The sequence below is a fragment of the Amborella trichopoda genome, chromosome 10 (genome assembly GCF_054954075.1).
Source record: "Amborella trichopoda isolate Santa Cruz 75 chromosome 10, AtrichopodaSantaCruz75HAP2 v2.0, whole genome shotgun sequence".
In the NCBI taxonomy this organism is placed as follows: Eukaryota; Viridiplantae; Streptophyta; class Magnoliopsida; order Amborellales; family Amborellaceae; genus Amborella; species Amborella trichopoda.
The window spans coordinates 3,903,696-3,966,967 of NC_142345.1; the positions used below are offsets into that span (position 1 = coordinate 3,903,696).

The 63,272-nt window shown below is 36.2% G+C and overlaps 3 protein-coding genes and 1 long non-coding RNA gene across 6 annotated transcripts; all 4 read right to left on the reverse strand.

Moving 5' to 3' along the window:
* Window positions 1-13,396: 13,396 nt before the first annotated feature.
* LOC18426994 (mediator of RNA polymerase II transcription subunit 4) lies at window positions 13,397-16,396 on the reverse strand. 3 transcript variants are annotated; one of them, XM_006836054.4, is made up of 3 exons: window positions 16,046-16,396; window positions 14,884-15,228; window positions 13,397-14,759 (listed from the first exon to the last, which is right to left on the reverse strand). In XM_006836054.4, exons 2-3 carry the CDS (start codon window positions 15,161-15,163, stop codon window positions 13,792-13,794), a joined length of 1,248 nt encoding a protein of 415 aa, XP_006836117.1. In that variant the 5' UTR covers window positions 15,164-15,228; window positions 16,046-16,396; the 3' UTR covers window positions 13,397-13,791. The 3 variants fall into 3 exon arrangements, with proteins under 3 accessions (XP_006836117.1, XP_011620673.1, XP_011620672.1); XM_011622371.3 differs by having other exon boundaries at window positions 16,035-16,394; XM_011622370.3 differs by having other exon boundaries at window positions 15,951-16,356.
* An 11,286-nt stretch (window positions 16,397-27,682) lies between these two features.
* LOC18426995 (uncharacterized) lies at window positions 27,683-41,214 on the reverse strand. Its single transcript, XM_006836055.4, has 3 exons — window positions 40,886-41,214; window positions 28,286-28,610; window positions 27,683-28,199 (listed from the first exon to the last, which is right to left on the reverse strand). Exons 1-3 carry the CDS (start codon window positions 41,125-41,127, stop codon window positions 28,101-28,103), a joined length of 666 nt encoding a protein of 221 aa, XP_006836118.1. The 5' UTR covers window positions 41,128-41,214; the 3' UTR covers window positions 27,683-28,100.
* Window positions 29,266-31,924, reverse strand: LOC148780010 (uncharacterized). Its single transcript, XR_016043337.1, has 2 exons — window positions 30,015-31,924; window positions 29,266-29,920 (listed from the first exon to the last, which is right to left on the reverse strand). It is a non-coding gene; the product is annotated as an uncharacterized LOC148780010 (long non-coding RNA).
* A 13,849-nt stretch (window positions 41,215-55,063) lies between the features above and the next one.
* Window positions 55,064-57,905, reverse strand: LOC18434752 (uncharacterized). Its single transcript, XM_020667605.2, has 2 exons — window positions 57,155-57,905; window positions 55,064-56,626 (listed from the first exon to the last, which is right to left on the reverse strand). The coding sequence occupies exons 1-2, from the start codon at window positions 57,435-57,437 to the stop codon at window positions 55,395-55,397; spliced, it is 1,515 nt and encodes a 504-aa protein (XP_020523264.1). The 5' UTR covers window positions 57,438-57,905; the 3' UTR covers window positions 55,064-55,394.
* Between the last annotated feature and the right edge of the window lie 5,367 nt (window positions 57,906-63,272).

The window sequence follows — 63,272 nt, forward strand, 5'->3', positions numbered from 1 at the left end:
TTATCCAAACCATTGAAGCAAACAGATATGGTGCTCCGATGAGAAGGGTTGACCGCCCGAACCTAGGCTTGACTGGGCCCAACCTTACCAGGGCTAGGCTTGGTAAAATTAAAGCAAAACAATACAAAAAAATAGGAAAAATAAGGGTTAGACCAGGGCCGGCATGCCTTGCCCTATCTTAGATCCTTGATTTTTAGGGGCCTGGTCGGGCGACCTGGCCCATTGCCACCCCTACCTGCGAGTGCATATTGTCTAATTACTCCTTCAAGTCAAATTCAAGCTATAAATATTTTAGGACCCCAAATTTTGGTAAGATAAGGAGCAACCTAATTGGAGGATCTATTTAGAAGATTTTAAGGGGAGTTATTTTGTGGGAAGTGTGATTGGAAAGAAATTAAAAAACATTTGAAGGGTGGTTTGTAGCTTTGAGAGGGTGTTAAACAACATCAAATAATATCTATGGTAATGGTTATCCGTTACTAAGGAAGGATGAGGAGTTATCTTGTGGGAAGTGTGAATGGAAAAGACTTGAAGAACATTTGAAGGGTGGTTTGTAGCTTTGAAAGGGTGTTAAACAACATTAAACAATCTTTATGGTCATGGTTATCAGTTACTAAGGAAGGAAGAGGAATATCTAGGACTAATGTTATGATTAATCTTTCTAATCTATTTCAACTGGATGTACCTAGAAATAGACCACGCGGTAGATGAAAGCCACCAGACCAAGGTATTTTAAAGTTGAATTTTGATGGTAGCTCTTTGAGCAATCCATGCTCAACTGGATTCGGTGGAGTGGTTTGTGATTGGCAAGGAAATGTAATAGTTGCAGATGGTGGCCCGTGTGGAGTTATTACGGCAAACCATGTTAAATTACTTGCTATTTTCTATGGTTTGAAATCATTGGTGGCCAAAAACTTTGGAGGTGGATTTATTGTTGAAAGGGATTCACTGAATGTTGTTAAATGTTTTAAGAAAGAACAACATTTCCCTTAACAATTTAAATTGATCGGATTGCAAATCTTTGATTTGATATCATTGTTGATTTTATCCCTAGCACATGTGTATAGGGAGGCAAATGATGTGACTGATTTATTTGCTAAGAGGAGAGTGGATTTGGATTCTCTTGTAATCGTTGATAATATAGATTCCATGATGTAAGTCGCATCTATTATTAATCAATTTTGAATTTTGTCCAAAAAAAAAAAAGAGCAAAATAAACGCCAATTGATAACTACTAAGTCTAAAATTCCTCAATTGATTTGCATGAAACCAACAATTGAGCAGGAGGGTGCAGCCTCATAATCTCTTTCCCTACCGCATTTGATGTTTGCTTTTGATCAAAGTCAAAGAAAAAGCAGCTATTTTTTCTGATACAAAAACAACAGTAAAACAAATTCAATTTCTTTGTGAAATAATGCTCATGTGATTTAATCTAAATTATATTCGAACATTTTCTAGACAAAAGCACATAATTTAGATACAGTTTAGAGTAACAGTGACCTAGAAAATGTGATCATGTGAATCTATTGATAATTTTTCTGCTGCAAAAATGGCAGCAGAAACAACAGTAGTTGATTATAAAATAGCGTAATTTTGAGTTACAAAATAAATAATAATCGTAAATACTTTCCAGCTATTGATTTGTAATTCAAGAATAAATTGCAATGAAAATCCATCGTAATGAATGAAAGCAAAAACAAATTGAAATTAGACAACATTTCAGTCTTCAACTCTAAACAATATCTTCTGAGCTAAGTGCTGCCTTGGATGCTTAATAAGAGAGGAAAAGTTACATAGAAGTTGTAGATATTAGAACCACCTTTAAACCAATTAAACACATCAAGTGATTCTTGTATTTACTAAAGATTCTTGTAAAGCATTGGACAAAATGATTTCCAGAACAAGAGAACGCTAGATGGATACTGTTATTCATGAAAGTTTGAATTGCAAGATCCTTTCAACTAATGAACATACTTTGTCAAACAAAACAACTACAACTTCTGCATGGCAGTAGAGAGAATATGGCCAGCATTTACAGCGATTAAATTGGGACGAAAAGTTTGGGGTGGTTGCAGCGGCACAGTCTAGCAGCCGCCATTAACAGGGTCATTGGCGTGTCAAACAACTCGCTCACTCCTCTCATCCCAAGAAATTCTTGATCCCTTGATAAATCAGTGAAGTCTCCATTTACCACCTCACCCAATGCACCCATCCCCCCAAAAAACGAAATAACTGTTCAGGGGAGGGAGAGAGATTTCAACAATATTCCCATATCGTGAAAACAAATCTATGGAAGAAGAGGGGCTCGGGGTGAGAGAGAAATTCCACCAATGTTCCCTTGCATAATGAAAACAACCGAAAAAGAGAGAGAGAGAAAGAGAGGCTTAGAGGGAGAAGGAGACTGAGAAAGAGGCACAGAGAGGGCTGTAGAGAGAGATACATACCTAGAGAGAGATAGAGAGACCAAAACATTAGATTGGGCCTTACTTGGAAGTAGTTTTGATGGAGGTGAGGATGGGGCAAGAAGCGGGGGGAGAGAGAAAGGGGAGGAGTAGGGAAGAGAAAGTCAGAGGGAGGGAGGAGACGGCAGGTAGAGAGAGTGAAGAAGGGAAATATTGATAAGGGCAAAGCAAAGCAAAAAAATTAGTTGGCTTTGAAATTGAATTCAAATTTGGTATTCAAACTTTAATGACAATAACTTTTATAGAGATCCGTGCCAACTTTAATGGTGGTCCTTTGGAGTCTTACACACATAGATGGGGGACGGTCCTACACACATGGGTGGGGGAGGGTCCTATATGATCATTACTCTTTTGAAAGAGAAATGATCCTATAGGACCCTCCCCACTCATGTGTAGGACCCCAAAGGATCACCATTAAATTTGATACGGATCTATAGAAAAGTCAAGTCCCACACCCATGTGATAGCTTTTCTAGAGATCCGTGCCAACTTTAATGGTGATCCTTTGGGGTTCTAACACATGGGTGGGGGAGGGTCCTATAGGATCATTACTCATTTTGAAATAACTCTTTAAATTTAGTATGAGGTGAATATTTAGATATTAATACTATTCATTGTATTAAAATAATCTTAAGAGAACATCCAAATTATGCAAAAAGATAACATTCAAAGATATAACAGATTGAAAGATCGAGTTATTGTCCGCTATTAATTTGTAGCTACAAGAAAGGGTACAATATACAAAACATCATTTCTCTATACAAGTCATAATTTCTAAATATATTCTGGTGACCGGATAATGTAATGCTATATTATGTAGGAAGGTATAACATAACCAATGTACTATCTTGGATAGTTTGTCACAAAAGAATAGATTAAGAGGCTAATGCGGTCCTTGTTGGGGAAGATTTTACCGGGGCAGGACTTGAGTGGACAATTGAAAAAGATGAGGAAGAGGGGGACTATAAGTATGGTGGTAGCACTGAGAGTGATGATGATGACAACAAAAAATGAGGACACTATCATTTCAACCCCTTCCAAAAATATTAAGGGATTTAACCTTTAATTGATTTCCTTTCAGGTGGCATTGTGAATTGTCCATAGATATGAAAGATCCCCTTCCATAGAAGCTACCCTCTTTCTTCAAAATTTTCTACCGGCATGGGCCAATTGAGCCTTTTAATTTTCAGACAAGCCCAACCTCTTTGCTTTCACACCTCTCTTTCTGGAACCCTCAAAAGTCTCTCTTTTCCTTCTCTCACATGCAATCTCTCTGATCCATTGCTGGTAAAAAGCCCCAAATTCCTCAAACAAAGCCCCCACGGCCAGAACTTGAAGCCCCACCTGAAAACTTCTTCGTTATTTTTTGATAAAGTTAACATTGTATTTAAAGAGAGACGTAATACATAGGTCCAAAGAGAGCACCCACAAGCTGGGCCTCTCAGCCAAAAAATAAGGTATCCTCAAAGAAGAGGTCCTGTACAAAAAATGAGGATCGTATAACAGCGCCCTTTACAATGATGTACAAAACGAAGGCAATAACAGGGGTTGCAGAGAGATGTAAAACCAAAAGAGGGTGAACAACTAAAAACAACCCCTATAGAAAAAAAGAAAGTCGCAGCTTAGTAAGTTAGGGTGCCGAAAACTATTAAGTGGCCATGACTTGTGTGATCGTTCCTTCCTTGGCTAGGTGGTCGGCCATTAAATTTCCTCTAAATATGCATCCATGAGACGATTGTAGCCATGCAAAGGTGAGAGATCTCGTCATAAATAGAAGCAAGGTACCAAGGAGGAGTAACTAAACCAGCAGCCCAAGAAATAATATTGCGCACATCCCCTTCCACAAGCAGAGGTTGGCCCAACTCAGGGTCAAACATCTTTAGGCCTGAGAGCAGCGCCAGAGATTCAGTGAGCTGTGAATCAGCATGGCCGATGTGTTTGTAAAAGGACGCCAGGATGTTCCCCTGGTGATCTCTAAAAACCCCCCTATACCAGTGGGGCCAGGATTCCCAAGGGAACACTCGTCGAAATTAACACTCGTCGAAATTAAACTTGACTGAACCAGGCGAAGGAGAGGACCAGCCACCATGTTGAGCTGGCCGACAATGTTGAACCAGGAGAACTTGCTGCCAGTTCAAAAAGAAAGAGGAAGAAGAGTTGTCTTTGAAGACTTTGTGATTAGAGGCCCAGAAGATCACAAGAGATCCTGTGAAATAGAGCAGATGTTTCATATTTGACTCCTCGAAAGATCCTAGAATTCATTTTCGTCCACCGGACCCATATCGTGGCCGCTATGGACGCCTTCCAAAGGATCCTACCAGCTTAGGGCCAAGGGGAGTCCTCAGCGAATTTGAAGAGGGCAGGGATGGAGGTGGGCATCACCTAGGTCAAGCTAAAAAGGCGCAAGAGCCTACTTCACAGGTTATGATCCAAGTCGCAGTGAATGAAGAGGTGAAGGTTGTTCTCTTCTTTGCATAGGAACATGAAAGATCGATTCGGGATTGGAATCCCCCTGCTCTGGAGTTGGTCCACAGTTAGAGCTCTTTCAGAGCCTGCAATCAAATTGAAGGCTTGCACTTTTGGGGGTGCTATCAAGGACCAAACCTTGGACACCACAGAGTTGGGGTGGGTTGAGGGTTGAAGCAAAGTATTGTAGAAAGAAGAAACCAAGAAGGAACCTAAAGGACCTGGGGTCCAGAAGATACTATCCGGCCTAGCAAGGGCAAGAAAAGTTTCATGAAGCAAGGCAGAGAGGGATATAAATTCAAGGAGTTTGGCGTCAAAGAGAGGGCGTCTAAAAGAAGGGTTCCAGACATATCGTTCCCTAAGGGGTGTGTGACCCAGCCAAAGGTCAGACCAGAATCGAACCCTACTACCAGCCCTCAGGTGGAACCGAGTGAACTGTTTAAATTTAGATAGAGCTTACAGGAAAGATTTCCAGGCCCCCGAAGACCTACTCTGAGTTCTGCCCTCTAGCAGCCAGGCATTAGTGGGGATTCTATACTTGCAACCAAGCACTTGTGTCCATAGCAGATTCGTATTGTTCTCCAATCGCCACCACCACTTTCCCAACAAAGTCATATTCTGTTTCCTCAAAGAGAAAATCCTTAAACCTCCCTGGTGTTTAGGTTGGCTAGGCAATGAGGTGGATCGTTTTCGACTGGGAATCCCCTGACCAGGAAGTTCCTCATCAGTTGTTCTAAGCGATTGGCTACTGCTGCGGGCATATGAAAGAGAGACATGAGATAGACGAGGGTGTTGGAGATGGTTGCCTTTATGAGGGTATTTCTACCAGAAAAAGACAAGAACCTCCCCTTCCAATCGGCTAACCGACGACCTACTCTATCAATGACTTTTGACCATTGTCTCTTCTTGGGTTTACCAATTCCCAGAGGCATCCCCAGATAGCTGGTTGGGAGATCCTCCACCTTACATTTCCAATCTGGAATCAAGGCTCTTGTTTCCGAAGGTGTTAGTGAGACCCCTATGATAGTGGACTTCTCCACGTTTACTTTGAACTAAGTGGCATACTCAAAACACCTAAGGAACATGTGTAGGCATTCAACATTCTCTAGGGTGGCATCAAGGAACACCAGAGTGTCATCGGCATATCACAAGTGGGAGACCATGGGTCCCCTCATAATGCTTTGAACCCTTCAAGAGGCCCGCCTGGTACAAACGGGAGATCAAATGGGTGAAAACTTTAGCCACAATAGAAACTAAGAAAGGAGACAAGGGGTCTCCTTGGTGAAGGCCCCTAGTAGAGGGGAAAAAACCCTTAGGGGATCTGTTGATCAGAATGGAGAAATGGGGGTTAGAGTAACAACCCCTCATCCACCTCCTCCATCGATCCCCAAACCCCATTCTACCCATAGTTTCATCCAAGAACGACCAATCTACATGGTCATAGGCCTTCTCCCAATCAATCTTAAAGATGAGGCCCCATTTTGTCTCTAAATGTCGAGAATGAAGGCACTCGTGGGCTACCAGGACCCCGTCCAGAATCTGCCTATCCTTAATGAAAGCACTTTGCGATAGGGAGATAATGAAGGGAAAGACTTCTTTCAACCTGGAAGCCAACACTTTTGAGAGGACCTTGTAGGAAGAGTTGACTAGGCTAATCGGTCTAAAATCCTTCAGTTCCTCGGCTCCTTCAACTTTAGGGATCAGTGCAATGTATGTCTCATTCATCATTTTGTGCAGGATGCCCCTGTGGTAAAATTCTGCGAAGAAGTTAAAGAAGTCCGTCTTCAATGTATCCCAGAAAGGATTGAAGGGAACTATGGGAAAGACATCTGGCCCTGTCACTTTATCTTTGCCAAAGTCCGTGATGGCTTTCAAGATTTCGGTTTCAGAAAATGGCCGCTCCAACCAAAGAGACCAATTGTGAGGAAGCAAATGGAACTGTAGGTCCCCCATTCTAGGTCTAGGATCTGAGGGAGCGGAGTAGAGGTCTCGATAGAAGGCCAGAATTGATGCTTCCACCTGATCTGGTTGATCCAAGATGGAGTTGCCCACTTTGAGGAGGGATATAGGGTTATCTCGACGCTGGCAATTTGCAATCCGATGAAAGAATCCGGTGTTATGGTCTCCAAGGCATAGCCATTTGACCCTGGACTTTTGAAACTAGAAGATTTCTTCTTTCTTAAGAGTAAGAGTATTCCAACTTGTTTTGAGATTTGAGGTTAAGTTCAAAGGTGGACAGGGGTCGGGATTCCTCTAGGCTATCAAGTTCCTGAATGGAGTTGAGAAGAGAATCTTTCAAGAGGGAAAAATACCCAGGAATGGTCCTGCTCCCTACTTTAAGAGAGTTTTTAGGGCGTTGGATCTTGGAATGCAGGATGAAACCTGCCCTTCTGGAGATCAAGGGAGCCAAAGACTCCCACCAGAGAGGAATGAGGGAGGCTAGTGAAGGGTCGTCTAACCAAGACAGTTCGAACCTGAAAGGTTTAGGCCCTCTCAGGACAGGTTGGGTATCAAGAAGGATTGGACAGTGGTCAGAGGTAGGTTTGGGAAGGGCCAACACATTAGAACCTGGGAAGGCTTGGTCCCAAGGCAGGGACAGTATAAACCTGTCCAGTATAGAAAGGATTGGCTGAGAAGAGTGGTCAGACTAGGTAAAGTGGTTACCTTGAAGAGGGATGTTCAGGAGTTCATTTCTAAAAATAAAATCGGAGAAGTCTGCCATGCCTTGCGAGTAATTGGAGTTTGAGTTCCTTTTCAAATGAACATCTTGTGATGTTGAAATCCTCACCCAAACACCAAACAGGATGTGGGAGGGAAGCCACTCGGTCGAGTTCTTCCCATTGGGCGGTTCTGAGAACTGCATAATTTGGGCCATAGACCACTGTAAATTTCTAGGGGAGGCCATCTGATAATCTTACGAGGATAGAGGTGACCGAAAAATCCCCAATATGTGAAGACTGAAGGGAGTACCAAGTGCCCCCTGAAACAGCCTGCCTTAGCCACTGAAAGGGTCTTCTTCCCCAAACTTGTCGAATAAGTTGAAAGAAGGTTCTGACATTTTGGTTTCAATAAGAGCTAACACAGTCGGACCGTGCTTGGGGCACAGATCCCTGGCAGCATTACGTTTGGGCACTTGACCCAAACCCCTGACGTTCCATGCGATGAGTTTCATTAGGAACCAAGGGGGTGGAAGTGTTTGCCCATCTTGGGGACCTCCTGAGATGGGGGTCGAGGATGGAAGCTGGCGCAGAGACTTGAACAGGTGGTCCAAAGGGGACCCTATTGTTATAGTTTATGCTGGAGTAAAGGTTGAGCACCTCCTGAAAACTTTGGCCTTGAAGTCCTGAAACTATCAAGATGAGATCAAACAACCACCATTATTGGCCTGGTTATCGGCTCACATTGTATAGATTCACAATTCATTGATTCTTAAATCATTTGTTGGTTTTGGACCAGCTTTGACAGTTGGGTTTTGCTGAATCATATCCAAGTGTCTTCGTATTGGTGATAGAGGGAGAAGACCACAATTTTTCTCAAGGTTATCTAATAAAACCAGTGTTTAAAAAAACGCCGAGTCGAACAGGACTCGCTCGGTTCGACTCGGGAATCGCCATGGACGGATCGAATCGGCGAAAAAAACGGGAATCGTCCGGTTCTAGAGAGAACCAGACGATTTTGCACAGTGACTCGCCGATTCACTGTACGGAATCGGCGAGTCCGTAAAGTGAATCGGCGAGTCCCATACGGTTTTTTCTTTTTTTTTTTTATATAATACTTGATCTATTTTTTTGTAATCCATGATCGAATAGTTTTTTTTTTTTTTTGCAATCCATGATCGAATTTTTTGTTTTTTTTTTGTTTTTGTAACCCATGATACAATTTTTTGTAATCCATGATCGAATTTTTGTAATCCATGATCGAAATGTTTGTTTTTTTTTCTTGTAATCCATGATCGAATTTTTTGTTTTTTTTTTTTTTTTGTAACCCATGATAGAATTTTTTGTAATCCATGATCGAAATGTTTTTTTTTTTTTTTGTAATCCATGATCGAATTTTTTGTGTTTTGTTTTTTTTGTAACCCATGATAGAGTTTTTTGTAATCCATGATTGAATTTTTTGTAATCCATGATCGAATTGTTTTTTTCTTTTTTTGTAATCCACGATTGAATTTTTTTTTTTTTGTTTGTTTGTTTTTTTTTGTAATCCATGATCGAATTTTATGTAATCCATGATCGATTTTTATGTAAACCATGATCGAATTTTTTGTAATCCATGATAGAATTTTTTGAAAATTTGTGATTTTTTTTTTTTAATCCATGATCGAATTTTTTTTTGTAATCCATGATAGAATTTTTTGAAAATTTGTGATTTTTTTTTTTTAATCCATGATCGATTTTTTGAAAATTTGTTTTTTTTTTTTTTAATCCATATTATTCAAAGAGAAAATGAGAGAGATGATGATTCTGAAGCCACCCTATCCCAACCATATTATTCACATATCGAGTCCCAACAGCAACAGTGTAGGGATGAGCACGACAGTGCAGGTGAACATGAAGGATGGACAATCTTCGGGGATTTTAGATTGGGAACACAACAAAACACTAACATCCAAGGATTTGGGAATAGTCAGACGCCTGCTAATATCGATGATTCGTTTTTAGATCGGATCAATGAATTGTTAAACGAATTCAATCAATGGCACTAGCGTGACCAAGAAGAACAATAACGTCGTCTATCATTTTATTTTTAGATCATATGTTATTAATTTTATGCTTTATTGTAGTCCATGTATGTTGATATACTTATTCCATGATAATTCTATGTTTATCCTTTTGTGTGATGTAAATTAAATGCTGAATGGCGGTTCATGCAGGGAAAGAACATATCAATATTCGCATATTCATTCAAAAACATGAAAATTCTTAAAGGAGTACCATCATTTCTTATTGAATTCCTAAAAAACAATATTTATAATGAATTTTAATAAGTTTTTCGGATTTTTTTTAAGCTTTATTTTGACCGATTCACCCGATTCTCGATTCGGATCGTCGATTCCCGATCCGGATCGCCGATTCGCCGATCCGGATCGGTTTTTTGAGAGCCCGATCCGAATCACCGATCCGTTTTTTAAACCATTGAACAAAACTATAAAGTCCAAGAAGCTATACTTCTTATTCTGATAAGATATTGACGTTGGGACTCTGTTTGGCTAGAGAATCTTGCTCTGTTTAGGAACTGCCCTTACTGTTTCTCTGTCATCCTATATAGTTTCTCTCTCCTGTATTCATCAGATAAAGCTGGATAGCTTGGACATTAGTGTTTCCCCTGCTGAAACCACGATTAAAGCTCCAACCCGAGCTTCCTTGGTGTGAATTTGTGCCATGATGCCATTTGAACACCGTTGATAGGACCAGGTGGGCTCAAGCCAATGGATAATGTGCCTGATGGATTCAAATCTAGGTGGGTTCGAGCGGTTCTGGACCCTGAGGTTGTGGAGAGAGAGTGACCATAGCTCTAACAGAGAGAAAGTAAAAGATATTGTAGCTTCTTGTTAGTGAGAGAATGGGTCAGTATCTAAACACGAGAGAGAGAGAGATAGAGAGAGAGAGAGAAATTGGGTCATCTTGTTCTCTTTTTTGGCATTTCTCAAGGGTTTGAGACTTTGAGGACGTGTCTCTATGGAGAAACCTGCTTTCTCACTTCAAGTCCTTCCTTCCCCGAAAGTCTATCCTAACTATTTGATTTGGGAAAAATTATTCAGTCTTCTAACTTCTAACTGTGTGAAGTGCCATGCCACCTCAGTTAAGCCTGTGAGAGAATCAAATAAAAGGCGATCTGAGAATTTGCACTTGCATGGAAATAAAAGGTTTTCATGAGCTTATTTCGGCAGAAAAGCATAAGGAAAGGGGATGGGGTGAACAAGAGTTCGATGAAATCTATAGTCAAATGGCCATGCTAGTTGAGAGGAACGAAATTAGCGGGTTTGACTTGAAGTCCTTATTCTAGAGAGGGGCTAATATGATATTCTCCCTAAAAAATGATAGAAGTGCTTGATTAAGGTTCTCACTCAGCACGTTTGACACATGGATTTTTTGGTAGTGGAAGGGAGTCTCCCACAAATTATGGAAGACCACCCTTCCTTCATTTTTTATGGAAGGAAGGTCTTCCAAAAAAGGACCCATTTTGATGCTAAAGAAATGCTGCGAGGAAGGCCGACCTTCCACTTTGCAGCTTCAACACTATAATATCAATCGTGAAAGTGGGACGTTCAACTCTCACTTCCGAAAACTCCCACTTGTCAAACATGCCCTAAGAATTATTAGAAGGAGCTAAGGATGTGTTTCTCTTTATGACAAACTTGGTCACAGATCATGGATGATTGGGATAGGAAATCATGAAAGGCAAGTGCTTATTTTTCTTTTTTTGCGGTAGTCAATTAATTACGGACATGAATGTGTATTTATGCGCCACAAATTTATAGATGACATGAGGGTTTCAGATCTTTCTGGAAAATCAAATGAACATTTATCCGAACAAAAAGTTCTTGGCAAGTTGGCCAACTCATGAATTTCCCCAGTTTTCAAGGGTTTTATGACGTAAAACACATGCCCAATCACTGCAAATCCATTTCACCTCAAATCCATAAATTTAGAGTGTGATGTGATAATCTTTGAAGTTTCGATATGAACAGTCCACAAAAAGAGATACAATATGGCCCTTTTTTCAGGCTCGAGTGATTGTCTTTTCGTATTCATGATCAAGATGATAGATCTAGAGAAGTGGGGTTCCAAAATCCATATCTAAGATGGATTTTGGATGGGTCAACCCCCCAAAAATATATGCATCCCCAAACATACTAAACCCGACCCTTATCTGCATTACTCCAGCATTCAACATCTCAATGATTTCAAATGTCCCTAAATTTCACTCCTTGTTTTCTATTTTTGCATAATTATCTATTTTTAGAAGTTTTAAAATCTCCAGCCTTCCCTTTATTTTTTTTTTGTTCTTTTTTACTTATATTTTCTTCAATGATCATCATCTGCTGAATCAGCTAAATATCTAAAACACTTCTCTTCTTAGGACGAACTGCAGTGAGCTCCATTGTGAACTTAGCAAAGCTGATTTCCATTCTTAGCCTACAGTTCTCATTGGTCCATAGGCACTAAATGCATGAAAAATGCCCCTCACGAGCACCAAACCAATGGAAGCTGGCACTAGTGCCCACTTTTGGAAAAATGGGTGCATTTGAATTCTTTAGCAGTTCAATCATCCTTTGCTCATCCCATTCACACAATAGAATGAGCCTAAATATTGTAACTCCTAGAGCTAAAATCCCCTTTGAGATTAATTGGTGATTCCTAATGGAAACTCGTGTCTACATCTGTTCTTGTTGAGAATCCTACAAATGTTCTCAAGGAGTTTAAGTAACTGAACCCCTCCCTATCCAACATTGCATTCTTACATGCACCTACAAACACTTGTATTTCAAATCTTAATCACCTTTCATATCCATGTTGATCATTCCTTCCTCCATCCTCTGATGGAAAGTAAACCTCTTCCACTATACATCCTATTGCTACCAAGCAGCCAAGTTGATAATCTTAATCACCTTTCAAATCCATGTTGATCACTCCTTCCTTCATCCTCTGATGGAAAGTAAGCCTCTTCCGCTATCCATCCTATTGCTACCAAGCAGCCAAGTTGATAATTGTAATTCAATGCTGCCACTAGAAACTGATCTTCACAATGTAACTCCATCAGTTATATTCCTCTGTCCAAAGCATGAAAATTCACTAATTACAAGAAAAGCATCCAAATTCACATCTATGTTATCAAACCTCAAAGGCACCAAGAAGCAAATTTCTGTAATATCAAATGCCATAAATAAACGTGTGAATCTGGATTGAATAATTATTCGCCTTCAAATGAAAGGAGCTGGTCCTCTTCCGACTGCGATTGAGCTTGTTTACAAGGTAGCTTAAACTAATATATATCAAGAACCCATGAATGAAAGAGATAGGTCCAACTAAGAGGAATAGAAGAGAGTCAACCTCAAAGATAGAAAGGGAGGGAGTCCACCTCAAATATAGATAGGTACGGTCTGCCTCATACATGTAAGTAACGTGTTGTTAAAGAATTCCTAGTTGCAGAAAACTTTTGAAGAAATATAAGCTAAATATTTAGAACAACTGTCATAGAGAACAATTGAATCATCAAGAAATTGCATGTATGGAACTTTCATTGACATTTGAATCCTCAATCTTCCTACTTGAGGTGGCCTTCTTAGAAACCTTCATGGAGTGGACCACAGGCATGAAAAGATGTGGAGATACAGATCCCGAGTCATACTCAATCAGAATTCCCAAATAGGCATTTGGGGTGCCTTCTGACAAGATTAAATAATTAAAAAGAAACTTTTGTAACATACACCCTTATCGGCCAAATACTCCACAATGCACAAATTGATGTCAGGAATTTGAAATGTGTATTATTATTAATGAAGCAGATTTCTTACAAACTTCATGCAAATTCTTTTTTTATATATATATAAAAGGTCACATACTAAAGTCAAATTGGGAAATCAAGACTCTTGTAATCAACAAAATTAGTTGATTTCACTTACATTGTTTCCTGCGCCAAAATAAGAAAATATTTCCCACCTCATAACTTGCACATATCTTTTCCAATCTGCTCCACTGCAGAAAAGTATAGTCCACAATTATATCCAAACGCAACTACTTAAATATGCGCCAATTCCCACATATGGTTCCTATCCCAAATCCAAAACCCAATTCTCCATCACAATCCCACTTCCTAACAACCACATCAGAGCAACCCACAGAAATTATCACACCCAATTCTCATTCTTCATCATCCTCCTCAGAGCTACCCACATCACTACTATACTCGCTACTATAATCATCCTGATCCGGATTGATATCGAGCTGCACAAACTTGACTTGGATAGGCTCTGGTGCATTGCTAACTATCTGCTTCTGAACCATTGGAACAGTTTCTTCAGCGGGTTTAGGAAGAACAACTGCATCTCCTGGTTTCCAACCTGCTGGTACCTCCACAACATGGGGCAAAGGAACAGGGTCACCAGGCTTCCAACCAGGTGGAACGCTGGGTATATCACCAATCTCAATAGGCATACCAGGTTTCCAACCAGAAGGCATCGGAGGTGGAACTATCAAGCCTTGGATTGCCTTCACGTCAACCATTGGTTCAACGAAATTAATACCAGATGGTGTTACAGAGGTGGGTTTTATTGTTTCTTCCCTTTGCGGTAACCCAACATCAAGATCAGCAAATTGATACAATTGAGAGGCTCTCATTTGTTCTTCTTGAGGAGCTGGAGGAAGAGCTCCTCTAAGAGGGGCCTGTCCTGAACCAAATTCAGGTGGGGCGAAAGTGGAGTAACTAATTCGATGAGCATAAGATAAAATCTCAGAGAGTTTCAAATAAGAATCACCACTGTCTTCGGCTTGAGAATTGGGCTTGAATCGCTTCTTGGGTTTCCTGTAATCTTCGTAATCTTCAACCAAATGTCCGAGAAGTTGCTCTGATTGCTTCACCTTTTTGGCAAAAGCGAGCATTGCTGAATCTTTGAGGTGGGTTTCTCTTGCTAGCTTGCGTTTTGCTTCTTCAAGGTCAAGAGCTTCTTGTAATTCTGTAATGGCTTCAGAGAGTTGTGATTGGGTAGAGGAGATAAGCGAAAGGATCTCCTTTGTTGTTGAAGCAGAGGATGCTTCTTGAGGGAGGGTTGAGGCAGGGAGGAAGGTGGGAAGAGTTCCTCTGTAAGATGCCAGCCATGACGATCTGTTGCCTGCATAGAAAGAGAAAGGAGGGGGTGGCAGGCACTTAGATTAAGGAAAGTGCACATATTAACTTATAAAAGTACAGAAAATTAAATTGGGTTGCAAAGTTACAGAAAGAAAGAGAGAGAGTACCTGAGACGTCAAAGAGCTTAGTTGTAAGGGCAGAGAGATGGAGGAGGAGAAATTGGGCACGGGGATGAGGAGGTAAGAGAGAGAGGAGAGTGGAAGGGGTCTGATGATGAAGAAGAGGAGGAGCCGGAATTGATGAGGAAGTTGAAGTTGAAGGTTGGTTGGGTACTGGGATTGAGATTTGGGGGCTTGGGCTTGGGTTCTGGTTTGGGTTTAGAGGGAGAGGAGTTGATGTTGAGAGGCCAAGCCTCGCAGGTGAGGGCAACACAACTGCGTTCTGCATATCTCTTATCTGAGTCTCTTCTCCTACTGTATCTTATAAGGCCTTTTCATTCACGTTACAGGGGCCTGCTTGGATACAAAATAAGCTTAATGCCATATTCTATTTGGCCCAAGCCTTCAAAAATTTACAGAATCTTATGTGTTGTTTCATCAAGGCCATCATAAATCGTCTTATAAGCAATTCTAACTAAAACTATAAAGAACAATTCACAAAAAGTTTTAGAGAGAGAGATTAAATAAATTTTTTTGAAAGTGAAATGAATTTTAATTAACTGAAATGATAAAAAAACTCAAAAAATGTCGTATTTCAATTTAATCCTTGAGAAAGAAACTCTTTATCCAGACCAAATTCCAGCTACATTAGTTTAGAAGGAAAAAAAATACCACTAAGATTTCGACTGAGTTTCAGAAAACAAATAGGCTCATTCTATGCCCTAAACGTCTACTCTAATGTCTAGGATTTTCCTTACCAATTAGAACCAGGCAACTTCAAGAGCCATATATAAAAAAACAGAAGAACAACCATAGTAATAGTACGAGCAATGCCAACTAAAAAATAAAAAATCAATATTCTGGGAAAAAGAGTTTGAAGAACAACTAAGTTTCTAAGCCTCAACCTCTTGGCCCATGACTAATCCAATCCGAATATCACAAAAGCCTAAAACTCAAACCTGAAGGTAAAACTTACAAAAAAAACAGCGGTCATGGATGCAACAAAATCAGAATAAACCAAGAATCAAAACCAAATTGATCTAACTTGAATTATATTAACAAAACCAGAAACTCGCCTATTCGTATTTTGGCATCAACTCCAAAATAACTCGATCAGATGATAAGAGAGAAATTGCAATTGAACACAACCTAGAACGCACCCATAGCTAACCTGCTCCCACAAAGATGGATAGCTTCCCAAAAGCAAGGGCCATAAATAATGGTGATAGTGCTCCCCTAATTGCCCCAAATCACTAGTTCATGGCTTCCTGGCTATTTGGAGCTTGGAAAGAGGAATCAAACAGAGTCAAAAGAGAAACTTCAAAGAGTAAAGAGTGAGTATTGTTGTTTAGGGTTTCAGATTGAAAGAGAGGTATTTGGTTTGGGTGCGTGTGCCTTAAAAAAGTTCTAAAAAGTACGAAGGGGGCGTTTGTTTTCTGGAACATAAATGTTCCCTGAAAAAAATAACTTTCTTTGTTCATAAGTGGACAAATTCGTTCGGGTTAAAATAAGTTATGGATACTGTGTTTGATAGAAGTTATGGGTACTTATGTTTGATTATTACTGTGTTAAAATGTTGAAGAAGTTATGTGTACATGTGTTTGCATTCAAATAATTCTAAAAGTGCTTTAGATTTCAATTTTTTTCGATTGTTGTGAATTTTGACAAGATAAGCCGGAAAAAGTAGTACATGACACCAGAAAGCATAATCAATGCAATCAAATGTCTTAAACATATATCCATGTATCGCAAAGAATATACTTTTCAAGAATATTCAAAATTTCAAATATAGTATCGCCTAGATCGATACACATTCAAATAAATTTAAATTCTCAATCGAAACCTTAATAGCTAAAACCTCGAACTAAAACAAAGTGCACACGACAACAATCAAGCCAATTTCACATAAGAAGAAGAACCAAAACCATGTTCATACCAAACAAACCATACAAGAATCAAGTTCAAATGCAATTTGCTGATAGGAGGTTCATATAAGCCGAAAAGATCATCACAAATGGCAGCACAAATCACCAAACAACGAGATGTTGATAACAAGTAAAATAGCATTTCTCTATTTTTCAGTAACATTCTACAAGACAAACAACATCATGGTTGTGTAATCCAAATGTCTCTATACCGAGTAGGAAAAATTTACACATGGATGGTGGGCAATGGTTTGAGCTTTTTGGCTTCAAAAAAAAATTGCAGGCCTATTGGGGCAATTTTGCATACTTTCTCGACGAATGGAGTTTTATATCCACGTAAGTCTTACCCATTTGGATCCTTTCTCCATGGAGGGAACGGACTTTTGACATCCATATAATTTTACATGTACTCTCACTTTCAATATTTTGGTTCGATAATCTAAAAAAAAATGAGAGATTGGGGAAGATGTCGTAAATAGAATTAGAACTTGGTGGGTGTAATGGAGATATGCAACCTAAATTTTATGTGATCGCCGCATACCAATGAAGCTAAATGGCAAGTTTTATAGAATAACTATGAAACCAGGTTTGCTTTATGAGGCATAATATTAGGGGGTCAAAAAACAACATATCGAGTTTAGCGGAGATGATGACATTGAAATAGATGAATGGCAACACAAGAAGGGATATCATTCAAAATGAATACATTTGGGAAAATTTAAGTGTGGTACCATTACGTGATAAAATGAGAGAGAGTGGACATAAGTGGGCAGGTCATGTGTGGCGTAAACCAATACAACACCTATTAAGAGGTGCAAATTAGATCAAGTGGAAGGCTAAAAGATGCAATAGGTAAGATAAAAAAGACATGATTGGAAGGAGTGAGAAAAGATACGAAGACTTATTGCCTCACTAGGATATGGCATTTCATAGAGCAGAATTGCGGACCAAGATTCGTATAGCCGACCCCATTTAGTTGGAAAAATGATTTAACAAAGGTGATGATAATATTACCCATAGTCCCATTTACATGATCAAGCAAAATACAATGATACAACATTGTATTAATGTTTTGAGTTGTTAATTGGACCACTGCCTGACTGAAGATGCGTCACGAAAACCACACCATTTTGCAAAACAAATTGTTCGATTTGATCTATATTGCACCATGCATGAATGATCGGAAATGGATAGAGCGCTTTTCGAGCTTCGAAATCATTTTTTTGGGTGGAAATAATTTACTTGTTGATTAGGGTGGTTTTGATGCAATCGCTTTTTATGCGCACTTTATTTTGGCCAGATCTCAATCCATGCTTTGTTTGATAACTAGAAGATAAATGTCCTCTAAAAATTGGAAGTTTTTTTTTGTTGGGAAAAATGAAGTTATTTAAGAAAATTCTGACTGTGTATGTTTGATAACTTGCTGGAATGTTAAAGAAGTTCTAGGTGCCTATGTTTGACAACCTGTACAAATATAAAGTCGCGTTTATTTAAATATTATATATTAAATATTATTTTTATATTATACATAAAAATAATATATATATATATATTAATGTAAATATCTATTACATACTCAAAATATATTATATTTTATATTATATAATATATTATATTATATTAAATAAATATATGTATTACATATAATAGTATAAAACAAATATTTGGTAATAATTTAAATGTAAATATATGACATTTATAACATACTATAATTTATAATATAGTGTATTTTATATTTATTTTTTATATATAATAAAATATCTTATATTACATAAATATATAATATATAAATGGGAAAAGATGGTATTAGCCCACTGGCTCATATGAACATATGAGCCCAACATCCCAGATTGATTATGGACCGATCTGACGATAACGGATGTCTACTAGTATTTGAATTTTAGTTTTTTTCCACAAATCCAAATCACTTGAAAATTTAGATGTGTGTTCATAAAAAATAGGTGAATCTTCAAAAAATATCAAAAAAAAAAATTTACATGAAATAAATTGACCAAAATACCCCCAAAAATTTTTGAGGGGTATTTTGATCAATTTATTTTTCTAGAACAATTTTTTTTATAGTTTTATTAGATTCTCCTTGATGAGAAGAACACACACTTAAAATTTCAAGTGATTTGGATTTGTACAAAAATAAATAAAATTCAAGCGCTACCGGACATTTGCGATCATCAGATCGGCCCAGATTCAATCTGGGCTGTTGGGCTCATATATTCATATGAGCTAGTGGGTTAATCCTGTATTTTCCCGATATAAATTTATAAGAAATGATCCTATAAGACCCTCTCCCACTCAAGGGATCACCATTAAATTTGGCACATATCTCTAAAAAAATCAAGTCTCCCACCCATGTGATAACTTTTCTAAGGATCCATGCCAAATTTAATGGTGATCCTTTGAGGTCCTACACACATAGGCGGGAGAGGGTCCTATAGGATCATTACTCTAAATATAAATATGGTAAATAATTTAACTAAAAATATATGATATTTATAATATACTATATTACATAATATAGTGTATTTTATATTTATTTTATATATATATAGGAAATGATGGGATTAGCCTACTAGCTCATATATTATATGAGCCCAACGTCCCATATTGAATCTGGGCCGATCTGAAGATCAAGGATGTCTGGTAGTGTTTGAATTTTAGTTTTTTTAAAAAAAAATTCAAATTACTTGAAATTTTAAGCGTGTGTTCATCAAAAATAGGTGAATCTTCGAAAAATATCAAAAAAATATTTATATGAAATAAATTGATCAAAATACCCCCAAAATGTTTTGAGAGGTATTTTGGTCATTTGATTTTTCACGAATAATATTTTTTATATTTTTATTAGGTGTGCCTTGATGAGAAAAACACACACCTAAAATTTCAAGTGATTTAGATCTGTAGAAAAAAAATAAAATTCATACACTACCGGACATCCATGATCGTCAAATCGGCCCAAATTCAATCTGGGCCATTGGGCTCATATGTTCATATAAACTAGTGGGCTAATCTCATCTTTTCCCTACATATATATATATATATATATATATATATATATATATATATATATATATATATATATATAATATAATGTTCTTTATATTTATTTTAATATATAATAAAATATATTATATATGAAACAATAAAATATAAAACATATATTTTAATATAACGTAAAATAATATATAAGATAGTGTATTTTATATGTATTTTATTAATATATATTTGTATTATATTAATATATATTTGTATTCTATAATATATAATATAATATAATATAATATAATACAAATATAAATTAACAATATAAATGTAAATATAAGGAGGGAAGCATAATAAGTTTGAGAAACCAAGTTCCCATTTTAAGTTCCATCATTTTAGAAGGAACTTTTTTTTTTAACCACAAGGGAATAAGGAAGTTTCTAGGTGGAACTTCTTTACTGTATAAGTTCCATGCATCAAACACAAAGTTGTACAATAATGGGGAAGTTCCTTTTTCCTCCTCTAACTTCATGTTATCAAACACGCCCCTAGTGTTGAGTGTTCCTATCACTTGTCATGAAAAGCTTTCCACGTTAACTTTGCTCTTTCTCTATGCCATCCTCAGTATACTGCTACCTTCCTCTCTAATTTGAACCCTATGATCTTTGTCCACCTCCAACCGACCCCAATTAGTTGGAAAAAGGATTTGACAATGATGTTGATATTTGTCCACCTCCGAAATAATATGGAAGGGGACTGACACCATAGACCTTCTCTGCTAAACCGATGGGATCCCTAACGGAAGCCTTCCAATCCGCCTCGTATCTTTCAAATAAATTTGTAGTATCCTTGAATGCCTTGTATGTCCTGAAGAAGAAGAATATTTATGAAATGATAGAGAGAAAGATTAAAAAAGAATTTTGCTATAAAGCTTCTAGATAGTTAGAGAGATGGGCAATGACTATGAGATTTTTCTCTATATTTTCTAATGGGTAAGTGAGACTCTTTTATAAGCATTGAAGTTTATCCCCTTGCCACATATGCCAGGTTTTGCATTCAACGGTCCAAAGTTTTCTCTGCTCGTGTCAATAGCTAAGCTTTCTTATTTTATCACACACACACACACACACACACACACTCTCTCTCTCTCTCTCTCTCTCTCTCTCTCTCTCACCTCAAAGAAAAACGTTTGGTTTAATGTAACTATTAGAATATCATTGATGGGTGGTTAAGAGGAATAAAAAAGAAAGAGAATGAAATATACCATAAAATGTAGTCAAAGGATTTGAATGCAATGAGACCATTATAACAAGTATATAATATAACTAAATTAAATTAAATACATTTAAAAATAGAAGGTAAGAGATGGACCATAAACACTATGATGGTCATGAGGCCTTGGTGGTCATACTACAACACTCTTACTTAGCCAAAAGGTCGAATGCACCAGCATTGTTAAGCTACAAGGTTTTGCCTGTTTAAGGTCATGCTTCGCTACAAGGTTTTGTCCACCAACATGATTTAATCCTTTTGTAGCATTCAAATGGTGCATCTTGGGAAGAAAAATTATATTTCCTTAAGTCTCATCATGGTCACATGCTTGGAGAACATTTCAGCAATCAATCCCTTTGTTAGAGGGTTTACTATCATATCATAGAAAGACAAATAACTTACTGCAATTTCTTTCTTTTTCGCTCTGCCTAGGATATAGTGATAATCAACTTCTATATGTTTGTCGTTAGAGCTCATTGCTCCATTTTTAATTAACGAAATTACAGCCTGGTTATCACAAAATATCTGAACTACTCGTAGGCTATTTCCAACTTCAAATCCCGAATGAAACGGCTTATCCAAATGGCAAAGTTACAAGCTATACTACAAGAGATGTATTCCATTTCTATAGTGCATCGGGCAACATATTCTTATTTCTTACTAAACCAAGAAACATAACCTCTTCCAAAGATGAAAAGATTTTCAGAAGTGCATTTTCTATCATCAGGATCTCCTACGAAGTCTGCATCAGAGAATCTTTGAATTTACAAGTTATCAGCCTGATAGCATAATTTATAATGTTTGGTTACTTGGATATATCTGAGTATCCTTTTAATTGCTTGCCAGTGAGTGATACCTACGTTACTTTGAAATCTACTGACATATCCTATTGCAACACTAAAGTCAGGTATTGTACAAAGCATAGCGTATAAAATAGACCTAATAGCTTATTTATATGGAATATATTCCATTTCAGTCTTATCAGCATCATTAATTGGACATTCTTTCTTTGATAGCTTCATGCCTTTGCAAATAAAAGTTTTCATTGGTTTGCAATTTTCTATCTTAAATCTCTTAAGGATGTTCTCTAGATATTTTTCTTGAGATAAATAGAGAAGCCTAGAATTTCTATCCCTTGTAATTTTTATTCCCAAAACATATGATGTTTCTCCTATATCTTTCATTTCAAAATGTGAATTAAGCCAAGATTTAGTTTTATTTATCATTTCCATATCATTTCTAGCTAACAGAATATCATCCACATATAGAGATAAAATCACAAATTTATTCCCATTGTTCCAAATATATACACAGTGATCCAATCTATTAGCTATATATAGCCAATTTGGGCAATTATCTTGTGAAAAGTTAAGTATCATTGTCTAGGTGATTGTTTTAGACCATATAATGATTTTTTCAATTTATGTATTTCTTCTTCTTGAATTGTAACTATATATCCCTCTGGCTGATTCATATAAATATCTTCTTTTAATTCTCCATTTAAGAATGTTGTCTTAACATCTAATTGAAATAATTCCAAGTTAAAATATGCTACTAATACTAATATTATTCTTATGGATGCAAATTTTGTTACAAGGGAGTATGCCTCCACATAATCTATTCTTTCTTTTTGAGTAAATCATTTAGCTTCTAATCTAGCCATATATTTATCAATGATTCCATCAGTTTTAAATTTTTTTTTAAGAATCCATTTACATCCTATAGCCTTCCTATCTTTAGGAAGGTCTACAAGTTCACATACTTGATTTATTTCAATAGAGTTAATTTCATCATCCATAGCATGGACCCATTCAGATGATTAAAGTGAATTGATGACTTCACTATAAATACATGGTTCATCTATCTCATCCTCATATAAGAATACGTAATATTCATCTAAATGGAAAGGATGAGCTCTAGACCTTTTCTATCTAGATTAGGGGACTCAATAAGGTCAAAATCACTAGTTGTTGGTATAAAGTCCATGGGATTGCCTTGATCTTTATTATGTTCTTATTTAAATAAGTCAACGTCTTTATTTTTATTCTTTTCGTTATCCAAATTTTCTAGAAAATAGGCATCCCTACTCTCAATTAAGCTTTTATTGTCATGATCATAGAACCTATATCCTTTAGAATTATCACAATATCCTATAAATGAATATTTAATTGTTTTACTGTGGAGTTTGTTTCTTTGGTGATGTGGGATGAGCACATGTGCAAGTGATCCCCAAATTTTTAATATTATTAGGTATGGTTTTCTTCCTGTCCAAAGTTCATAAAGGATAAATTCTATAAACTTGGTTGTCAATCTATTTAAAATGAACATAGTTGTACTAATGGCTTCTCTCTAAATAATTTGAGTTAAGTTGGCATGGCCTATCATAGATCTAACCATTTCTATTAAAGTCCTATTGCGTCTTTCTGCTACTCCATTTTGTTGTGGGGTGTATGGTACTTTACAAAAATGGATCCGGAGGTGTTTTCTTCTCCCCCATCGGTCCTTAGAATTTTTATGTCTCCTTAATTGATTTCCACTTCTGTCTTATATTCTTTAAATGTTTCCAAAGCATCAGATTTTCTATTTATAAATATCCATACCTAAAGTAATTATTTATGAAGGTTATAAAATACTCCATACCTCTATATGTCTTAACATTCAAAGGTCCACATATATTTGAGTGGATTATATTAAGCAATTCTTGTGATTTTTGTCATTTAGAGAATGACTTCTTAGACAATTTTCTTGATAGGTATAGTTCACAAGTTTGGAACTGAATTTCTTTAACATTAGGTATTAATCCTCTTTTTACTACTTTTTGTATTTTATTTTTGTTAATATGTCATAATCTCAAGTGCCATATATATGCATCATTTTCAGCCACTTTCATTGCCACATTGATATAAGAAGAAGTAGCATCATTCATTCCATTAACAACATTTAGACGATACAAATTTTTACCGTTCTCCCCCCAAACATAAACTCGACCATGTTTCCCAATAGACACATTTCCAGACCTGAAACGGACATCATAGCCTTTTTCATCTAACCTAGGGACAGAAATAAAGTTGCGCCTCGTATGAAGCTTATACAAAGTGTTAGTGAGGAGAAAATTTACATTCCTAAGCACCTCTAGCTTGTATGTATCAACACCTAGCACATCACATAAAGAATCATTTCCCATGTATATCCATTGATCGCCTGTTTTGATTTCTTTTAAATCGACAAAACCATCATTAGTTTTTGAAACATGTCTGGTCAATGCAGAGTCCACCCACCATCCTCTCATGTCATGATCAGCCACCATAGATTCAGAAACCACACAAACTAAGTCAAATTTCTTGTTATTCTTGTAGTTACTATTTTGTCCATTGTTCCTGCGGTAGCCATTATTGAAAATATTTGTATTTGGACATTTAGGTTTAATATGCCCTATCTCTCCGTAGTTGTAATATTTTGGCGGGTTATTGTAGCCATTTCCACATTGTGGTTTGAAAAATTTACCTTTCCCTTTAAATAGATTGTTGTTATTTCGGTTATTGTAGGGTCTAGGGTGGTCACTTTTAGAGGAATTTTGAAATTTTGGGCAAAGTGTAATTCTGCCTTTTCCTTTTTATTTCTTCTTTCTTCCTCTATCTTCACGTGCATAGGCAAGCTCAACATGGTAATTATTTGGGATGAGTGATTAAGAGCAATGACTACAAGTTCCCATGACTGTGGCAAACTATTCAACACAGTTGACACTTGCATACGATCGGGAATGAGGTTTCCTGTCGCAGCAAGGCCTTTAGCAAGAACTATCATTTTATTAACATGCTCTACCACATATTCATTTTCCCTCATCCTACATGAATTGTATTTCTCAAACAAAAGTTAATATGGGTTTCAGATGCAGATTCATATTTTTCAATCAAAGCTTCCATCATTAATTTGGATGTTTCATAACCTTCAAAAGCCCTTATCAAATCATTGTCCACAAAAGTAAGCAATGTAGTTTTTGCTAATTTGTTATTCCCCTCCCATTTCACAAGTTCTCTTCTACTATGGGCAGAGGGGTTTAAACCCAATTCAGGTTTAGTAAAAGTCAAAATGTAGTAAATCTTGTCTTGAATCAATTTGTAGTTTATTTTTCTTTTCTATATATTGAAATTTGACCCATTTAAGGTTTTTGGTTTTAGATAGTTTACTCATCACCAATCTAGCAACCATGTTATCAAAGAAATATAGGAATTTCAACAAGTTCAAGGTTTAGATCAACGACTACTTTATTGATGAACGATTTACCAATTTTTCAGATGATGATAGCGGCACCCTTTAGTCGATGGTGAGTCACAAATCTCTTAAGGGAACATCAGGTATTTGCCTCCAAAGAATCACCGATGATTACCAACTTGTTGTGCCTTAGGTGTATCCGGCCTTTTAACAAACAGTTGGCATAGCAGCCCAAAAAGATCCGTGAAGGAATAGGTAAACAAAGATTATTTGCATTGATTTTCAGCTCCAAAAATAAGCGTTCCCTCAGTACATATAATGGTTTCCAGCAAGGACAAAAAGAAATTGAGCGAGAAAAAAAATGGAAACCACAACTTCCCAAAATCTTCAGTGGGTTGAGTGAGAATGACGTATGGTAAATAAAAAAATTGACGTCCCAAGATTTAAGATGGGAAAGGTTGAACCGGAGAGATGGCAGTAGTAAAAAAATGACGTCCTTGGTTGCTGCGTAAACTTGTTGAAAGAGGGATGAAAACAAAAAAACAAGATTTTCCACCCAAAAAGATTCTCAAGGATTTGCAAGGGAGAGATTTGCCTTGAGGCAACAGAAAGAAACGTGCATTCAACCCACTGAGGTAACAAAAAACACGCAATAAGCAAGTATATAAAAGAAAGAAAGAAACCAATAGTATACTACCTTAGCAGAGAGAGAGAGAGAGAGGGGCATTTGAAGAAGGGAAAAAAAAAAAAATGTATTCAATGGATACAAAGAACCGTAATTCACAGGGGATAAGCACAAGGCAGAATAAATCAATGGACAAAATAAAAACACCTGAGGACAAAAGAAGAGCACATAATACAAATGAAAATGTTCAAGTAAAGACAAAATAAAATATTTGCTTTGAGGTAAGAAAAAACAGTGGAGCTTTGCCTGCGTACACTTGCTGGCAATACCGTGCCCCCTGTGAACGAAAGGTAAAGAAAGAAACAATGTTCCGAAGTTCGATAGCGCCCAAAAATACCCGCTCTGATACCAGTGAAGAAGAAAAATATTTATGAAAGGATAGAGAGAAAGATATAAAAAGAATTTTGATGTAAAGCTTCTGGATAGTTGGAGAGATGAGCAGTGGCTCTGAGATTTTTCTCTGTAAATGGGTGAGTGAACCCTTTTTACAAGCATTGGAACTTATTCCCTTGCTACATTTCGCAAGTTTTGCATCCAATGGTCCAGATTTCTCTTTGTCCATGTCAATAGCTAAGCATTACTATTTTATGATTCTTTCTCTCTACCTTAAAGAAAATCGTTTGATTTAATGTGACCGTTAGAATATCATTGAAGGGTGGTTAAGAAAAAAGAAAAAACGAGAATAAAATATACCACAAAAGATAGTTAAATGATTTGAATGCAATAAGAGAATTATAGAAGTATATAATATAATTAAATTTAATTTAATACATTTAAAAATAAAAAGTAAAAGAGAGATCATGAACACTATGATGGTCATGAAGCCTTATTAACCATACTCCAACATGTCCATGTAAATGAACGCATACTGCAGTAAACTAGAAGGCTGGCACAGTCATTTGGGGGAAAGCAGATAAGAGACCATGGTGTTAGGATCAGCATGACACCTTTGTACCTCTAATATCTCTATTTGCAAATTTTGTCTGACTTCTTCAACAGAGCTAAGGAAGAATATTATAATCTCTTCTGTCAAGCGTCTATAGTTAGCAAGCTCCCTGAGTCTTCAGGCCTTAAATATCCAACCCTGGAAATCTCATTTAGTTAGGCGTAGAAGATTGTTGTTCTCAACAAGGACTCAATTCTAGTGCGATGTCTTCACTTTCAAAACGTCAAGACGCGGTATGTTCTCCTCTTATCTTCCACATCATTGCTTCTTATTTCAGAGGACTCGAACCCAACCTCTTTTGTGGTGACTACTCAAGGGAGTGCAGGGGGGCCATGATGCGGATTGAGGGAGTCAGCCACTTTCAATCAGAGGTCAATAGGAATAACCAAAGAGGACCTTCACAGCCACTACTCAGACCCTTCACCAGTATTTCCTCGAGAATTTGGTTTTCTGCGGACTCGTTTTTTTTTCCCCCCTTTCCCACAAAATCCACCCTATTTCACTCTCTCTGCTAATGATCTCTGGTCCCTTCAACCTATCCCATACCTCACCAAATCACCCATGGTGTACCTTGTGTGTCGCATACAACATCTGTGTATGAAGGAAATTCCCTCCTACCCATGATCAAAATGCTTCATCTTTTAAGTATGCTCTTTAGCCCATTCAACTGCAGTGATGTTCAATTAAATACATTTATCTAGCAATTTGAGGGAAACCCTAATCATGAAGATATACACAAACAGCAGCAGAAGCGCTCAAAACATTGAGCTCTTTCCCGACAAACCCACAGTTACTCATTTCAGAGAATACCACCACCATTCAATACATGCAAGTTTTCAATTCATGCAAGTAAATTCTAAATTGAGTGATTTTCTAAACTATTTATACATGTTTTACACCATAATAAGCACAATGTGGTACAACAATGTTTAACACGTTTCTGCACTTTGACATCTAGTTGGATGAAGCTTTGAATAACAGACTATAACGAAGTTCGCTTTCACATCGACGTGAACTGTGTAAGGGAATCATCATCCATGAATACCACAACATTAACGAGGCTGGCAATAGATATTTGTGTAATTTACTGCTGACATCCACATGACCACAATTGGTAATCAGTGGCTTCCCCATCTCCATTTCTTCAGATATTTACACGGTTGTGTGAGAAAGGCTTTAGCCAATTAACTCAAAAAGCATCACCCTTCTCCAATCGATCTACTTCTTTCTCCCACTTTAGTCCAAACATCTGCCTGCCAAATGGCACCATGAGATTGTACCTTAAGACCTGCTCATCCATTACAATTCCCAAGTTAACAGCAAACCCTGTAAGGCCCTTTCTATTAGCTAGTACAGTGGGTTTTCGTGACGCACCTTATTATTAATGCCATGCATCTGTGCCTTGAGAGCTTCCGAATCTTCTTTCCACTTTTCGTCACTTGTTCGCATCTCCCAAGCCTTCTTCAAGGAGGAGTGCCATTCTGCCATGAGGCTCCGGATTTCCTTATTCAGTTCGACCCACTCTGGAGCGCATCCGTTTTTTGAGAGTATCCTGTATAAAGTGTCCTCTGCAGGATCCACGTGTGGGTTTGTTCTCAAATCAAGGGGTTTCCCTTTTCCTGGCAAGTTCTCAAATTCTCCCTCTATCATGGAACGATATATCCTTTGCTCCACCACATTTGTGATATCGGTTTCAGACCTGCTCAACAGAGCAGATGAGGAAGTGTTAAGCCCTTTACCCATATGCTCAATTTGTCATTCAATTCCAAATGTAACGCCAAAGAACTTGATTGACAGTCATTCACATAATGACACAAGGAAATCCAGTAGAATACGAATTTAATGGCATATAGAGTTCTTGATACACACACAGCTGACAGACATGGGATAATAATAATGGAAGAATCATATTAAAGGTCCAAATCCAAATGATTATCTGAGAAGAGTTGTGGAATTATACAGAAGATCTGAATGTCAGATCAATTAGCGGAATGTAGGAATACACACAAAAGTTGAAAGAGTGATAACCAAAGAATCATATTTCAGAAAGCAAATAAGAAAATATCAAAACACATTCTGTGCAATCTACTTTGAATCATAAATGGATAATTAAATTGTTTGAAAGTACCACATGGATAAGATGACCATTGTCAATGTCAGACTACAAGTTAATTTCTTTAGAGATACAAAAGCATCATTTTGAGTAGCAACAGGAATAGGATTGAAGAATAGAGTTCTTTTTTTCCGTTTACAACTTATATCCCTAAACTCTGAAAGCTTAACTCGATGCTTCTCAATATACTTCAAAAATTCATTACGAACATTCATGCAATGCTCGTGTTACAGTATGCATGGACCTTTAAACTCTTCTGAATCTTCTGAACATTACTGCAATATGCATATTTTAAAGAGTACAAGAAGACAAATGCATAAGCATTGGTGTTGCTTTTTTTCTAATATGTTGTCTATAAGTTTAATAGAAAATAAAGAGAGAGCGAACAAAATAGGCAACCCAACAGTTAGTTGCCCTGTACAAAAACCCACACAGGGGTCCAAAAAATGTTCTGTAATGAGAATGAGACAGTAGCCAATTACAAAAACAGGGACTAAGTGCTCAAAAAATTGCCAAAAATCCTGGAGGTGGTAGTGAGTGCTGCGCCCTCCCTAGCTAGGGCGTCGGCTGCTGCATTGGCTTCCCTGTATATATACCTCCATGAGACACTCGTAGCCCTGAATAAGTGTGAAATTTCGTCAAAGATCTTGTCAAGTCTCCAAGGACAAAGTGCTGAGCCGGAGGCCCAGGAGATGATGTATTTGGAGTCGCCCTTGTCTACCAATTCCGCACTCCAGCTAGGGTCGAAGTGTCTGAGACCAGCCATTTTCAAATAAGCAGTCTTCCACTAATTTGTATCATGGATAGATCAAAAGCAAAAACCATGTAAACAAATGCAGCATCATATGAAGCTTTTAGCAAGTCTCCAAGGTGAAGGACCTTTTCCCATTGAGCAACTACATCGCAAATCAACAGTCTTAACCTATGAAATGAAGAAGCTACATAGAATGAAATGGATGCCGAATAGAAGAGTATGGAATCTGTGCTTACATCAAATTTTCCAACATGCTGAAAGAGCTGGAGCAAAACAAGCCAGTCCGATGTTCCTGTATACACACTACCTGAAGTTTGATGGCAAGACCCTTTGAATCTAGCAAGCCCTTCCACCAGAAGTTAAACCTTGGGGAGGAATAATCACATTCATTAACAAACTTGTATATGCAGCATCTTCAGTTTTCCATACCTGGTCTCTATGTTGTCCCCCCAATCACATCCTAGTTGATCACTCGAAACAATCTTGCATGGTCCTTTCTAGTTCACCTGCGATTCCAGTTATTTCTTCCTTCCATGCATATCATGGTTTGCTCACTAGTCCAAAATAGTAATGCTGTTCCATCTCTCATATGAATGTTTGAACCAAATTGTATAGGTATCATAAACATAACAAAAAAATCTTGAGAAGAATCATCCCTCCCAAGCTTCCTAATGAAGTCAAGAAGAACAAGAAAAGTCCATTATTTCTTCCTCGCAAACAAACGATGTATATTTTATATGGAAATCAATGAGGCTAAAATTGATCATTTCTTAGAAGCTTATCTTCACGCCAACCAATCCAACTCTGCATAGGGCTCCATTACGCACATTCTCACAAGAATTTCCGTATCTTCATTTTCACTCTGATACAAATTTGAACAAACAAAAGAACAAAAAAAGGAGAAGCTCACATGCCAAGCTTCACAGAGAACTCTGGTTTAGCCAGGACCCTCTATCAATGATGCTCAACTCTCAATCAATACTCTCTAGACCCTGATCTATAAGTTGAACTTTACGTGGATGCCAATAAATCCTAATACTAATGTAAAACGAATTCCTATTCAAATTAAAAAGGACATGATAATTTTACCCTTGACAAAAATTAGAAATTCCATAATAACCCCACCACTTTTCCAATTAGGAAAGTCATAGCTTTCCAGTTTGGTATCGAAATCGCTATTATGACACCATTTCGAAAGCAACAACTTAAGTCCTATGACCCCATAAACAACTCAGTTAGTTTCACCTAGCAAACTAGGCCCAAAGATGACCCTAAAGGCCTGAACATCAGTCTTGAAGTTTGCTGCACAAAAGATGCCATGTCACCTAGATAATCCCGCATCACATTCAGATTCCTGCTTATAGTTCATGAAATACATTCCCAAATATATTCACTGCAGGGCACAAGACTACTGGCAATAGATTTTTCTATAACAGATTCTTCACTCAATTCCAAAAAACAGCTTATCATAACAAGATTCTTCTCACTTTTTCCTCCCAAGTATATGACAATTGGACTTATAATTTTGATGGACATTTTTCAGACATACTAGTAGATTAGAGCATAAGTAACATGCTGATTAGAGCAAAGGTTATAGTAGAACCAATCAACCAAGTATGCTCTTTATGGTCAGTGGCTGGTGCAAATTCACAATTTCCGAATTAGAGACCAGTGCCAAACCCATTAAAGAATAATAACGCTTATCCACGAAGGCAAACAACATTATACAACCAAGTTGACAACAAAAGTTTTAGAAGTTGTCAATATAGCTTGAACTACTTTGGATAGTGCAGACAAAATAAACTTTTTGATATATTCAATATGAGCTGCCTCCGATAACTCGTCTTCCCATCATAGATCCTTTTCAATATAGGCCCAAGTCTGCGAAACCTCTCCAGGGGACATCCCTAGACTAGTTTCCTGCTCCAAGTTCTATTGATTCTTTTCTTTCAGTATTTATACCTTGTTCATTTCACTATTTCACCACCTTCACCAATATAATCCTTTGCCATAATCTTGAAGTACGACACGCACATCCTTAAAGTCCCCAAAGCAACTCGGATCGTCCATTTCAAGTTCCAATCCTTCTATATCCTCAGCATATTACCTCCTCGCTACTATAGAAACATATTTACCGTTCACTATTTTCCTCCACAAAAACTTCTCTGCACCACTAACATGTGAGTGTCACCTAGAGAACATTACACTTTCATGCCTTAGAAGTATTGATGTGAGCCTTGTATTGATTAGAAATATGTCGATCCCTTGCTCCCAACACAAAAAAGCCTTTTGCATCTGTCAAGTTGTTGAGTTGCAGCTTCAACATTCAAAAGTCATGAAATAATTCCAAAGCCATGATCTTGCAGCTCTGAGAGATTAAGAAAGTGAAACACACAATAACAAAAGATTTTAATAAAATTGCCTCTGCAAACAACCCAACCAGTGTTAGAGGGAGCTATAGAATGAAAGGCCCATTGCAAAAGAAGAAACATCAATGATTCATAATGCCTTAAACATGGTGAAGAACACACTAGACCACCTTCATAAGAAGAGAAGACAATTAGTATATAAAAATTGCAACCAGATCAATATCTACTGAGAATGAAGTTCCCTCAGCAATATTGCACTGACAGAAAGATTGAAGTAGAATTTCCATAAACTTTCAAGCCTAACAATTATATAAAAATAAAAGAAAGATTCACACAAATAAGCTCCTCATCCTGACTCAAAGAAACATCAAATTACAAGTTTATTCTTCCTGTAAACCATTTCCAGGACTGGGATAGGGATACTGCTTAGGACATGCTCAACAAGAGTAAGGATGCCTGTGGGGAATCTGGCTGGAGAACAGATTTTTAGGTTTAGGATGGGAAAAATTTCTGGCAGAAAATTTTTTCTTGTGATCTCCATGGAAAAACATTGCCTGGAAATATTTTTCCTGGGATCCAATTTAGACACATTTGGAAGGCCAACAAGGTCCATATTTCAGGGCCTTAATTTGATGGCCTACAATCTGGATTCTAGGAATTTATGAGCTCTATGATACATGACTAAGCCTGCAACCCGAACCCTAGGAGCAAAGAGACATTTAAAGTCTTGGGTTGGATTCAAAATAATTCTGAGATGTAAGAGTCACCCTGGGGTCCAAGGCTACTACGAAACTATGTCATGTTACTCCAAAAGTTTGAAGTCTGCAGTTTCCTAGATGCAAAACTTGGTCTTCACTTGGATAGAATTCATATTCATCCCAAAACTAAGAAAACAAATCTCACAATTTCAAGATGGAACCAAGATATAACACTCCAACATATCATCTCTGTCTAAGCCAAATTGAAATAAAATGATGATGGTAACATTCCAAGAAGCACAACTCCAATTATTGCCCACACCAAGTGCAAAACTATTCCCCATTTCTTAGTGCAATTTTACCAGGAACCCCATGACATTCTAAGGGACTCTGCGAGCATGAAAGTTCGAGGAATACAAGCACCAGTGGAGAGTTATTGAGAAGGGGTGAGTGAGCTCAAGAAGTTTAAGTTAGATATCAAGCAGAGCACAGGCAAAAGTAGAAATGGATCTTCGAAGGTCTCAATTAACCCTTGGAGGCATCATATTGATAGTTACCAAACAAGTCATACCCTTCTACTGTAATAAAAACTTGAATAAAAAACTTAAAAATTAGGCATACATCATCCAATAAGAAAAGGGGATACTGCCTAACAATCGAGTTAGTACACCACAACAATGCCTATTGAATATGAAGTGCAAAGAAGTATAAGACATGCAAAGGGTGTAGCAAATTCACCTAATCGTTCACAACTGAAACAATAAGGCAATTACATTAGGTTTCATGCTTTAAAAATCTTCAAGAGGCTTGCCACAAGGTTTAAGTTACGAAACATCATAAAAATACATTTAGAAATGTTCTGTGAACATTCTTAGTGTTCAGAATGTAGACAATATAAAGACCATGATAAAGTCTGAGAATGTTGTTAGCAAGCAAAATTGCACACCATCCATATGATCAATAACACAAATTTGTAGGAGGACACAGAACCATAACAAGCCACACACTCATTTTTAAGTCTCCAAATATTGTTGTGCTAATAATAACTACCATAAAGCCAGAACTGAACGTACAGCACTTTGTCTTTACAAAGGAAAAATGTTGATGGAATGCATGTCAGCCAGTGAGTCACACTCAGAGTGCACTCCAACTTGTTTCTCAAACAAAGAGAGGTGAGACATCTGAAGCTTCCGGGGAACCATTTTCCATACATTTTAATCATATGGATACAGTACAGATTTTTTTTTCAACCCACGCACAGTTCCATTCACATGCTCAGGTTGCTAGACTATTTGGCATGGGTCAAAGGCCCAGTTCCATGTTTTAACCAAAGGAAAGCCAAGCATAAGCCTCACCACACCAACAACTAGATGGAGTCACATGTAAATTATGGGGATTGCATTTTCTGATATTATGCAGTCACAAAGGATGAAACCATGATTTTTTTGAACCATGCTGTCAATAAAGCGTCTGCATAAATGGATGCCATGCCATCCAGCATGGTAAAGCGGAATACACATGAATGATTAGGACTAGTAGCGTGTTAAAATAAAAGGTTTTCAAAGAAAAAACAAAGAAACTAAGCAATACGGGAACATAAAAACAAGAATTAATAGTACTCTCCAAAGAATTGCAGGATCCCCCACTAAGATGAGCCTGGAGCTAGAACTCCTTGATCCCATCTATAAGCACTTGAGCCCACTAATCTATGCCATAATGGGGAAGCAATGTTAATCCGAGTCACCCGACCTCAGGCCGCCATTGGCATCTCATATGGCTGTATAGGTGGTCGCAGAGTCATAATTTCCCAGCAAATGTCATACAGAATATCCAACCCTCACCTTACTTGTATAGGCTCTCAACAGTTTAATTCATGAACCACATATATCATTGATGAACACATTGAATAATAAGCCAATCAAAGTATCAAACAATATTATGGTGAGAACCAAGAAACCAGTACTGTGACCAGTGTTCGCAAAACCGGCCAGTTAGATCGGTACCGGTAGGGTGCCCATTTCGATTAAGGCCGGTTTTATGGTACTACTAAAAAAAATGAAGCTTCCAGAAAAAACCGGCTACAAAACCGGCTGGTTCAATATCAAACCGGCGATATATTTCCAAAACCGGCCGGTTTTTTCATAACCAATCCGGTTCACTATTATATCAGCCGATATAACGTTAAAACGGCGCACTTAAAAATAACGCCCGATATTTGTAGCAGAGCCCGTTATTTTGGGCAGAATCTGAGGTCTGTCCTTTTGTAGCGTTTTTTGATGCTTTTTACTGCAGCTTTTGTTTTTTTTCACTCAATTATTGTATTATACCTGCAAATCTTCTATAAATCCATGAATATTGAATAAGAAACTCTGAGATTATGTCGTTTTTGGCGATTTTTGGTGCGGTTTTTGGTGTTCTTCAATTTTTTATGAAAAATCTGCCAATCTAAAAATTTTGACATGGTTTTCATTTTTTTCGGATAAAAATTGGGGGATTTTAATGATCACAGAGATATCTATATTTCTAGACTCCTAATTGCAGCCTTTTTTAGGATTATTCAAACAATATTTGACTGATATTATTGATTGCATTCAATAAAAGAACGGATTTGAGAACAAAAACAAAGATTTGGAGCTCGAATTTAGGAATTTAGGATTGAAGAAATACATGGAGAAATACATATATATTTTTATTGCAAGAATCTCGATGGAGAAATACAAAAACGAAATTGTTTTATTGCAAGAAGCTCCATGGAGAAATACATCTATAATTTTTTTGTTATATTTTTTATGTGTTCGTGATAATTGAAAATCTGGAATTGCATTTACGGTTGATATTAGATATATTTTAGTAAAAATTTGATATGTTTTCTATGGTAATTCTTAGGTAGAAGAATTCATGCTTGCTTTTCATTTGGATGATGGACTATAATAGTTTATCTATGATGCTTGTGATGGCTTGTTTTGGTTCTTTATACAATGGTCTATTGAATTGATTTTTCACCATTAGGTGTAAGTTACAATATAATGCAAGTTATGGTAATTTTTGACAAAAAAAAAATCAAGTTTAGAGTGCATGAATTAAAAGTAATTTTTGGTTCTGTATACAATGTTTTATTGTTTTTGACATGTTAGAGTTGACTACCCCTATGAATATAACCGGAGTTGACCTCAAGTTCTGCGTATTTCATTTTTCATATTAAATAAAACTTCAACAACGTCTTCACAAAGAGGGGAAAAAAAAAGGAAATTCTTATCACCCAGGAATCTCCTGATTCTTAGCCATAGAATGCTTCAGCAGTGGCCTTGAAAAGGAGGCAAGAATCGCCTAACCTCTGTTAAATAAATTCATGTCTAGGCTTATATGTTGGAAATTTGAAGTCCTGTAATATAGAGGAAGACTAACCCTCATAAACTCCTACCTCAACCTAATCATACTTCTCTACTATTTTCTTTGGGTAAATCAGTGGGGAGAAGGCCCCTATCTATTTTCTTTGGGTAAATCAAGGGTTATGCATTCTTAATTATTGCTTTGCTTTTTTCTTTTTTTCTTGTTCATATACATGTAAATTAATCTTTGTTGTGATATCGCCATGCTTACAAGGTCCCCTTGGTAGAGCGATCTTCCAAAATAAATATTTTTTTAATGAACTTTTAAGTTCAAGAAAATTTACAAAAAAATAATAAGATGAGGAGGGGAGATGTGACGTGGCAATATGGCACAAAAGTGAATGACAAATGAAGAGTTCGATGTAATTTTTGTAACAAGGAAATGGGTGGTGGTATTTATCGCCTAAAAGAACAAAGAACATCTTGCTTGGGTAAATGGTAATGTCATCGGTTGTAAAGAAGTGCCATCGAAAGTAAAACAACAAATGTTAAAATTAATTACAGAAGAAAAAGGAAAAAATATGCAGAGAGAAAGGGATGCAGAGGAGATAGGGAGGGGGTACGAAAGTCCAATAGATGAGGACGAGGACCAAGAAGCAAAGTTCAAGGCACAAATGGAACGAGCTAGGATTGCCAGTCTCCAATAGCTGAACTATAGACAAATGGAAATTTAAGAGATGTATGGGAGAAGGGATGGTTCATCCAGTAGCCGTCAGCCTCAAGAACCTATAGTACCGGGTAGGGGAGGATGCGAGCCTTCAATGCTTAGGTCCACATCTAGTAGATTGAGGCATAGTTTCTCTAGTCGTCCATCCTCTTATAGTCGGTCATCTACTACTCAACGACATGAACCCATAGACGTGCCACCAATAACCCGCGAACCCTCTGGACTTGATCCCCACAAGCCACAATATCATAAAAAATAAATAAAATTTCCGTCAACAGGTTTATTAATAGAAAATGCGAGAAAGATGATTAGCATGTTCTGGCATGCTAATGCACTACCATTTAGTTCTGCGAGCTCAGACTTCTACCCACAGATGGTAGCTTCTAAAGCTGAGGCAGGGCCGGATGTTAGAGGTTCAACTATGAAGGAGCTTGCAGGGCCATGTTTAGAAGCTGTTGTTCATGATGTCGATAAGCATATTGCATAGTTCAAGGTCTGTTGATCAGGTACAGGAGTGACCATCATAACTGACTGTTGGAAGGAAAAGTTCCAAAGGTATCTTGTCAATTTTTTAATACGTTGCTCTAGGGGCATTGTTTACCACTCTAGCATTGATTTATCAAGAAAGAGACATATTGGGAGACTGATATACGCACACTTGGACAAAATTGTAGATGACGTTGAGCCTGAAAATGTGGTCCAAGTAGTGACTCTGCGAACTACAAAAAAGCAGGCTTGTTGCTAATGGAGAGAAGACCCAAACTCCTTGTGTTGCCCATTGGGTTAATTTGATGCTTAAGGAAATAGGGAAGCTGAGGAGGGTTAAAACTTATATTTTGAAGTGCAAGTTGATTATAAGGTTTATATACAATCACGCGTACCTCCATGCTTTGATGAGGGAGCATTGCATGCGAGAGATTGTCAGGGAGTCCACTACTAGCTTCACCATAACATTTCTTTCTATACAATCGATATTGGTCAACAAGGCAGAATTGAGGTCAATGATACGCTCAAATGAATGGCAGACTGATAGGGCAGCAATGAGTCAACATGGAAGGCAGGTTGAAATCATCCTTGTTGATCGGAGGTTCTGGGCTCGATCTAACCATGTTATTTTTGTAACTGAACCTCTAGTGCGGGTGTTGAGGTTAGTTGACTCCGATGATAAACCCGCAATGGGGTTTCTATTTGATGCAATGAGACACGCAAGGGAAGCTATATTTGAAAATAACATATGGACTGAAGAGATATTGGAGATCGCTGATCGTAGGTGGCGAGACCAACTGCACCGGGATATCCATGCAGCAGGTAATTTACGATTCATTGTCGCAATTCATGATTCTTTCTCAACTCCAAGTAAAGTTACGGTAATTAATAATATAACAAACCATGTGCAGGGTTTTTTCTTAATCCACAAAATTTGTACTCTAATGCCACCTTAGATGATGCTAATATCATGGAGGGGATAAGAAACTGCATCTACAGGCTTGAGCCTGATCTTGAAACTTAGATGGAGTGTATGCAACAGTAAACCTTAATCAAAACGTATCTGTAATAAAATTTCAATTTAGAATAATGAATTGCATTTCTATATTGTACTAATTTCTTGTATATGCATCTTGTTATTTCTAACTTATCATGTACATGAAAAAAAATTGGGAATTTGCATACAACAATGCCAAAAAAGTAGCTGAAAAATTGCACCCATGTTAGTTTTAAGTTAAAACTTGCAATAGTTTAGTACAATACTATTTGTGGTTTTTTAAATCAATTTATTTTCTATTGTTAAGTATTTCTATGTTTGTCTGTGTCAACACAATGGTGGACGATACACAGAATTCGAACAAAGCAATTGCAAAAGATTGCAGTTAGAATTATGAGTTAAACTGTGCTTCCTCGGGCTGTGAGAGAAACTGGAGTATATTTCAGTGGATACACGCCCCGAGGCGGAATAGGTTAAAGACTTAGATACTGCACAACTTGGTCTATGTTCATTACAATTTGAAATTGAGAGAAAGACATATAAGGAGAACCCCCACAGACTACACACCGATCAACCTTGATTACATCTCCGGAGGGACCTCGCCGATGAATGGGTATCACTAAGGACCCCACTACTAGACCAGGATTTTCTTAGTGGGGCAGTTGCCAATATGGATGATAATGTGGATGTTGCAGCATCCAATGAAGGAGACATGGCAATGGACATGGATGACGATTATACACAGGATGAAGATGGGGCGCAGGATGATGAGGAGACATATGAGACAATGGAAAACAACTAGCGAGATCCAGTCATCCAGGAATGTGAAGGGGCACAACATGATGTGGTGCCCGATGAACAAGAAGATTTAATGGGATTGGCTCGGGAGGAAATCCAGGCATAGCAGTCACTCGACAAGGGAGCGACGAAGCCGTAGCCGTAGCCGTAGCCATCATTGTAACCTGGTTATTCATGATGATGACAATATTGAAGCTGCCGAGGGCTATAACATAGAACAGGGTGGGGGTAACACAAAATAAGGTGGGGAAGAGCACGAAGGCTGGACTAGTCTAGGAGACTTTGGCCAAGGGGGTACCACGGGAAATGTTCCTGACTGTCGAGGGGGCACAACTACGACATTACAGACTCCACCAAGCCTTACTCAAATTTTTTGCTCCGTAAACCCTGATAGTGAAACACAACAGTACCATGATCCCCCTCGCCACTCTCATCACTATTAGCCATTGTTAGTTGGACTTTGTAACTTCATTAATTGAATTAATGTCAAATTATAAATTGTCTTGCATATCTTCATAGTATTCAAATATTAATTTACATAAAAAGCTGTTTCAATTTATTTTTTTTGTAAGATAAATGTATGTAATACGATAGTATACATTTAATCTAAGTTTTTCTATTTTTTTTAATTTTTTTGGAGGTTTTTGACCCATTTTTTTTTAAAAATATCTACTTGACCGGTTAGTCCAGTTAACCGCCCCGATTTTGTCCGATTCTGGTTCAAACCGCTCCCAACCCCAATTTTAAACCAAAAAAAATGAAAAACCACACCAAAATTCTTAGATTGGCAGATTTTTCATAAAAAAATTGAAGAACACCAAAAAAACGCACTTAAAAATCGCCAAAAACGACATAATCTTGGAGTTACTGATTCAATATTCATGGGTTTATAGAAGATTTGAAGGTATAGTACAATAATTGAGCGAAAAAAAACAAAAAACTACAGTAAAAAGCATCAAAAAAGGCTACAAAAGGGCAGATCTCATATTCTACCCAAAATAACGGGCTCTGCTACAAATAACGGGCGTTATTTTTAAGTGCGCCTTTTAACAGTATATCGGCTTATATAACAGTGACGCCTACCGGTTTTGAAAAAACTGGCCGGTTTTGGAAATATATTGCCGGTTCGATATCAAACCGGCCTGTTTTTTAGCCGGTTTCTTTGTGGAAGTTTCATTTTTTTAGTACTACCGTAAAACCAGCCTTAACTGGAATCGGTACCCTACCGGTACCGATCTAACCGGCCGGTTCTGGTTCTAACCGGCCGGTTTTGCGAACACTGGTTTGTGCATGAATTGTGTATTGCAAAACCTGCTAGGTGCTTGAAATCATTACGCAAAGTTGTTTCTGTTATCTTTCTATAATAAAATGTTGTGAAAGTTAAATCCTTAATTCGTATACTCGATGAGGAGCACAGAGAATGCAGAATTGCAGATTGGTGTCATAAGGCCCAAGTACTGATCAAATCACTCCCCATAATTCAACCGAAGAAATTACAGTACCAATTGAATCTGACCCACAATTCAAATGGATTCTAATTCAACCGAAGAAATTACAGTACAAATTGAATCTGAACCACAATTCAAATGGATTCCATCGAAAACTAAATGGTTGTTTGATAGACAGGGGGAAAAAAGATAAAATATGATTGTTTGATAGAAAGGGGAAATAACAGATAAAATATGAGGAAGTCGAAGGAAAACCTGATGGCGTTGGCCCTTCCTCGGAGCTCAGGGGGGAGCTTCTTCTCATTAATGACATCCACCACAGACGATAAACGCTGCGCCCCAATCTTAACTTTCTTCTTGTCAGGAGCAGGAGATGATGGGTTGGTGACTTGAGGGTCATCTGTGGATGATGTCCATGTCCACAAATGATGCTGAGTATTTGATGAAAATGGAATTACAGAGCGACGAATATTGGAGGAGCGCATCATCATCGCCATGGAAATGCTCCCCTCTCGCCCTCCTAGCTTTCGAGTGAAATGGGAAGTGCGATAGAGGGAAGGAACAGAAAGCGCCACGTGAGAACTGACCGAGAAAAAAGAAAGGAAAATTGTTTCATGGACGGTCCACAGGTATAAAGCAAATACGTGGTCCATCTAAAAACAAGTGTAACTATGGATACGAATTTTTTCTTAATATAATTATTATTTTTAGTTTTTAATTTATTTATTTATTTTTATTTTTTTTTCATAATCTCCATGTTAAAAATTATATATTTGGTAAAAATTAAGATCAAATTATATTTAAAACATATATTTATTGTCAAGCTCGCATTTCCACAATACGCGGGACGTGTCCAAAATTATATTGCATGTGGTTAGCATGCTGTCAAAGCCCGCACATGTAGAAATGAGGACCCCCTAATAAATCTACTTTTGAGATGGATTTTTGGACTTAATTTTTAAGGATATGTAATAACTAATATGGAGATCATGAATATGAAAAAATAAGTAAATTTTAAAAACTAGAAATAACATTTGAACCATTAGTTTCAATTGTTTTTAGATGGACCACATATTTGCATTGATGCTATATACTGATGGACTTCATATGTAGAAATGCAGTCCAACCCGCAAGAAACAATTTTCCATATTTATTAGAAGGACACGGATTCGATGTGGCCAGCCGCATATTGTAAAATTGTGGGCTTGGCAATAAATATATTTTTAACATATAATTTGATCCTAATTTTTAGAGAATATATAATCTTTAACATGGATATCATAAATATGTAAAAAAAAAAAAAAAAATGAAAACTAGAAATAATAATTATATTAAAAAAACATTTGGACCATTAGTTACAATTGTTTTCTGATGGACCACCTATTTGCATCCATCTTTAAGATGGATGCTTTATACCTATGGACCGCATATTGTAGAAATACGGTCTGTCACGCCCCAAGATTTCTAACATTCCCGATGTGCCTCAGACTATTCTTATACTAGGAAAAAATTCAAATTCCTATTAATACATATTGTAACAAAACAAATTTTTCTATTTATTAAAATTTGTACAAAGTTTGCTTACAACTGGTATTAACATGAAGTCTAGGTATACATCTATTGATAGAACAAAAACTTACAGTAGTGAAGTTAAACAAAAGTTACAAAGGAGAATTTAGTTATGATATGACTGTATCTTCATCACAAACTGGTCGTAATGTGCATTTAACTATGAGACTGCAATTATCTTGAAAAATATTTACCATAGTTTGGTGAGTTTGGTTACTCAGTAAGTGATCATCATGGTCCTAAAAATAATCATGGTTGGAAGATATAAACATTTTCTAAAGAATGTAGATTAAAAAAACAACATGAGAAGGAGCATTGCCAACAAAAACATTTATGAATAACAATTTCACTTTTCACAAATCCACAGTTATACATAATCCAAATGATGGAAATGCATATAAACATTTTAACAGAGATGCATAATTCAAATGATTTCACAAAATACCCTACTAGCGTCCCCAGTAGGTCACCTATATACCCCACCAGTGTCCTGATGGGTTCAAACAATTGCAAGGCCAAATGTACCTCACCGACGTACTGAATGAGTCCAAATAGCCCCTACCAGATAGGTCTAAACAATCCCTGCAAGTCGAAACATACCTCACCGGCGTCTCGGATGAGTCCAAATAGTCCCTACATGCGTAACTGGATCGGTCCTAACAATCTCTGCAAGTTCGATCATACCTCATCGGCGTCCCAGATGAGGTATGATCAGTAAGTGGTTATAGTTTTATCTTTTTAAAGTTTGAAGCCTATGCTTGAGAACCCTCTCTCTAAATAATATGGAATTTTCTTAATTATGCCTGATAAAGGGTTGGATATTCATCATTCAATTTGATGTATATTTAGGGACTCTAGGACTTGAATCTCTTAGTCCATTTTGAAGGTCCATACCTAGATATAGGTCAGATAAATCAAATCTGATGAGCAACAGTAAGTGACATCATTTTCTTGAAAAATAGTATGTTTTTAATAAATACTGATATTTCCGTCCAGGATCTTTATTTTATAAGTTTTGTGTGTAAGTGAGATCATCTTCCTGAAAAATAGTATATTTTTAATAAATAGTGATATTTTCGTCCAGGATCTTTATTTTATAAGTTTTGTGTGTAAGTGACATTATCCTTCGGAAAAATAGTTTTGTTTTAAAATAGTAATATTTCAGTCTATCATCTTTATTTTATAAGTTTTATGTATAAGTGACTGTATTGTCTTGAAAAATAACTCTTTTTTGTTTTATAGTAAAATTGTGATATTTTATCGATTGTTAGGAATTTTCACTACTGTAAATTATTAGAAATAAATGTGCTATTTTCGCTTTTAATAAAATTATGATATTTCCTTCTATTGTTTTTGAATATTTAGACATTGAAAAATTCATATGCAAATGTCTGCTTCATTATTTGAAAAACTGATATTTTTGCACTTGATTGTAGTATTGCCTATGAAATGAGATTTTACAAATTGGTAATTCCATAAATTGTGATAATTTCGTATTTAATTTTGGATTCTCATAAAAGTTCGTCTATTGATACTAGACTATTATCATGTTAGATTTCAAGAATGTTCTTCATAACTATTACCTTTCATAAATTATTGCATAAAATGTTTAAATGGCTACTTAGAGATATTTCAATAGAAGTGATTGTTATTAAATTGTTTCAAGTGAATTCATGTTAATGTTTTCAATTACTTGGATATATGATATTGTTGCTTTCTGATATTTAAAGAGTTTCAGAGATAATTTGAGTATAAGTGGACCTACAGTGATCTTTAGGACATATCCGGTTATGTCGGTAGAGACTATTTAGACTCATCCGGGACGACGGTGAGGTATGATCGGACCTGCAGGGATCGTTAGGACCTATCCAATTATGTCAGTAGGGACTATTTGGACTCATCGGGACGCCGGTGAGGTATGATCGGACCTGCAGGGATTGTTAGGACCTATCCGGTTACGCTAGTAGGGACTATTTGGACTCATCCAGGACGCCAGTGAGGTATGTTTGGACCTGCAGGGATTGTTTAGACTTATCCGGTATGGGCTATTTGGACTCATCCGGTATGCCGGTGAGGTACGTTTGGACCTGCAGAGGTTATTTGGACTCATCAAGACGCTGGTGGGGTATATAGGTGATCTACTTGGGACGTCAGTATGGTATTTTGTGAAATCCTTTAAATTATGCATCTTTGTTAAAATGTTTATATGCATTTCCATCATTTGGATTACGCTTAATTGTGGATTTGTGAAAAATGAAATTGTTATTCATAAATGTTTTTCTTCGTAATGCTCCTCCTCATGTTGTTTTTTTATTCTACATTCTTTAGAAAGTGTTTATATCTTCCAACCATGATTATTTTTAGGACCATGATGATCACTTACTGAGTAGCCAAATTCACCAAACTATGGTAAATATTTTTCAGGGTAATTGCAGTCTCATAGTTAAATGCACATCAGGACTAGCATGTGAAGAAGATAGTCATGTCATAACTAAATTCTCTTTTGTAACTTTTGTTTAACTTCACCACTGTAAGTTTTTGTTCTATCAACAGATGTATACCTAGACTTCATGTTAATACCAGTTGTGAGCAAACTTTTGTACAAATTTTAATTAATGAAAAAATTTGTTTTGTTACAATATATATTAATAGGAATGTGAATTTTTTCATAGTATAATAATAGTCTGTCGCACCTCGGGAATATTAGAAATCTTGGGACGTGACACGGTCCAACCTGCATGAAACAATTTTCCTTATTAGAAAGGTGCGGTTTTGTATATGGTCAAAGGTACCTTCAAATAGTGCTGAAATATGTTGTTTCAGTATCCAAAATCTTTATAATAGCCTGAAATTTTATCTTCATATTTAATTAGACGTTTAAAGTTTAACAATAGTGTAGATTGATCAGATCTACAAAAATTAGATAATCTTGAAAATTGACAGTCTAGATAATATATTATACGATGCACTATTTTTAAGACTTAGAATCTATTTTTCTTGTCTCCATATATCTTGAAGTTGAGATAATTGAATTAAAGTTTTTTCAGCATCAAAACAACCTTTGCTAATAATTTTTTAAAGAGGGCTTTAATTTGATTATTTAGGACCTTACTCTTATATTAATTTTTTCTAATATAGTAATCTCTTGAAACCTCCCAATATTTTTTAGGGATTGTCTACAAATAGTTCATTTACCTTTTGTACAAGAAAGTCACAATCATTCTTGTTCCTTAGATTTCAAAATGGGTGGTTGTCATTGATTAGACACAAAGTGCCAAAAAAAACATTCTCGGACTTCGTGACTTACCCCAAGCCATCAAATTTAATATTTAATGAGTGGGAATAGTTGTGACTTTCTTGTACAAAAGGTAAATTATCTATTTGTAAACAATTCCTATTGTTTGTACCAGACTATTCACCTAGTGCTATTTTTATTTGCAACCGCCTTTTAAGTAAAAAAATGAATTTTTCTTTATGAAATATCCCTTATTTTAACCCATACTTCTAAACGAAAAGTATACAAATAGTCTATTTTTTTTTATATAAGGATGTCACAATTATTTATGTCAATCAGATTTCAAATCGGATGGTTGTAAGAGTGTTGATGAGTAGACTCAAAATTTAAAAAAAATAAAAATAAAATCGAGGGGTATAAAAAGTTCATGTAGGAGAGAGATGTGTGCATTACAGACATTAAAGAGAATGTTCGTGGAAGAGGAAGAAAGAGATGTGTGACTGTGCATTACATGCAAGAGAAATTAGAGAGAAGTGTGTCGTTTTTTCGTTTTTTTGAAGGGTGTGGTTCGTATAGAGCCCAACTCTAAACAATCAAATTAGACCCCACATTCAAAATAAATGTAGTTTCAATATTGGAAATCTTTGTGATAGGCTTAAAATATATTTTTATATTTATTTATAAAGATTAAAGCTTCAAAAATAGTGTAGATCGATAGATCTATAAAAACTTGAAAATCTTGAAAATTGACGGTCAAAAAATGCTTAACAAAATACATTATTTTCAAAAGTTCAAATCCATTTTTTCTCATGTCTATGCATCTTGATGTCGAGATGATCAATTTGAAGATATTTGAGCATCAAAACAACTTCTTCTAGTGAAATTTTTAAGGTAGGCTCTCATTTGATTGTTTAGAGCCACAGCTCTATGTAAACTTTTCCCTTTTTTGAAAGTGTGTGGTTTCCAATTAAGGCGCACCTCCAAATTTTATCATAACATGTAATTTTGTTGTAAAAAATTCTTAAGATTATCTTAAAATCTATTTTCATATCTAACTAAAAAATTTTAAACTTCAAAAATAGTTAAAATCAAGTAGATTTATAAACATATGAAAATCTTGAAAATTGACAGTCTAGATAGCATGTTACAAGATGCGCTATTTTTGGGACTCAAAAACTTTTCTTTTCAAATTCATACATCTCAATGTCGGGATGATAAATTAGAGAGGTTTTCAACATTAAAACAACCTTTTCGATAGATGTTTTGAGATCCATATGTAATTCTACAATTTAAGGTTGCAACTTTATATAAACTTTTTCCCTTAATATAGCACAAAGAACTAATTGTTTCATGCAAACTGGACCGCATTTCGACAATATGCGGTCTAGAGGTATAAAGCATCCATCTCCATCTAAAAGCAATTGTAACTAACAGTTCAAATGTTTTCTTAATATAATCATTATTTTTAGTTTTCAAAATTTATTTATTTTTCGTATTCATGATCTCTGTGCTAAAGATTGTATATTCTCTAAAAATTAGAATCAAATTATATTTAAAAAATATATTTATTGCAAAGTTCACATTTCTACAATATGCAGGCTGGCTGCACGCTAATTGCGTCCTAAGGAAAAATATACAATAATATTATTTATTTTTAGTACAAGGAGATCATAACCATTTGACTATCAGGTGGCTAGCAAGGTGTGTACTAGTGATCAAGCTTAAAATGCAAATAAAAATATCTCTAACTCCATCATATACCTTAAGCCGATATTTTTTTAGTGGCTAAAGATGATTATGACTTCTTATACTTAAAATAAATAATTGTTTAATAGTATATCCGTGCTATTTATTAGAAAGAAGTACAAAGCATCCCTATATCAAAGAAGAAATAGCAAAAGCAAAAGTTTGGCACACAAAGATCGTTGTAACCAAGTTTAAAAAAAAAAGATCAGCAACCCGGATCGTCCACCCTGAAAAGTATCAGATTGGTGGTTTAACATGTCGAATCGAAGAATCGGCCAAATCGGAAAAGTTTCGGCCCAAAAAGATTTCAAAAAAAATCACTATAATTTCTTATAAATCTAGTTTCTTAGATTTTTTTTTATTTTTATTTTTTATTTTTAGTTTTTTATATAGTGGTAATTGCATCATGGTGTTTTATTACTTTATAAAAAAAAAAATTGAATTACTAAGAACTTGTTTCATTATTCTATACAATAACAAATTAACAATAATTTATTTGCTAACATTTATAAAATTTATAAATATATTGAAATCACAATTTGTACTAAATATGAAAATAACAGAATCTATATAACAATAAAAAATTATTAAATAACATAACAATTTAATATATTAAATTACGTGACGTTTTAATATATTTGCAATAATAAAGATTTCAATATAGCAATAAAAATTTTAACATAATTGTAGTAAATAAGTTACTAATTTTTACATGATCAAATTTATTTAACATAATTATATTAATGTTGTTTTGATGTGATCATATTCATATAATTAAAATTTTATAGTAGAGGGCCAACTATAGACAATTGTATTAAATTTGAAATCATTTGAACTGATTTTAACTTTATAATCATATTTGTTAATAGTATTATTAATTTTTATAATTACATAATTTAGTAATAGGTTTGTGGTTTGCAATTAACGCAAAGTACGTTTTATTCAAAGGGAAGCTACACTATTACAGTAATTAGGGGAGAATGGGTAATACATTTAACGGGAGCTACTGTGAAAAAATTCTCACATCAACGAACTTACAATGGCAAATGATCTATAAAATCCTTAGTCGTGCATAATATTGTAAGTAGTAGCCACATGTGCAAGTGCAAGTCTCTAAAAGATTGGTCTACCCCTATCTTTTAAAAAATATTCACGCCGGGTCCCATTTTATTAGCAGATCTGGAACGCCTTCGACGATACTAGATCCGGATCAGGCGAATCTGAATTGGAATGATGTTTTTTAAAAACTTGATGGTAATAATTATCCCAAAAATTCATACGATACCAAATCGTCGAATCCATTTTATTAGCAGATCTGGAACGCCTCCGACGATACCATATATGGATCAGGTGAATTCGGATTGGAATGATGTTTTTAAAAAACTTGATCGTAAATTGATCGTAATGATTATCCAAAAAATTCATATCTACACGACTTCCCAAAAAACATTTGTTTAAACCAATGACGTGTGTGCTTGTTACTTTATAACCAGTGACATGTTCGATCCGTGAAGTCATGACACGCGACATTGTAGCGACACGTCGGATCCCATTTTATTAGCAAATCCGGAACACCTTCGTCAATATCCGATCTGAATTAGACGGATCCGGATTGTAACGACATTTTTTAAAACCTTGATCGTAATGATTACCCCATTTTGTTGACTCATCTGTCCTTCCATTTATTTCAATGTGGACAAAGTCGATATCTAATCTCTCGTATCATTAATATCAAACCAAACTGGAGGGATATATGCCGTAGGGAAATAATAAATGAATATCAGAGAGAGAGAAATAGGGTTCAGGCCATAAAATGTGGCCCAAGGGCAAGGCTTGGCCCTAAGCGCTGCCAATTCTGGCCAGCCCTTACTCTTTTATCCTTTTTCCTTTATTTTTTTTTTGTTAATATACCCTATTAGGCCAAGCCCGGCCCGGCCTTGGCCTTATGCCTGGCCCAGCCTTGATCAAGCCAAGGCTGGCCCTAGGTTGGCCCTGAAGGGAACAGGGTCAGGCTAAGGCCAGGGCATCCCCAGCCTAAGCCCAACCCATTGACAACCCTATATTCAATAGAGAGCCCAAGCCGAACCCATTAACAACCCTATATTTAGTAGAGAAAGAGCGTGAGAGAGAGAGATAGAGAAAAGATAAAGAGAGATTATGTTTTTTTTGGGTGAGTCGATAGGGAGATGGCCCCTACCCTTGGTAAGGATTGAACCTAGGAATGTCCTTGGAACTGAAAAGAATGGGGTTTTCAAGGTTTGGGTCCTGACTTCTTTTCAATAGGTCAGTGAACAAATAATATTTTGGTTGGTAAATAATACAAACTAAACAAACATAGTAATATTGAGTACGATATAACAATTTTAAACAAAATAATGTAGATAAATAAAATTAATTGTCGGCTAAATAAGTCTTTAGAATACCTAAAATTAGAATTTGAATAATGCCAAAAGATTATCTGCTTAACTTAGCAAGGTGCATTATTTTGGGGATGTAACCTCCGGGGTCGTGGTGGTAGCACCCCACTATTAACATCACCCCATTAATACCTTAAAAAAAAGCTAACTCTTGATTTACTTGAAAAAATGGGACATGTCTCACCCTCTGAATTACCAAAAAAAAGTGGTGTTTTAAGATTATATATAACAATTCAATATTGGGTGTGGTTTGTATAAGGCCGAGGTCATAAACCATCAAAGCAAAGTGCACCTTCATAGAGTGTCAAAAGATGTTTTAATATTGGAAATCTTTGTGATGGTTTGAAAATTTATTTTTCATCTCTAATTATAAAATTTAGAACTTCAAAAGTAGTGAAAATTGAGCAGATCTATAAACACTTGAAAATATTAAAAAATTAATAGTTTGAAAATGCATTACAATATGCACTATTTCTAAGACTTGAAATTCATAGTTTCTCATTGAAATTGAGATGATCAATTTGAGGATTTTTGGACTTCAAAAACAACCTCTTTTAGTGAATTTTTGATGTGCACCCTAAATTGATTGTTTAGAGCCTCACCCTTACATAAAAATTTTACTTTAATATTTGGATGGTCAATCCAAGTGTTTATGAATTTGGCTTAAAAATTTTACTTTAATATTTGGATGGTCAGATCGTAGTGTTTATGAATTCGGGTTATATTAATTTGTAAAATACTTACCTACTTATTCTAAAGTGGATTCGAAAATTTCGGTTTGAAGTAATGCCCTAAATAGCTCTTTTGCTTGAGAGAGCAACTGCGAAGTGTGCTCCCATGGGATCACCTCCTATGCACTCCAATGTATATATACAAGTATGTGCTCGTTAAAATTTGTCTTGAATCTCTATAATTCAAGGATTGTTTCCTTAATTTTAGGCTCTCCTATTTCTTGGTTTGCCTAGTTTGGGAATTGTGATTAACCAACTTATTATTATTTAAGAGTTAATTTTGAGGTCGTCTTTGAAGTTATTATGAACTTGTAGACCCAAATTAAGAAAATGTTAAGTTTCAAATAAGGAGAGGCCCTAGTGTACCTATTTTTCTGTTTTGCACTTTTCTTTATAATAGAGAGCGGAAACCATGAGCACAAAAAGAGAAAAGTTGAGAGAGGAGATTGAGTTTGCTAAGTGCCATCTTATTTTTATAAAAAGGTCGTAATCTGGTGTTGGTCCTACCTACATTGGGTCCCGAAAGGGGTGAGCTTGAAACATCCTACCCTTTGATTTTTTATGGATAAAGTGGCCGCTCTCAAGATTTGAACGCACGTTCTTGTGCTGGCTGCCTGAGCCTTTTACCTTCCTTCACACCAAGTGACAACTCCTTTTGGCTTATTTTCATAGACTCCTAAAATGGTCCCATCTAACATTGCTCATTCAAATTTTCACCCATACTATTTGCAATATTTCCATGTTTATATTTTGCCCTGGGCCACTTAGATTCGTTTCCTAAATTTAATACAAAGAGAGATAAAATTAGCCATGTTTTAAATAAAGGAAGTGATGCTGATTCCACAATCCGAGTGGGACTGTTGATACCGAGATTCAAGAATCACCTCCTATAAAAAAAATTTAGAGAAAATTATGTATATATCCGCTATAATTTTCGTTATTACCAAAATACCAAATAGTTTTCGTTATTACTGGAATGTCTGTTTTTTTTACTTCATAACAAATATTAAAAAAAAAAACTTTTGTACTCTTTTTTGGTTTTTGAACAACCTAAAATAGGCAGAAGCTTGGAATTTTGATTTTTATTTTTGGTTGTTGAACAACCAAAAATATGACTGACTATTCCAGAAGCTTGTTGGAATATGCAGACTTATTTTCGGTTGTTCGACCCCAGCCGAAAATAGGACATTTTCATATATTGAACAACCGAAAATATGATAGAAGCTTGGAATCTACCTTCTTATTTTCGGTTGTTCAACAACCAAAAATAGAATATTTTCGGATGTTGAACAACGAAAATAGAACTGCGTATTCCATAAGCTTAAACGAGACCCGTTATTTTCGGTTATTCAAGAACCGAAATTAGCGTATTTTTAGTTTTTGAACAACCGAAAATTCAGCAGTTGTTAAAAAATTGAAAAACGGCAAAAAAATCTTTTTTAAAAAATTTCATTATGAAGTGAAAAAAACTGACATTATAGTAATAACGGAAACTATTCGATACTTTGGTAATGTAACACACTAATTTTCCCAAAAACTTATGATGAGAAAAACAAAAGTTGAAACTTAGAAAGCCGCCAAGTTTGAGCTGTTCATTGTAATGAATCATGCCGTTCTGGGTAACTTGGATTTCATAGCTCTGTTCTCCAATCCGGGCGTTAGAATTTCAAAAGAGAGTGTGTGTGAGTGTGCATTCAAATTTGTCAGGCCGCTTTTCGGGATCACGAAAAATAGTGAGGGAGCATTTAAAGCCCCCCACTTTTCTGTTTTCTCCCACCAAGCATCAGTTCCAAGCCAACAACAAAAGGAAACTGACACCTTAATACGCAACAAAAACCACATCTCACTAATGCAAGAACTAGACTTAATGAGAGAATAAAAAAACTTGATTGGCAAAAGTAATGCCAAAGAACTTGATTGACTGCCGATTCACATGGTGACATGAGGAAATCCAGTAGAATATTGAAGAATTTAATGACATATAGAAGGAAATTAAAAGACAGCTCTTGATAGACATACAACTGACAGACATGGGAAAATCATAATAGAAGAGCCATATTAGACATCCGAATCCAAATGATTGACTATCTGAGAAGAGTGTGAATTATACAGAAGATCTGAATGTCAGATTAATTAGTGGAATGCAGGAATACATACAAAACGTGAAGGGTGATAACGGAAGAATCATATTCAGAAAGTAAATGAGAAAAGATAAAAACTCATCGTGTGCAATCTAATTTGAATCATAATTGGATATGATTGAATTGTATGAAAGTACCAAATGGATAAGATAACCACTATCAATGTCAGACTACAAGTTAATTTCTTAGAGATACAAAAGCATGGTTTTGAGTAGCAACAGGATTTAAGAATACAGTTCTTTTTTTCAGATTACAATTTATATCCCTAAAATCTGAAAGCTTAATTTGATGCTTCTCAATATACTTTGAAAAATTCATTAAGAAAATTCATGCAATGCCCTTGTTACAGTATGTTTAGACCTCTAAACTCTATTGAACATACTGCAATATGCATATTTAAAAAGAGTACAAGAAGACAAATGCATGAGCATTGGTGTTGCTACACATCCTAAGATGCCGAAAACCTTTGAGACACCCATTTTCAAATAAACAGTCGGCCACTAATTTGTATCATGGATAGATCAAAACCAAAGGCTGTGCAAGCAAATGCAGTATCTCTATGGAGCTTTTAGCAAGTCTCCAAGGAGAAGGACCTTTTCCCATGGAGCAACCACATAGCAAGTCCACGGCATATAACACGCGAACTGAAGAAGCTACACAGAATGAATTCGACGCCGAATAGAAGGGCGTGGATTTCTGATCACATCAAATTTTCCAAAAAGCTAAGAGAGCTGGAGTAAAACAAGCCAGTCTGATGTTCTTGTACACACACTATTTGCAGTTTGACAACATGACTCTTTTAATCAAGCAAGCCCTTCCTCTACTAGTTAAACCATGGGGAAGAATAATCACATTTATTAACAGAACTTAAATATGCAGCATCTTCAGTTTTCCAGACATGGTTTCTATGTGTCCACCCAATCACCTCGATCAGTGGAAACAATCTTGCATAGTCCTTTCAAGTTTACCTGAGATTCCAGTTATTTCTTCCTTCCATGCATATCATGGTTTGCTCACAAGTCCAAAATGGAAATGTTGTTCGAGCTTTCATATGAATGTTTGAACCAAATTATAAAGGTATCATGACCATAACAAGCAATCTGGAGAAGAATCATTCCTTTCAAACTTCAAGCAGAACAAGAAAGAGTCCATTATTTCTTCCTCACAACAAAAGGTATATATTTTTCATGGAAATCAATGAGGCTAAAATCGATCATTTAGAAGTTTATCTTCACTTGTCAACCAATTCAAAACACCTGGGTAGGGCTCCATTCCTCACATTCTCACAAGAATTTCCGGATCTTCATTTTCACTCTAATACGAATCTGAACAAACAAAAGAAGAGCAAAAAAAATCTGAAATTTTGATTAAAAACTTGAAAGGAGAAGCTCACATTCCAAGGTTCATAGTGAACCCTGGTTTAACCGGGACCCTCGACCAGTAATTCTCAACTCTTAATTAAACCGTTCTAATGACCCTGATTTATAGATTAAACTTTACTTTGTTGCAAAAGAAATCCTGATTCTAATGTAAAATGAATTCCAATTTAAATTACAAAGGGCATGACAATTTTACTCTTGATGAAATTAAAAATTTCATAATAACCCCAACCACTTTCCCAATCTGCAAACAACAACTTAGGACAGTCATAACTTTTCACTTTTATATTGAAATCACTATTATAACACCATTTTCGAAAGCAACAACTTAAGGCCTACGATGCTGTAACCAGCTCTGCAAATTTTGAATAGCAAACTACGCTAAAAAACGACCCTAAAGGCCTCAACATCGGTCTTAAAATTTGCTGTGCAAAAGACGTTTATGTCACCTAGATGCTTCAGTCAGATTTCTGTATATAGTTTATGAAATATATTCTCAAATATAATCCCTACGGGGGACTAGACTACTGGCAATAGATTTTTCTTTAACTGATTCTTCACTCAATTCCCAAAAACAGCTTATCATTACAAGATTCTTCTCACCTTTTCCTCCAAGGATATGACAATTGGACTTATAATTTGAAGGGACATTTTTTAGACATACCAGTCAGACGGATTTTTCCACAAGTAACATGTTGATTAGAGCACAGGTTATAGTAGAACTAATCAACCAAGTATGCTCTGGATCTGATCTGAACTGGTCTGGATTCGTATTTAGATCCCATATATACTCGGAATCCGGATCAGTGCATCCGGACCTGATCCAATCCATTCTCAGCCCTATCTTTCACTATTTAATTTTTAAACTATCTTCTAATGTAGGACAGGTTCTTGGGAACAGAAAGGCCTCTAAGGCCTGGTATTTCACTATCCCACATACAGTGCAAGAATTTGCTTGAGTGCTGGCATGGAAAAGAGCTCCAACAGTAACCGATACAATGCTTTGACCATTTGCGCTTGGAGAGTCAGTGGACAGCCAAAAAGGCACTATTGTAACACCGAAATAGGATTCATAAATATAAGAACAACACTGTGCATGAACTTTCAAAACCAAATAACTTAGATTATTCCTCTACTCCCCATTACAAAATGGCTGATAATTCATATGTAAAAGCGAAAACAATTCACAAACTAAATACTAGAAAGAAAAAAACAGAGGCAAACTGGATCCACTTCCATAAACTTAATTACATTTAACAATTTATCAGCTTAAATGGCTTTCAAAAGCTCCATAAACTTAATTACATTCAACAATTTGTCAGCTTAAATAACTATCAAAAGCAATGGGGATTTTTCCCAAAACAATTGATGAATTCATCACTCTATACAATAAATTTCCCTGTCAAAAACCACTAAACTGTGCTAAATTGTTTTTGTCTCTAGCCATGCAAAGCCACTGAAATATTGCCAAAAAATGCGATCTAGTCTTTCAAATCACTGAATTTTGGACCCCAAAATAGTCTTTCTGACCTCCCAAAATCCTGAATTATGCCTCAGAGATCATGAAAAGTCTAGATCTCACATAATCAGCATAAGCAGGAACCACCTCCAACATACTCAAAGCAAATTTCAAATCCTCATCTGCAATAGGCATCACCCCATTAAGATCCATAAACTCCATTCCCTCTCCATTCCTTCTCGCTCCTCCCCCATTCTTTCTCGCTCCTCTCAATTCAACTTGAGAACCCATTGTCAACATCTTTGAAGAATGATGAACTTTCAACTTGGCTAGATGCTTCTCTCTGTCAAAATGTTTCCTCATATGGCCACCTAAAGCCTGACCTGAATTGAACCTTTGGTCACACTTAGTGCAAATATGGCTCCCCTGTCTATCCGGCGAGAAATTGGCTGAAATTCTGCTGGTTTTTTGTCTTTTATTGCCAGATTCTTTCAAGAAGGCCACTGAAATCTCAGGCCCAATTCCCAAATATTGAGCATCCTCTTTTGTTACTTCCTCCTCCTCTGAGTTATTAGCTGCAGAGATTCCAATGAAAAGCTTCCTCTTCTTTGCATCATTGCAGTTTGAAATGATTTCACCTTCATGGGGTTTGCCAGAATTAGTAGCTGTCTCCATAGCTCTCACCTCCCTCTTCAACTTCGTCTTCTTCTTCCATTGGTCAGGACTGTACACTGAGGAGCTTTCATGGACGATTTTACTCTTTTCGGGATTCGATTCCAGGCCCTCCTTATCAGTTTCTTGTTTTTCCAAGAAACCCAATTCCTCCAAATTTCTTTGAGATTGAGAGAGCATGGGTAAGTGACGCACAGTTTCTTTCATGCCTTTTGAAACTCCCTCAAATCTCTGTCTCTGCAAATCTTTACTTTCGGAGCTGGTAGTTTTGTTCCTTCTTCTTCTAGATCCAGTGACAGACCAATTCGAGTGGGGAGAGAGAGGATTATGTACTTTCGAGCTCTCTTCTGTTACGGTGCCGTCGGTATGATATGACAAACTTTCTGTCGACTTCATCTGTGCGCCATTACTGGAATTTTTAATCTTCGGCGGCTGAATCCTTCTCGAAACTCTCTTTGGATGGCACCTCATGTGACCAAACAAAGACTTCATCGATGGAAACCGCTTCTTGCACACAGCACACACTGGTTCTTGTTGCTTATGCTTCGTTGTTTCCTCTGTTGTGCTGCTCTTTCCTTCTCCTCTGCAACCTTCCTTTCTCCTCTCTCGTTCATCTTTCAAACCCATCTCATCACTATTAGTTAAACCTGCAAAAACCCAAAACCAAAGAAACTTCGATCTGAGAAAAACCCGTATCAGAGATACTTTGATTACAAAAGAACCCCTATCACAAATACTGTGATTAAGAAATAACGCAGACAAGGAAATATTATTAAAGAACCCATATCATAAAATCCTGATTAAGAAAGAATGCACATAAGGAAAAGATTAGGAAAGAACCCATATAACAAAATCTTGATTAAGAAAATACGCAGCAGAAAAGCAAAAGATTAGGAAAGAACCCATGTAACAAAATGAAAGAACACAGCAGATAAGGAAAAGATTAGAAAATAACACATATAAGAAAATCTTGATTGAGAAAGAAAGCAGTAGATAAAGAAAAGATTAGAACAAACCCATATAATAAAATCTTGATTCAGAAAAAACGCAGCAGATAAGGAAAAGCTTAGAAAAGAATGCATTTCACAAAATCTTGATGCAGAAAGAACCCATATAAGGAAAAGATTCTTGAAAGAAGTAAGCCATATCTGGCTCAAGAACCTGCAAAAACGTACCATAATTGGAATGCTTCGCATGGGTTTTAACGTGAGCTTCTAGAGATCGCTTTGAGCCGAACTTCAGGTTGCAGAACTTGCAGCTATAATGGCCTAAAACTCCAGCGACCTGATCAAATTGAGAAGTAGCTGGTTCGGGGGAGCTGATTTCCCATTGAGAGTCTGTTTTCTTGCCCACCTTGAGCCTGATCGTTAAATTTGGGGTCGATTGGTTTCCATCAATAGAAACTGGTTTGGCCTCAGAGCCAGAGAAATTTGAAAAATCAGAGATGAAGGGTTCCATGGAATCACAGAAGGGAAGATAAGAGAGAGAAACAAAACTAGAATTACGGGGAGAAAGAGAAGAAAAGAGGCAGAGGTACGCACATGAACGAGTAGGAGGTGGAGAAGAAAAACAACAGTAGAGAGAGAAACAATAATTAGAATTAGAGAGAGGAGAAAGAACAAGGAGGAGGTGAAGAAGCGAAAACAATAACTTAAAGAGAAACAAGAATTAGAGAGAGAAACGATAATTATTAGAATGAAAGAGAGAGGGGGAAAGAGAGCTGTTATGCTTCTCTTCAACTGTCAGGATCGATGGCAAGACTTAGAGATAGAAACAAAACGGTTAGAATTTAGAGAGAGAAAGAGACGGAATGAGCGCTTCATGCTTCTCGTCTTCAACTGTCATATCGACGGCCAGGATCCAATTTCCCGTTTCCTTATTTTTCGCACTTAAATTTTGAATTTCCTTTTAATATTCTCTCGACTTAAATCGTTTGTTTCCCGTTAGCTTTTTACTTTTATATTAGAGCAAGTATATTGTGCTCCTTTGGGAGCATACTTTACTTCTATACCCTCAGCTAGATGACCTACTTGGGAGGATTTTTTTTCAATCTGAAAATTGGGTAATCACATTAGAATCACTGGAGATTAATCCCATTTATTTTATATTTGTTTGAAATTTGAGTTTTTTAACACTTAAATCTCACTCTCTAAAAATTGGATCGGCTCTTTTCAATTTTAAGAATTTTTTTTTTTTTTTCAAGTGCTTAGAGAGTACATTTAGGACATATTTTTTTATTGAAATTAATCTATTTATTAAAAAAATTATGTTCCCAAATTTTGGGTCCTAAGACTCATCCTAGGTGGGATTTCTTTTTCAAGGAGTAAATACATGGTATGCTCTACTGATGTTCTATATCAAAGAGTAAATGCTTAGTATGCTCCCGAGGGAGTAGAATGCCTTTGGGCTTTTATATTATGGATGAGGTTCGTATAAGGTCGCCATAGAAATATACAAGTATACAAGGCGCACCTCTACAATTTGATTTGAGATGTCGTTTGGATGTCCGAACCTTATTGGCTTGAAAATCTATTTTCACCCATAGTTATAAAACTCAAAATTTCAAAAATAGTGCATATCAGTCATAACAATAAACATTTGAAAATCTTGAAAATAGACGGTCTAGATAATTTGTTATAAGATGTACTATTTTTTGTATTTGGAATTCTTTTTTTCTTTATTTCCACACATCGCGAGGTCGAGATGATTAATTGGAGGGTTCTCAAACATCATAAAACTATATGTCCAGATAACTTATTATAAGATGTTCTATTTTGGATTTGAATTTTTTTTTTTCTTTATTTCCATACATATTGAGGTCGAGATGATATTCTTGAACAATAGAAAACTATCAATTGGAGGTTGCCTCCTTATACTATAGAAATAAGACTCAACCTCTAAAATTTACTTTGAGATGTCGCTTGGGTGTCGGAACCTTATAATGGCTTGAAAATCTATTTTCACACATAGTTATAAAGTTCAGAATTCCAAAAATAGTACAAACCAATCATATCAATAAATACTTGAAAATAGATCGTCTAGATAACTTGTTATAAGATGTAGTATTTTTTGGATTTGGAATTCATTTTTTTTTCCATACTTCTCGATATCAAGATGATCATTGGAGGGTTTTCAAACATTGGAAAACTATACGTCCAGATAACTCGTTATAAGATGCACTATTTTTTGGATTTAGAATTTCTTTTTTTTTCTTTATTTCCATACATCTCGAGGTCGACATGATCAATTGGAGGGTTCTCAAACATAAAAAAACTATCAATTCGAGGTTGCCTCCTTATGAAATGGAAATAAGGCACACGTCAATTAGTAGCATTCAATTAAATCTTGAGACTCATCAAATTTGTGTGATATTTCCGGAATTGCCTCCTGATATTTTCAATAACATTCTAAATGTTTAGTACTCGTAGCATTCAACTATCCTCAAGGAGTACACAATGTCGAGAAAGAGAACGCCTTGCCGGGCCAGGCTGGTCCGGATTTATTTTCAGGCCGGCCCAAAACATGATCCGGGCCTCGGGCCATGCCGGCCTGGGCAGCCCTATCCTCAAGAAGTACACAATGTCATGAAAGTAAACGCCTCCGGCTTCGAGAGCTACGTTAGCAAGCCAAACAACTGTGTAATGGACTCTGAATCTGACAAAAGTACCTTGGCTGCCCCGGGAACAAATGGTACATTTGCAACTTTGGCCAACACTGTGCAGTTGGTCGCCAAAAGCTGAAGTTCACTGTGTCTGAAAGGGCCCTGGCTCCTGGTGCCCAAGGTCCTACAAGCTCAGCAGAACCAAATGTTGTTAATGGTCTCACTATCTTTTTTGGGGCCATCTGCTTCTTGGTGCTAGTTGTGATCAACTGGTTGCCATGGTTATATGGGCAAGAACGAGAGGGACAAGTGATATGATGATGTGATTTATTGGTAGTAAATCCATTGTTTTGTTCCTCCATTATTTGTTTTGGTGGTGGAACATTTAAAGGAAGGTTTGTTAATGAAGATTCTTCTTCTAAATATTAAATGTATTGTGATTTTTTGAGACCTTTTTTGTGAATTTCTTTCATATTTTGTTTGTGATATGGGAGGATGTGGGCTTCTATTTTGGCTTTGTATTTGGCTAAATTTCGTGGGCTTTGGAAATGCAAAAAATCAAGTTTTGGTGTGGAAATGAAAACATGAAAAAGTATGTTTTATTTTCATGATTTTGATTTTCCTGTTTTAAGTATCCTAGTCATTAAGAAAACAAACAATAGATTTTGGCAAAATCCAAGATATTATGAATCCATGCTTTAAAATTCATGTACCCAAACAGGGCCTTAATGAATATGTTGGATGACTTGTATATTGATTTTAAAGTATTCAAATTAATAAAATCAACCAAATTAAATAAATATGAGGCATTCCCATATTATTTAAGCATATAAATATTTATTTGGTCAATATAGAACACAATTTAATAGGGGCTTGAAAGTTGCAGCTAGTCACAACCAAATGTAATACCAAATTAGCTTTATGACATGACTAATAAAAAAAATACTCCATGAAATTAAGTTAGTTCAATTCAATTTGCAAATTTGATTTTGGTCTAGCCCAACTAAGGCTTTGTTTGCCAGCATTCACCAGAAATGCAATGGATGCATAATCACATAGTAAATAGTACATTGGTTTTTTTTTATATGTTAATGGTGGGAATGGAGGTAAGTAAAATGTACCTTAACATTAGCCAGAAGCTCCCACATTTTTTCATAGATCACTTCCTCGGGTGAAACCCTAGAGTATTCATAAGACCCTAAAAATTGGGTATGTGAGCTCCTCAATAAGTAATATTTTCATATGCATTCTCTATGTGTATGAATTAAAGTCATCTTTATAAACATATATTGTCCAACTTTTTGATGGTCATATCTTTTAACAACTTTAAATCTTTTTTTGTGTGTGTATGGGAATACTGATTTGGTGATTTTATTGTGGATCTGAAAAGTAAAATTGTTTCATGCAGGCTGGACTGCATTTCTACATATGCGTTTCAGAAAGTGTAAGGCATGCATCTTAAAGATGGATGCATGTAGGTATTCCATCTAAAAACAATGGAAACTAAGTGTCCAAATGTTTTCTTACTAGAATTATTATTTCTAATTTTTAAAATTTATTTATTTTTTCATAGTCAGATTACATGTACTTAAAAATTAAATCTTATAATCCATCTCAAAAATATATTTATTAAGATGTTTGCATTTCTACATATGTGGACTTGGCCACATAGAAACCGGACCCATCTAAAAATTTTACATTAAAAGATAACCCTAAATAGTTCTTTTACACAACAGCGTAAATGTACTATAGACTCCCTCATGAGCATGGTATACATATTATTAGAATTAAAAGGAACACCCACACCCAAAAGTACATATAATATTTGTGAAACCTTACCAGATTATTGGGTCCAAACAATTAATGATCGAAACCAATCAAAGCCAGTGTTTGACATGTTAACTATATCCCTATTTAATGTTTACCTTTTTAAAATCTAGTCCAACTAGTTTAATAAAAAGTTGAACCGATTTTAGCTAGACCAGACCCATTATTAGTTTATTAGCTTAGTCCAAGTCTGATAACGCACTAACACTGATGCATATGCAAAGGTGATGGAAATGCATGAAAGAAAGACTAATGCGATCTTGTCGAGGGTTTTTTTTTTTTTTTCTTATTTTCACCCACTCTCTTTTTTTTTTCTTTTCTTTTGACAAAGATTACTTACAAGTAGTGTTATTGCAATAACTCTTGCTCAAGATCTTAAAAACCTTGATGTCATTAAACCCATTTTTTTTAAACAAAGAAAATATCCACAATTATTATGTTTGATAATATAAAGACAATATAATTAAATCTGACAAGAAACAAAAAGAGAGTGCCAGATATTACTTTAACCGGGTTTATTATACCCCACACCGAGTCACCACCATCCGATGGTATGGGATCAACGATCAACATTCAATCTCAACTGGTAAAGCAAGTTGAGACCATGCCTTCTAATGGAATTATGAACTCCTTTATCACAAATCTCAAACCTTTAGGTAAATCCCTTTAGTAACCTAGTTTAAAAAAAATATTTCTCTTTTCTACCACAACCTTATAGTCTAAAACCCCAATGTGAGCGATCATGAAAGAGTTGAGAGAACCACCATGAGAGATATATCAAAGATGAGAGAGTGGGTCACACCCCTTTGGGTCTCTTGAGAGAGGGAAAAAAAACTTTCTTAAGAGAGAGAGAAATTCTAAGTGGGGTGTGCCCTTTTGTGGGATAAGAGAGAGAGATGAAAATTAGGTGCAAGAGATAAGGTGTAGAGATTTTGGACACAGAAAACCTCTTTTTATAGACTTTGAATAAGATTAAGGTTTCTTAGGGTTTTTCTTGACTTGCATCTTCTTGTGAGATTGAATATGAACCATTGATCTTGATAATGTTTTAAAATGTGGCCGCATCGCCGCATATGCAGCCGCATCATACGAGATGCGCTTGCATCCGCATCGCAAACTAGCGCATATGCACCGCATCAGCCAGCATCATGGCTGCATCTGTTTTTCGCAGAAAAAATTATCGATTTTGCCCCTCGAAGAGGGGCAAAATGGTCTTTTCGAACTTCCAAAGTTTAGGGAAACTGTTAGGGGGGTTATTATACCCCGTAGACGAAGATTTCCAGCTACTTTTGTGGCTTTTTTTGCATCAAATCGAGGGAAAAAAAAATTGGCAGAATTTTTTTTTTCATCCAAATCTTCGATTTGGCGGTTGTTTGATACTTGGATGTTCATTTGATGCCTTTGATTGTTGATTTGGCGATGTTAAGATGAATTTGTGATAAGAAATTGGGGTTTCAGAGGTCATGAAGAAATCGAGCACTACTTCACAAAGTCGGTAACTTTTTATTCCTTCTTGTACAATAATACTGTTATACTTATTTTTGGGGCAATTTATTCTTCCCAATCTTTTAGTAACAAGGATCCAGCTTGGAAATATGCTAAACTAAAAAATCCGAAAGATAGAAATTGTGTGATATGCTTACTCTGTGGAAATACTTATATGGGTGACATTTTTCGACAAAAAGAGCATTTAGCCGGAATTTTTGGGAATATAAGAGTATGCCCACAAGCTACAAATGATATAAAAAAGGAGAATAAAGAATATTTGGATAGATTGAAAAAATATAAAGAGAGGAAAAAAAAGAAAAGGGAATTACTTGATCATATACAATTATTTGATGATGATGATGATGATATGTCTGAAG

Coding starts and splice junctions, on each gene's coding strand:
- LOC18426994 (XM_006836054.4), bottom strand. CDS start 15,163: ATGCAGAACGCAGTTGTGTTGCCCTCACCTGCGAGGCTTGGCCTCTCA. Junction 14,760..14,883: donor TAAGCTCTTTGACGTCTCAG/GTACTCTCTCTC, acceptor CTTTCTATGCAG/GCAACAGATCGTCATGGCTG.
- LOC18426995 (XM_006836055.4), bottom strand. CDS start 41,127: ATGGCGATGATGATGCGCTCCTCCAATATTCGTCGCTCTGTAATTCCA. Junction 28,611..40,885: donor GGAAGGGCCAACGCCATCAG/GTTTTCCTTCGA, acceptor TCTGTTGAGCAG/GTCTGAAACCGATATCACAA. Junction 28,200..28,285: donor TGCATGGCATTAATAATAAG/GTGCGTCACGAA, acceptor ATGGATGAGCAG/GTCTTAAGGTACAATCTCAT.
- LOC18434752 (XM_020667605.2), bottom strand. CDS start 57,437: ATGGAACCCTTCATCTCTGATTTTTCAAATTTCTCTGGCTCTGAGGCC. Junction 56,627..57,154: donor TGCGAAGCATTCCAATTATG/GTACGTTTTTGC, acceptor GGGTTTTTGCAG/GTTTAACTAATAGTGATGAG.